The sequence below is a fragment of the Ceratotherium simum genome, chromosome 1 (assembly GCF_057802395.1).
Source record: "Ceratotherium simum simum isolate JZ-2026a chromosome 1, ASM5780239v1, whole genome shotgun sequence".
In the NCBI taxonomy this organism is placed as follows: Eukaryota; Metazoa; Chordata; class Mammalia; order Perissodactyla; family Rhinocerotidae; genus Ceratotherium; species Ceratotherium simum.
In genome coordinates, this window is record NC_141900.1 from 96,805,954 (window position 1) to 96,878,042 (window position 72,089).

General features: G+C 41.5%; 2 protein-coding genes and 2 pseudogenes across 3 annotated transcripts; 1 reads left to right on the top strand and 3 right to left on the bottom strand.

Annotated features, from left to right (window-relative positions):
- Nucleotides 1-230: 230 nt before the first annotated feature.
- LOC106801824 (putative inactive serine protease 58) lies at nt 231-5,572 on the bottom strand. Its single transcript, XM_087435782.1, has 5 exons — nt 5,467-5,572; nt 4,502-4,658; nt 3,358-3,608; nt 779-915; nt 231-380 (listed from the first exon to the last, which is right to left on the bottom strand). The coding sequence occupies exons 1-5, from the start codon at nt 5,504-5,506 to the stop codon at nt 231-233; spliced, it is 735 nt and encodes a 244-aa protein (XP_087291908.1). The 5' UTR covers nt 5,507-5,572.
- Nucleotides 5,573-12,754: 7,182 nt separating this feature from the next.
- LOC101405423 (cationic trypsin-3-like) lies at nt 12,755-16,805 on the bottom strand (annotated as a pseudogene).
- Nucleotides 16,806-28,236: 11,431 nt separating this feature from the next.
- Nucleotides 28,237-32,911, bottom strand: LOC101405166 (trypsin-like). 2 transcript variants are annotated; one of them, XM_087435810.1, is made up of 5 exons: nt 32,872-32,911; nt 30,214-30,382; nt 29,144-29,397; nt 28,472-28,629; nt 28,237-28,386 (listed from the first exon to the last, which is right to left on the bottom strand). In XM_087435810.1, the coding sequence occupies exons 1-5, from the start codon at nt 32,909-32,911 to the stop codon at nt 28,237-28,239; spliced, it is 771 nt and encodes a 256-aa protein (XP_087291936.1). The 2 variants fall into 2 exon arrangements, with proteins under 2 accessions (XP_087291936.1, XP_014643279.1); XM_014787793.2 differs by having other exon boundaries at nt 28,472-28,659.
- A 7,788-nt stretch (nt 32,912-40,699) lies between these two features.
- On the top strand, nt 40,700-41,266 carry LOC101390918 (T cell receptor beta variable 4-2 pseudogene; annotated as a pseudogene).
- Nucleotides 41,267-72,089: the final 30,823 nt, after the last annotated feature.

Consider the following 72,089-nt stretch of genomic DNA (forward strand, 5'->3'; position numbering starts at 1 on the left):
TTTTTGAATGAATGAACAAGTGTTGGGGATGTTGCTAAATTTCTCATCATGCTTACAGTTTATATAATAAAGAGATCAGGGGTCATGACATGAGTTCTTAGCGTCATTTTTGTAAATTGAATGTCTTGTATTTGGATTCTATTCAAGAACAAGAAAGATCAAGAGAGTTGTGGATCCAGTGTAGAAATCATGAAGATATTGCACTGAGGGGATGGAAGAACAGAGGAGCCTCAGTGGGTATTAATGATTTTCAGGATCCATCTTGCATAGGAATGAACTTCTGTGAAGAATCCTTCACTTCCCAGGGTGACACTTCCTTTTGCCCAGGACAAGATTCCATGCAATCTACCACCGCAGATGGCTGGAGCAGCTGAAACTTCCTACAAGGGAGAGGGAACAGGATGTCAATAGTGCTTTGTTCTCATGGAACAAGAATAAATCCCAAGAAGAGGCAAGGTATAATGGCAGAGGCATCTAAGGTACTGGACTTTTTTCTTGAGAGGACACAACCCTCTCTTCACATCCACATAGGTCTTACCTCTCATGGTTCAAGCTTGACCCAACCTGAGTGCAAGCAGGAGGAGAAAGAACAAATGATTGTACCCAGTATCTCTCCCACTCTAAAAGGGGGGAAGGTGAATTAATCACAACCCCAAGACTGAAGACGGAGAGGAGAGGGACTTCAGGCCTTTTGGATGAGTACCATGTGATTTCCTGCAATCACCTCTCCTCCTCATGGACCGCTTGCTATCTTCCTGTCTGGGGAAAGGAAAGATACCTTAGTTTTGGATATGGTGTTCAGAGGTTGTCCCACACACATGATGTTTACTCTCATTCTTTGGCCTAGCAGATTCTGGCAGTCATCAAAGGGAAGAGAATATTGGTTTATCCAAGTCAGGATGTCAGGGTCACTAACTGCGAGAAAGAGAAGACAAATGAATTCCAAGGTTACTCTCCTAATCACATACTCTTGGGATCAGCCCCTGTTTTGTAAATACATGAATCCCTGAGACTATTCATTGCAGGTAGCCAACATTCCATCCTTCTTAGGGTCCTCATTCAGTATCTCTGTGTTAGAGCAGTAGATTCAGAGCATTAAGTCCTATCAGATCTGTAGTTCTCTCTCTACTATGCATAATTTAGAAACTTTGAAAATCCACAAGGAAATTATGAATGACCGTGAGAAGAGACAGACACAAAGCCATTGTTCCCAAGAAACCCTTATTTTTGGCACCTACTTCTTCTTCTTTACATTTAATTATAAAAGGAGAAAACTATTTTTTAAGTGTCTAAAACTGCTTTTTTAATGAACTATATTATTTAGTAATGGGTTATTTATGTGTGTGTGTATGTGTGTGTATATATATAAATATACATAGATATTTTCCCCTAAGAAGTCATATTGCTCATCTCCATCACAGCAATTGTTACTACACTGTTAACCTCAAGATGCAAGGATTCTAACCAAGGTATTATATAATTTTAATCTCTGGTAGAGAGTAGCAAGGAGGAAGGAAACAAAAAATTGACTGGAGATTGCTCAAGCTAAGACTAGTGTTACTTATGGAGCAGAATTTTCAGTATACCCAATCTAGTGTCTTAAAGCAGATTATACCAGAAAGTATCAAGTTAGAAAAGAAAGAGAGGATTTATGTTTAGTTTTAAGTTTTTATGGGAATTCAACTGAAATACATAGAATAAGCTAGGTGAAAGTTACTTGAAACAATGAATTACTAAAAAATATTAGGAGCCTTGCACCAGAGAGCTTGTAGAATTAGTCTGTCACTATGATTCTGACATGCAGAGCCTATGTGATAAAACCTTTATAGTATAGTTTTATTTTGTTTTCAAGTGGTGTATTATAAATTACTTTGGTAAAATGTGATGCAATTACTTTGAATAAGACATAAAGTCAAGGATAAAAATCATAAACCTTCATTTTTTTTCAGAAAAATTCACTTAGGTTCCGGGAATCTTGCTTCTAAATTGAGAATATAAAAGTTCCCACTTTGTATTTCTGTTTTTACAAAACATTGATTTTAAAAGTTACCACTTTTTATTTGTTTTTACAGAACAGACGGATTGTTCTGTAGCCACCAGTGCAGAGTTTAAACCTGATTAATATCCATGACAATTTGCCTCAGTGAACAAGCTTTAGCAAGCCAATCAATCAACGTCACTTTTTAAAGTCAGCCCATCAGATCCCTCTCTAATAAACATGCCTCAGAGTGCCAACCAATCAAAAACAATCTCACCTAAGTTACCATACCTTCACAGATGATGTCAACCCTCTTAAGCCTCTAAGTCTTCCAATTCCTGTACAAAAAGCTTCCTACAAACCCCATATAAACCCAGTATCTGCTCGGCTCAGTGAGACTGTGCCTTAGTTTTGCTCTTCCTTCGTATAGTGAGCAATAAATTTAGCTTTATCATTTTATTTCAAATATCAAATGGTGGTTCCATCATCCTTTGACAATACTATAGTAGCCACATGAAGTAAAGGTCACCAGGGACCAACAAATACATAAGAAAGCAACTTTCTTCATCAAGTACCCTTGATAAGACATGATCCTGCAGAGACAGATCATTTCTGCTCATACCAATTAGAGTTCAGAGGTAGAGGGATGTGTGCCTGCAACATGGGCTGTGGCAATATTTCCCAGAGGTATGTCAGGCCAGAGAGACCCCAACAGTATGTCATAATAATCAACTCCCCTATGAATCCCACTAGTCTCCACCTCTAAGTGACAACTATTGGATGAAGCAATAGTGAGAATTGTTGGATGAAGCAGTAGGTCTAAGAGTAGCACCGTCTGCATGGAAACAGATCTGGTGACAGGAGAGAAGCCTCCATCGACCACCCTCTTATCTATCAGGGTCCACTTGAATGAATCACCATTAACATAGGTTGTGTAGGGTAGGGGGTGGGAAGTATCCTCTGTTGCCTCACCATATCATGTTTTGCTTTTGTTTTTCCCACTGCTGTTCTATTAATGGCTTGCTGGACTCTCAGCAGCCACCGTTCCACAAGATGCCTTGAAAACTACCTTTAGGGTGAGAACTCCTAGCTTCTTCGACTGTATTTGAATTTGGTTCCCTGGACTCTAGTCTTGAATGTTCTAGAGATATAATAATTACTGCCTGCTCCATACATTGGTGTCAGATTGGCTGCCCTATATCAGTCTCATTGAATTTTATCATTTGGCCTCCACTTTTGGTAGTATAAGGTCCTGGCACTAATTGCTCTAGGATCTAGAACGTTACCTCGTAGCAGCTATTTCCTTCAAGTATATCCCTCCACATTTTTCCCAACTCCAAAACCTCCTCAGGATGAAGAACACAGAGTCAAACACTTACGGTTTTTATATTCATTCCAGGTCCAGGTTGGGATAAAGCAGGTATCATTAACTGCTAAGCGTTCCATAGCTATGGCTATGGTTCCCACATGGTCATTGAATGCAGCAGCCTTGGACAGTTTTATCATCATCAGGTCATTTTCCAGAGATTGTGTGTTGAATTTAGGGTAGATCACAGTCAGTGAGTAATTCCGTATCTGCTCTTTCTTATTTTTGATGCTGGGTTGATAAACTCCCAGTCGGATTTTAACACTTTGGAAGTAAGAGGGCAGGGAGATGGAAAAGAGTGGGGTCACAGAATGCCAGAAATGCAAAAAATGTCAGAAGTGACCTTCCCCAATCATCTTAATTTTATCTCTTAGACCTGAGAACTGAAGTGACCTGCCTTTGTCTGTAAAATAGTAATAACAATAGTTTACAGGATTACTGTATTAGAGTCAATGTACACAGAAAATCTGACATCGTGGTATCTGCCACCTAGAACACTCTAGTTATTATATTATTATTGTTATTATTATGATTTGGATAATCTGAATGAGCAGGTAATAGAGATGGCACCACAATCCATTATTCCAGGGCTCTTTGCCTGTACTACACTGCCTCAAGCAACTCTTGAGCAGGCATATTGTAACCTTTGCTTCTGGCTAATCTTAGGCCCTTCCCAGCTGCTCTCAGGCCCATATCATTAGATTTACCATGTGCCGCCTACCTTGATCAGAGATTCACAAGACTCTTAATAGTCTATCTGGACTCCCATTTACCATTTTCTGTTATATTTCCCGGACAAATTCAAACCCACCCACTTCCATTGCTAGCAGTCCAGTCATGCAACAGACACAAGAACCATTCCCTACCAAAAACAGTTCATACATTAGATCTGGGTGAGAAAAAAAACATCAGATTTTCCAACTGAAAGAATGAATATTATTTACTCTCCATGAGAAAGAGTCTTCTAACACTTTCCTTTTAATCTCCTCTTAAACTGTCCGAATACTTACTATTTCCCCCATTGGGAAGAAGAGCCTCTCTCTTCCTGGGTCTTCTGATTCCCTTAGGATGTCATTAAAACTTGCTGGAATGCCTCATCAGACTTGTTTTTATTTAAATAGATCCCTCCCAGCTCCCAAGAGCAAACGGATACTTACGGTAAGGGGCAATGAGCAGCCGTCAGTACCCACTCAGGGTGAATGAGAGACCCCACACAAGGTTCCGGGCTGGACTGCAGATAGACCATGTAAGGAATAGTAAAATCTTCTGGTAAGTCCAACTTATCATTTTGAGAATATTTGGCTAGAACAACTCCTAAAGAATCAATGGGGTCATAGGCGGAAAGAGAGACAAAGAGTTTGAGAGGTGAGAGTTGGCTAGGGTAGTTTTTCCCAACCTAAGGTTCCCAAAGATAGTATCAAAGTCTTCACATTATTTTAAATATATTTTAAAATCATAGGGAATCGCACATATCACCCAAGCTATATACATTAAGGAAACCAACACATGTCTTTGCTTGAGATGGAAGTATATTCAAATTCTGTGAAACTAGTGCATGGGCTTATCTGAGGCTGATCAGAAACCGATCAGCAGTGCTATATATTTCAAAAATGAAAATAAGTGAAATATTACTTTAAAAACATTATTTTTAATTAACTTTTACCAACTAAGCACGGGAGTAAAAAATTACATACTGCCTGACTTTGGTGGTGAAAGGAATGAAAAGCTTGGGGTAGGGCCATAAGGCTTCCAGAGCCCTGACCCAGCCCACCTTCCTTTCCTGTGCCCACTCCTTTAAAGCCCATCTGCCCAGGGAAAGGGAAGTGTGGCTGTCAGGAAAAGTGGCAGTCTAGGAAGTTACACACTCAAGAATCTCAGGAGAGAGTAGGGCACGTATAGTGACATATCCTAACATGCTCACAGGCCTCAGAGGAACTTAGAGAGAGTGCTGATGGGTTGAACTGTGCAACAAAAGTTGTTCCTTTTGTTTCTTTCAACAGTTAATTGAAGGAAATGCCCGCCACTTCCTATCTCTTCAGTTGTGGCTAGATGCTTCTCTTTCCAGCCCTTCCCTGAACCACCCCATCTCTCCCTAGGCAGCCACAAGGCCCCAGGCTCTCACCAGCTGCACTCATGAGAGCGAAGATGAGACAGCACTTCATGGCCTGCTGTGACCTCACCAGAAGCAGATAAGCTGGATCAAACTGTAAACTGTCCCGATATTTAGTCCAAGAGTCCTCGGCAAGAACAGCTAGGGGAGAAGCATTAATTGAGGGTTGGGGGAGAAACAAGGATCTTACAGCAGTCCTCAAACTAGTCCTTGTCAAAAACCAATAATATAAGGCATAGCTGGGAGCAGTCTCTGATGTGGGTGAAAGGGAGGAAGGAGCAGACCAAGTCAAGTTCCTCGTGCCTCTTCTCTGATCCTGAAAATCTTAGAGTCATGATGTATCTGCTGACATTTTTCCTCCCCTCTCTGTGACATAGCTTTCTTTGTTGTCCCCTCCTCCCTTTGTGACTGTGTCTCCTCTCTCCCTGCCCTCGTTTGCCATCTCTCTTCTTTCAAAGAGTCCCTCTGCCATTCTCAGAGACTCATCAAACGTTGGGGTATGAAATAAATTTAACAAATCATTCCCCCGGCTCCTTCCTTCCACTTTAGCGATAAGGAAGCTGTGGTCCTCATGGAAGCTAGTGGCACAGTCAGGACTCAAAAATGAGTCCCCAGATTTCCTCTGACATGTCGAACTTTAGCTGAGCCCTGTGTTCCCAGAAAACAGTATGGGTAATTATTCCCTGGGAATTTTGTGTTCTGGGAAATGGCCAGCCACAAAGAATTGCCCTCCCCTACACAAGCTAGAAGAGACTCTCTCTTTCTCATGGCTCCCATAAGACTTGAGATGACTCCCTTGTCTACCTGTGACAAGGTCAAAAACAGACCTTTCTCTTTTTGCCTGAATTTGCTTACATGGCCAGACACAGACCCTCCGACTCCCCATTCTTTGTCTCATGAACGATTAGCTGAGCTTAGAACTGTTTTTCCCCTGAAACTAGCTAAACACAGAGATAAACACTTCTGTCCAGCTACCTGGTTGAGAATTCTCCTGATTGCAAAACAGCCTCAACTGTGAATCTCCCCACCTGTAACTTGTGTGTTTCTCCCTATAAAAGTCTAGGGCAAAACCATCCTGCTGAGACACTGTTTCTTCAGATCTGGGATGTTCTTCTTATTGCAATAGTCTGAATAAAATCAATCTCCTTACCTGTTCAGTTTTTGTCTTTGACACTTATTACTCTTTCCAATGCACCACACTCTTTCTTTTTATAAGTTAGCCATACATGATAACTTTCTGACTGAGATATGTAATAGTGGGTTCAGTCAGGCATATTATATTGGTCTATAGTTTTCTTTACTTGTAGGGTCCTTCTCTGGCTTTGGTATAAGGCCAAAGCTGATCTCATAGAATGAGTTTAGAAGTGTTCCTTCCTCTTCAATTTTTTTTGGAAAAGTTTGAGAAGGATTGGCATTAATTGTTTAAATGTTTGGTAGAATTCACCAGTGAAGCCATCTTGTCCTGGCTTTTCTGTGTTGGGAGGTTCTTGATTACTGATTCAATCTCTTTACTCATTATTGGTCTGTTCAAATTTTCTATTTTTAAAGTGCTTGGAACAGTGAGTTCTAAGGGCAAACAGTAAATGCTATACAAATGCTTGTTAAATAAAATAATTATTACCTTAAGATCCCCATATTTTCCAGGCTTCTGGGGCTGCCTTTTTATCTTAATGTCTAAATATTGTTGTGAAGTCTTTAAATCTTTGAAACACTTCCATGTTTTAATGTAGCAGTGAAGAGCATGGATTGGAGTCAAGCTTCTAGGGTTCAATTCCTGGCTTCAGGGCTTACTAGCTGCCTTATCCTGAGAAAAACAGTTACCCTCTTTAAGCTTCAATATTCTAAGCTATAAAACGGGAGGAATATTAGTACCTACCTCACAGGATAGTTGTGAGGATTAAATATTATTTAAAAGCACATAAGCATAGTGTGTGGCACAGAAAATACTTAATAAATACTAGTTATGATGATTATTACACTTTTGGACCTCTGCAAAAGTGAGAAATGAGTCCTGAGTACTAAGAAGGAGCAAACCTTCAGTGTGTTCCTGGTCCATGGAATTGTGTATTTTGGCTCCAGCACGGTCCTGGGACATGATTCCTCCTGAAGTCAGGGATTCAGAATTATTGAGCACCTGTGGGTTTAAGGTCTCCCAGGCCAATACCAATATCTCTCTACTGAGATAAATTACTACCCCTTCCAGTTTCAACCATGTCTCACTTGTGACATCCGCTGACAAATATGAGACTCTGAAAAGATGCGGGAGGATGAGGCTGGAGCAGATCAGTAGTCCTAACCTGCTCTGTGCTCTACTCAGCTTCAGCGAGCTTCCTTCTTGGAGACAAGTGTGGATAAGGAGAGTTTTGTAAGGTGGTAAGGACTAAAACTAAATTTTATAAACTAAACAGCTTGGGAATTTCATTAAAATCTAACTTTATTTTTATTTTATATCTGTCACATGTTTGTTGAGAAAAATACAAAAGAATAACAACAGAAATATTGAAACAACAACAATAAAAACTCACTAATTACAACTACATTTAGAGTTGTCCACTATGAGCATATCAAGCATTGCAAAACTATCTTTTTGCTCTGCTCATTCTCTATACTTTCCCATCCCACAAAAAAGTTAATAATTCTTGATGAGGTTTTTTTTTTAACAGCAGTTTTAGATTCATAGCAAAAATGAGAGGAAGGTACAGAGATTTCTCATATACCTCCTGCCCCCAAACAGGCATAGCCTCTCCCATTGTCAACATTCCCCACCAGAGTGGTACATTTGTTACACTCAATGAACCTACATAGACACATTTTTATCACCCAAAGTCCACAGTATACCTTAGGGTTCACTCTTGGTGTTGTATATTCTATGGGTTTGGACAAATGTATAATGACATATTTCTATCATTATAGTGCCATACAGAGTATTTTAACTGCCCTAAAAATCCTCTGGGCTCTGCCTATTCATCCCCCCTATCCCCTCCCAACCCCTGGAAACCACTGATCTTTTTACTGCCTCCGTAGTTTTGCCTTTTTCAGAATGTCATATAGTTGACGTCATACGGTATGCAGTCTTTTCAGATAGGCTTCTTTCACTTAGTAATATGTATTTAAGGTTCCTCCATGTCTTTCCATCACTTGTTAGCTTATTTCTTTTTAGTGTTGTATAGTATTGCATTGTCAGGATGGACCACGGTTTGTCCTATGGAAGGACATCTTGGTTGCTTCCAAGTTTTGGCAATTATAAATCAAGCGACTATAAACATCCAAGTGCAGGTTTTTGTGTGGACATAAGTTTTCAGCTCTTTTGGGTAAATATCAAGGAGTATGATTGCTGGATCATATGGTTTAGGTGGATTCCATAGCTTAGATGGAGTATAATAAAAAAAATGTCTACTCAGGATGAATGAATCTCTAAGACTAAATAAACACTTTTGTATTTGTATCCTTTCAACAACACAAAGACTCTTAATTGACTTTTAAAAGTCTAAAAAAGACTAAAATAATACTAAGATAGTAAATATCTTTATTTTTTAAAGACCTTTTAAATTTTGATTTCAATACTAAAGTTACTTGCTATAAAAGATAAAAGATTAGAATAGTTTGCATTTAAATAATAAATTAAATAAGATTTCTAGGGAAAAAGAGGCTTCTATTTGTTTTATTAAAGCAAATTTTCTTAGATAAATTCATTTTGAGCATATGTTGAAATTCTTTGCTTGTTAATCGGAAAACTAACAACTAGATTATAGAGTATATCAATAAAGCAAAGTTACATCTACCCAGCTTATATATCCTATAAGAAAAAATATATTTACATAAGTAGCTAGGCCTCTAAGTGCGGATAGTGCTTTATTTTACATAGCTGCTAAAAGTCAAAGCATGAAGTTGACAGTTGAGAGCCATCTTCTCGGAGGATTCAGGACCAAGTGATAAGTAAATTTATCTGTTACTATAATTAGACATGGCAAGCAAAAGAACGTTTGTCTCTATGCAGTTGTTTCCAATCTCAGATCATTACCTCTTTACATTTCTTTATTTTTGCTACAAAGCTACCAGGTCTTCCTGGATCTTACTGAGTCATAAATTAGATATTTATTTGTAGTAAATATATTTTAGGGAGAGATATCTCTTCTGGCTCTACAAAGTGGCTTTTTATTTTAAATTATAGTATGTTTTCATAGATCTGTTGATGTTTTTATTTGATTATAGTTTAGAAGCAGATCTATGCTATCCAGTCATCCATCCCTTTATCATTTGCTCTTCCTGTGGCATTTGTGTTGATCAGCATTATATTCTATAGTCTCTATTGTTTTTTAGTTATCTAATCAGACTGTATATACTGTAAAGGCCAGGTTTTGACTGTTTTCTTTCCTGCTATATCTTTGGTGCATAAAACAGACTCAGGCATATAATAGGCACTTCAATAAGTATTTGTTGAGTAAGTGGTTGGATAAGTGAATAGAATATTTACATTGTCCACCTTGAGACCTATCAGTTTGTTTAATCAATCCTCTATTAGTGGATATTTGAGTTGTTTCTGGATTTTCAGGGTTATGTGGATAATGCATCAATAAGCATCCTTGATTACTCTAGAGGACATTGTGCCTTCCTCCTTAACATCCACTCTTCCTTCTGTTGATAACCACTTTTAGAATTATTCAGTTAACCAAATATATACCAAGCAGGCCATGTTTATTACAGAATGGGAAGTCCACCCCTTGCTCTGATGGTATGCCATATAACTTAATTATAAGTTAATTAGCATAATCCAATGTGATTATTGGCTCAGAGATATGCAAATGACCAAATTCAGTTCAGGAGACATGATACAATATCTGCCAGGGGCTTCTGGGAAAGAAGCTTCCTAGATCTTCTAGCGGCAACTTAGTTATCTCTCTCTCAATACAGACAAGTATTGTCTGATCACAAGGCTTTATCCTTAGACTAAAGCTGACAGTAATGCAGAGGGCAGAGATAGAAGCCAACTGGGTCCTGGACAACATTTTTTAATTGCTGAATCAAACCATCCTTCAAGCTCTCCCTATTTGTAAGATTCCATTACTGCATTTTTAAAGACTGTAGGAATTGGATATTCTGTTCCTTGCAACTGAATGACTGCTAAATGATACACTCACATTTAAGCATTTTTTTGTTTTTATATGCCTATTTTAACAGGATAGAGTTCTAAAAGTTAAGTTGCTAGGTCAAAGACCATATAGATTTCACATTTTAATATAAATTCACAAATTGTGAAGAGTTAGATTTTAAACAAAATAAGAGATAGAAAATGACAAGATATACTGAAAAGTGACTACTAGTTGGCGTCAAGAAAAATGATGTTTGCCCTTTTCATACTTTTCTCTGGGCCTGCCCTGATCTCTCATCTTTTATATATCACACTTATCTTGTCAGGTCTCTGAATCTTCCCTCCACCTGAGGTGCTTAGGTGAGTAGGTGTATGTTGGTGGTGGTGATGGGGTGGGGTAGAAAAATATTTCAGAAGGAACAGAGGAATCTTCAAACTCATTTGTTAACTAAACCGGCTTCTCTCCAGAAACAAATGTGTTCAGATCAAAGCCTTCTTATTTTAACAAAGAAGAGTTATATATGAAATTAATTTAGGCCATATGCAAATATAAGATCAATTCAGTAAGAACTAAAGAAATAACACAGGACAAGTTAGTTATGATCAAATATTTAAGAGCCTTGAATTCAAGGCTAAGGAATTTGGGCTTCATCTTGTGTGACTGATAAGGTGATATTAAGAGCTTAGAACTGTTCCCTACAAATGTGCCATCCAGAGTTACAAAGGGATAGAAAATTGGTCACAGGGACAAGTGTCTTCCTATACTTTCCTCTCGAAGAATACCTGTTATGGACTGCATATTCTTGTCCCCACCAAAATTCATATGTTCAAACTAACCCCCAACAGGATGACATTAGGGGGTGAGGATTTTGGGAAGTTTAGATGTAGTTACAAGGGTGGAGCCCCCATGATGGGATTAGTGTCCTTACAAGAGGAAGAGACTAGAGCTAGTTCTCAAAAGGGCCATGTGTGGATAAGGTGGGAAGGCAGCTGTCTAAAGCCAGGAAGTGCCTCCCCTCCCACTTCCTGTGGCACCTTGATCTGGGAATTCCCAGCTTCCTGAACTGTGACAAATTAATGTTTGCTGTTGAAGCCCAACTTAAACTATGTCTTTTGTTATACAAGCCTGAAACACTAAGACAATATTCTCCTTCACCTTATCACTGGGCCAAAAACATTTTCCCCTTTCAAACCTCATTCACCTACTCCAATATTTCTATGCTCAGACCCCGTATATCTTTTCCCTTGACCCATACCAGGTATACACACAAATCATGTGTTGGGACGTATACTCCAAACCACTCTCCAGATGATCCATGGAACAACCTAGAGTTCGGGGAGCAATGTTGAAGAATTAAAACCTGGTATCAGTGCTATGTCTCCAGATAGGGCTGAAGAGATCAAATAACAGCTCTATAGTCAAGATATTTATGACTTCAGAGTCATAGATCTGTTTTCTGTAAACTTATATGCAATTGTACTTTTTTTTTTTGGTTAGGGTCAAAATAGTACATAATTTGGGCTGGGATTTGGGGGTACGTGTGGTGGGAGACTGGCCAGATTGTTGAGGGACATCCCACCTACCATAGCAATAAAATCTCGGTTAGAAAAAAGAAAGATCTTGGAACACTGGAACACATAGGTAGGTGAAACCTGGGAAAATGCAAGAAATCTGTGATTTTTAAACTTTCTCCATCTAGAAGTTCCCCTTATCTAGCCTTGCAGACTTTGAGATAGATTAGAGAAAAAGAGAGAGCACAGTGTCACACAGGAGCATCGCCTTAGGGATGAGGACAGCTGGGGCTTCATCCCAGCTTCACTGTGAACTAGATGAAGGACTTTGGGCAGTAGATTTTAGCTTTCTGCAGTTAGGGTCATTATCTTTTCAAAATTGGGAGGGGAACAGTGATTCCCTAACCTTATTCATCTTTATATCCTCAATGTCCCACACAGAGTCTGGCATAGAAGAGGTGATCAGTACGTTTATTTTGATCAGGTTGAATGAATAGCCAAATAACATTTCAAATTCTGTGTTCATATAATAATTAAAGTCTATGTCCAGTTTCAAGAGAAAGTTCACAAATATGAAGGAAGGAAAGTGCTTGGACATATTTGGTTCAGGACAAAATGTTTTTATTTAGATACTGTTTTCAAGCATAGAAGGAAGGTGAAATTGACCAACAGGGGATGGGTCATGAAGAGATAAAGGTTTTAGTTGGCAGCGATGATCTGCTGAATCCAGTCCACATAGTTGTAGACCTTGGTATAGACACCCGGTTTGTTTTTCTGAGCGCAGCAATAGCCCTAGGACACAATGCCCTGGAGCTGTCCACTGCAGGCCACAGAGCCACCAGAATCACCCTGAGCAAGAAGGAAAAGAGAGTTAGAACTCTCCACTATGCCCAGAGGGAGAAAGGCTCAAAGACAGTTCCTCTATTATCTTGGAGTCATCTTCCCAGGCTATTGATCCTTCAACAAGTACCTTCTCTTCCAATGGAAACCCACCCATCAGTCTCCATACTACATCCCTATTCTTTCTCTTCCCACCTTCTAGTGCCTCCTCTTTCCTTAGTTGCAGGCCTGTAGGGCCAAGAAGAGGTGAGGACTGGCGAGCATAATACTGCCCAGCTAGCTCCGGTCCTTTAAAAGAGCTTCCTTCTACCATATACCTCTTGTGAAGGGTGCGCAGATGCTGTTTGAACACCATCTTCTGTGTATCATTTTGCCCTCAACCCTGACCATTACTATGGTAAAAAGAAAATCTATTATTTATCCCAAATCTATTCCTAACCCCTTGTAATCAGTCCCAGACACAGCTTTTCCATCTTCTGTGTTTCAGGAAAGAGAAAAAATGGCAGAAATGCATGAAGGCGAGCTGGAAGAAGGAGTACAAAGAAACTAACCTGGCAGGAGTCCTTTCCACCCTCCAGGAAGCCCACGCAGAACACGTTGCTGGTGATCAGACCTGGGTAGGAACTGCGGCAAGAGCGTTCGGAGAGGATGGGAGCATTCAGACACTGCAGGAGGTCAGGGTAGCTGGCTGTTGGGTGCAAGAGTGAAAATGGAAGAAGATTACCCAGAGGATTCCTGGAAACTTCTTGCCCAATATCTTTCCCCTCCTTCTCAATACTCCCACTCTTTCTGTCAGATTGTCAGTAACTGCTATTTTGGAAGAAAACTTTTATCCTGAATGTCTTCCAATCAGTTTTAACTCACAAGTTATTCTCCCTTGACACTAGCTTCAGTGACACCTGATTTCAAACTTGGAGACTTTATTTCTCAAGTAGATCAATCCTCCAGGAAGTACCAAAACTCTTAGCCTCTGTTCTGTTGACTCCTCAGTTTCTAGTTCTCTGCAAATCAATAATCCCACTTCACTTGAATACTTGGCACCTTTATCATGGTTCATTTTTGTTGTGTTTCCCAGCAGAGGACTCTTCCTCATTTCAATCAATGTATTCTATGTCTCCATATACCCACAAACTATCCTCTGTGACCCTTGCTTTGAGTGACAGTTTGGAGTAATTGAACCTCAACATGCCTTTCACCTCTAGGGTTTTCAGACTTGGTGCTTCTGCTCCAGGTGACACTTACTGCCACTGCTTAGGGTGTTGCCCCAGCCAGAGATGAGGCACTTGGTACCAGCAGCTGCAAAAGATGTTGGCAGAGAGATCGTAGACACTTGAGAGTTGATAGTGGCCTGGGAGCTCAGTTTAATCAGCAGGATGTCGTTATCATAGGTTTTTGCGTTGTATTTGGAGTGGCGGATGACCTTGGACGAATAAATGAATTGCTCAGTGCCCTCAGTAACTTCAATGTTTTGTTCTCCCAGACGTACCTGGAATCAGCTGGATTAAAGGATTACAAGTTTCTTAAGTATCCAACTTGAGCTTCTTCCCCTTCCCAGGACACCCCAGTTATGAGCATAACATAGACGTTATCCCCTTCAGGCACGCTATATGGTAGAAGGAACACTTACAGGTAACTGTGCCCTTAATGGAGCCCTACCAGATATGAAGAGGCTAGAATATTTCTTAGGTAGGTGTCATTACAAGTACAGACTCTCAGCCCACCATATTGTTAGAATAATTAGGTTTAGGAATGGAACCATAGGATGCCAAGAAAACAGTGGGAGATAGATTGGAATTGGTGGTGATTGATCAGCACCTGCCATTTCTCCTCTGGTTGGGGTTACTAATTACTGTAGGGAGATGTGGCAGGAATCCGAGATTTGACAGACTATTAAGAGAGCAGAATGAGTTGTGCTAATTTTTCATGCTGACTGTAAATTGCATGTATGTTATCACCTCCATATGCCATTTTTTTTCCTGGTTGAGCTCTAATGACTAGGACTATTTACTCATTAATGCTCTTAAGTTAGTTCTAGGCACACTTCATCATTCATTATTTCCCCCCCATGTCTTTAGTACCATCATTTGGAAGGACATCAGGGAAATCTAAAGGTACCTTTCCATGTGATAGTCCCTGAATACATCCTACAATGCCTGGTGGGAACAACGAAGCTCTTAGGATCTCAATGCTCATTGCTCAAGTATAACCCTGTAGTTTACTCTGATTGTGCTTTAGCAGGGCTGGGAGATGAGTTGATCTTAGAGAACAGGGATGTTTGTGTTGGTTACTTACGACTGATAGCAGTGAGCAGTGGACAGAACCCACTGGTTATTGATGAGGGACCCACTGCAGATATGGTAGCCAATGTTCAGAGATGCCTGGTAGGGGATGGAATTCGCCTGACAGGTGTAGCCGCCGATAATCTTGTCATCACCGTCAGTGGGGAGAGAAACTGACAGAGAAAAGTTGGAAACTACTTGCTAAACAGATTCATCTTGGAATTGCTACTCACCAGCAGGTTTTTGCAGATTAACCAGGAAAGGGCAGATAATGTTTTCTTGTCATATATAATCAGGAAATGGTGATGTTGATGTAATTTTTTTCAAAACCTCATTGTTTCATACCTTTGACACGTACCCTACATATACCATTATAAGTATCCAATTTTTATGCTTTAAATTTTATAAATATACTCTTTGTTTTACATATCTACCATACAGACACACACACACACGCTCACACACAAACGCACATATCAGAGACTCTTTACATAAGAAATACCCTGGAAACCACTACCTGAGGATATAAACAATACTTTTTACAAAAAACCCTGCTCGGCAGCCATGAGAAATAGGTGTTCAATAAAGCTCTGCACTACCCATGGTGTTGTTTACTTCTGTGGTTGGTATGGGGTAGATATCCTCATTAGGTGACAGAAAGGAAGCTTTAGAAGCCACCTGAGAATGTTCTGGTCTGGAAGGAAATGGGAGTTTGTACTTTTGTTCTTCCAATTTCTCTTCTCAGTTCTCGCCTATAATTTTCAGAAAATAATTTCACAGAATATTATAAGGTTTCCCTCTCCAACCTTTCCCCTTATCCCAATTATCTTTCTGACATTTTTCAATTTATCCAGCATTGTGAAATCTGGCTGACTGATTTATTAAGTTTCTTATGCATCCAGAAGTCTGTGATTGTATTATATGGACCCTATTGTTCAAATAATTTAAAGTAATTTTGGAAAAGACATTTCCAGGTGTATGGAAAGGTGTATCAAGTTTATACCTGCCCAATATGGGAAAATTTAGTCGTAAGTTTTAGTAATATAACATTTAGTATTATAAAAATGAATAGTCATTTCTCTATTTCTTTTGATAATTGAATGACGTTGTTTTACACTAGAGAGGTTTCATTAGCAAAGATATTGTAAAAGCCAGTCCACAACTTTTATTCACAAGAAATAAAATATCTTTGGCTGTTAAGATACTCTTCAGTACAGAGAAGACTCAGGCTGTCACCCTCACAGCCTCTTCAAGGAGCACGAGATTAGTCATTGGTCCCAATTATTAACTCCTAATCCTTATAAAGCTCAAAACGACATTCACTTAATGTTGACTACCCTTTTCTTCTTTCTAATCCTTCTTAGTTTTCCCCCTGACGTTCAGAGCAATTCTGCCTCTATCCCGTCTTGCCTCATAACTCCTGCTCACTATGATCTTTCCCCAACAGCTGAGATTTACATATACTAGACACTGTTGTTTTGAGTTAATAAGCCTCCTGATGACAGAGATTATTTTCATCATTCCTGAGTACAAAGTGCACAGTTCAATACATGAGAGACACCTACTGATTCGTTTATTAAAAGAGACTCATCAGTGCTTCCCAGGAAAGCAAGGAAGATAAAGGTCTTCATGGTTGCTCACCGGATATGGACTGGTGAGTAGGATGAAGAGTTTTAATCCACAGCTATTTATACCTACAATTTTATCATTGACACCCATGACCACAGGTGTCAGAAAAGTTATTTCACTGGAAACTCACAAATCCAAATTTAGTTTTCAATTCTGTTCCAAGGTGAAGATAATTCAGAACAAATTTAAACATCAACATAGGTCCGCTTTTCCAAAAGTTTATAGATATTGAAGTAATTAACTCACCTCATGGAAACTGTACCCAGAATAGAAAAGTATATTGGAGTAAGGTCACAGAACAGGGCTCCAGGTGTCCTGATTCCAAGACAAAAATCTTAGATATTTGGTTGTCTCAACTGTGAACTTTTATCCTCAGGACTATCTTGAAACCTACACCCTGATGTTTAATTAACATGGGCTTTTTCACAATTGTATAATTTTTCTTGTAATACCTCTGGCCTTGTGTATCCATGTTAACATTTCATTATTAATAGGACAAACTTGTTCTCTTGAAACAAGAAAAATTGTTCTGATCTGAAACTACCATAGATCTGAACAGGAGAGTGAAAGAATGATGATAACTTACACTTATCTAGAAATTACTAAATATTAGGGTTATTCTAAATACTTTGCCTATATTAATTTAGTAATCCTCATAACAACCCCATGAGATACCTATTATTACCCCCACTTTACAGATGGGAAAACTGAGGCACACAAAATTATAAGGGGCTTGACCAAATCCAAGTAGCAAGTACAGCGTAGGGTAAAGATTCCAAAACAAGAAATCTGGCTTCAGAGTCTGTGCTATTAATCACTATGCAACACTACCCCAGAAAGTTAACCAGAGTCTGGAGATCAAGATAAAACAGAATTCCTGGCCAATGATAATACAATTGAAATTTATGGAGTGCTTACTATGTGTCTGCCACTGTGGAGGTGATTTACAAACATCAACGCATTCAATCTTCACCAACAACTTTTTAAGTGTTGTTATGATTTTTTCCGTTTTATAGATTGGGAGAGCGTGGCTTAGAGATGTAACCTGTTTTGTTCAATGTTTTATAGCCATTATGTGGTTAAGACAAGGGAAAAGCTTTAGCAGCCTCATTTCAGGGTCCATGTCCTCCGCTGTGATGGCATGAGCAAAATCAAGGAGAGCAATCTGAACTCGACCAATTCACAGACACTCTGGGGAGCAAAGAGAATTCTGAAGCATTCAAGAAATGGGTTCCTGAAGCAGGAATTGTCATAATTAATATGGCATGGCAGAAATACCCAGAGTAAGTGAATCTTAGTGAGAATTAACATCTAACTACATATTGGAATTTTGTACACCCACATAATACATCTGAATGGCCTACTGGGATCCTATTCCTGCTTTAGCAAATCACTCCTTCTGTATGGATTCCTTCTGTTTCCTTTACATTTGAAATTTTGCTGATATGAAGATGATTAGCTAGAAGGCAGAGTTTCTCAACCCTGGCACTATTGACATTTTAGGCTAAGTAATTCTTTGTTGTGGGGAACTATCCTACATACTGTACGATATTTATCAGCATCCCTGGACTCTAGTTACAGGTAGCACCAGCCCCTCCTGCCAGTGATGACAACAAAAAATTGCTCCAGATATTTCTAAATGTCCCCTGGGTTCAAAATCATTTCTAGCTAAGAACTACTGTTCTAAGGAGAAAAGACGGGTAGAGCAGCTAGTAAGGCTGTAGCCATGGGAAAGTGCCTTGAGCTGTAGGACAATATAGGCATTCATTAACTATTGAATGAATGGCACACAGGCAGGAAGGTACCATTCATTGATCCCTAGACATCAGGAGATACTAAGGATTAAGGGAAGGGGTGGGGTACAGAGTGAGGAAAGGGGAGTCTTCTCGTGCTGTTCAATTATCTTCTTTTGTCAACACCTCCACAGTGACATGTTGGAAGTTCTATGATTCTATATCACCCCTGGAACTTCCCCTGGACCTCAGCAGGGTCATTGGCTCATATGAAAATCACAACAGTGTAGAGCAGAGTTTTTCACAATAAATGGCTCATGTGCTGCTATGTCCTAGAGAGCTCTCTCTGGGGTGTCCTGGGCTTTACCACTTCAACACTTTCTTCCACGAAGGGAAGGAGTGAGGGTTGCCAGCTAAGGGGATTTATCTAGGATCAATTGCAATTTCCAAATCAACACCTTGAGGCAAAGGAACACGGACCTGAGTAGCTGCAATGTGATGATTCTTCAGTCACCTAAAGCATAGTGGGACGTGGGGAAAATGCAAGTGATGATTTCCAGCCTTCAGTTATTCCCATGTTGCATGTAAACCACTTAGCACAGTGCTTGTAATATAGCTACATTCTGATTTTTAAATAGACTTAAATTCCTGGGCCTCTTCTTAAGCAAGACATTGATATTTCATGTGTTGATGAATTTCATCTAATGCACATTAAAATGAACCCATACATTTTAGTGAAATAGTTATTTAAATAAAAATAGTCAGCCACGCACTCCCTAAAATTGTGTTGAAGACTACAAGTGATTCATACACCAACATGGTCCTAGGCAGATGGTTGGACAAAATGAGAGTGGGAAAACCAAGGATGCCTGATGACGGTGGCTGTAGGGGTTGCTGTGAGCGGAAGGGGTATGGAGCAGAGTAGATCTGGATAGTAAGTGGAAGTGACTAGTACTTTAAGTGAAAGTGACTAGGAGAATGTTCCCTATTGAAGAGGCCAGGAGAACAGAGAATCAGTATGAAGTGCCTTTGTACATATGTATGCATGATTGTCATTTATGTAAATTGGATAAAGAAATCTGAAGACATCCTTCCATCATTGTGAGCGAGCTTGCACTTAAAGGATACCTTTTGCTTTGGGAGACTGTGAATCATTCTGTGAAGTTTGGCCCTGGAGAATTGGTTTGAAAGTTCCCAGACTCGGTAAATATTCTTGTCTACACTTTATGTGTGCCAAAATTCTGTTCTCAATAATATCTATGAATTCTCCTTAACAATCAACTTCAAATATGCCACAGTACGTGTGGGGGTCTCCCTCCTCAACCTCCTCCCTTGAAAAGAATCATGATCGATGTAGGGGAAATGCTCCTACTTCTCTTGCCCAGCAGAGTGGGCTGGTACCTATATTTCCTTTCCTAACTTCAAACACGTGGTGGCAAAGAGGCATGTGTCTGTGTTTAATTAATCTGTATCTGTCAGCTTTCTTTCCCATGAAAGTGGCTTAGTGGCCTTGGAAGGCTCTTTAACCTTGTGCCTGAATTGGGGGCTGATTGAGCTCCAGCAAATTTATTGACACTTGTATTGGCAGGAGCAAGAGTCACCATTCTCTACAGGATTTTATGCTCTTTTCATCAATGGAGTCTGTTTCTCTTTTTCCTTAGCTTCTCCAGCCATTTTCCTGGTTAATACACTAGTAGTCATTGAGGCCATGCTGGCTCTTTGCCACTCTAATGTGTAAAGAAATTTTTAAACAAGAATTCTTCTTGAAAAAATATGTACTAAGAAACCTATTAAAAAACTGAAGCAAAAAACCAGGGTGGCAAAAATACATAAAGGAACAAGGTACAAAGTATATGCTTGTGCGATAACCTTGATGCTAACCTGAGAGTCTATGCTAGGCAGAATTTCTAATCTTTGCCACATATAGAAAATCAGGCTTAATGAATAGAATGTTCTTTCCCGGTAAAAGGAACCCTGGAATCACACTTATGTTTCCTTGAGAACCCTCCTCAAGGATTCCATTAGTTTTGGAGTATTTCTTCTTTAGCTCCATGTGATTCTCTCATAAATTTGTTTGCAAGGGTCAGCAAACTTTTTCTGTAAAGGGACAGATAGTAAATGTTTTAGGCTTTGCAGGCAATATAGCCTCTGTCACAACTACTCTGCTGCCATTGCATGAAAGCAGCTGTAGACAATATGGAGATGAATAAGTGCAGACATGTTCCAAATGAACTTCATTCACTAAAAGAGGTTCCTGGGAGCTGGCCCGGTGGTGTTGTGGTTAAGTTGTGTGCTCTGCTTTAGTGACCTGGGGTTCAAGGATTTGAATCCTGGGCACAGACTTACACACTGCTCATCAAGCCATGCTGTAGCAGCGTCCCACATACAAAATAGAGGATGATTGGCACAGATGTAGGCTCAGGCACAATCTTCCTCAGCAAAAAGAGGAAGATTGGCAGTGGATGTTAGCTCAGCGCCAATCTTCCTCACCAAAAAAGAGAAAAAAGAGGTTCCTGGCCAAATTTATCCAGGGCTCTGGTTAGTTGACTCTGATCTAAAAGATAGGGAAGAAACCGTTAAATGCCTTATGTACAGATTTGAAACTGAATGGTGGCTCAGTTTCAATGATCAGGTATGGCTTGAAATAAAATTAGTAATCTTTGGAGAAACATCTCGCTGTTGTCTTTACTTCCAGTGATGTTTTAGGGAGAAAGGAAGAAGAGAAAGACTGGAGATTTAAGGCTGGGATATTGGAAGGACCGAGAACAATGCAGGGAAAAAAAGAGACTCACAGAGACAGAAAACTGTTATCAAAGTATGAGAAGCAACAAAATACTGGAAAAAACATTTAGATCTGGTAACTAGAGTTCTAGCCTTAATTCTGTCACTAGGTTTTTTGTTGCTGTTTTTTTTTGTTGTTGTTGGACTTTAATATGCTCATGTATAAAATGAATAGCCACACAGAAAATAATAGAGCTATAGAAGTTAATAAAATCTTGATCCACATACCAGAGTTTTGTGAAAGTCCCAACATAACTAATTTATGTATTTGTCAGAATTCGCTTCTCATTGCTCTAACTTTTGTGGCCAGATCCTAACTCCATCCCACAAGATTAGACGAGAAAGTGTATCTAAGAAAAGAAAATACAAGCTTTATCGTAGAAAAAGATAGATTTGTATACCTGGAACCCACAGCTGTCAGAAAAATGTGTGCAAATGCTCCCACAAAATAGTATGGAAACTTCGCACTTGTGAATATGATTGGCTGGTGAGGCATTTATGGAGAGAAAACATAATTTTGGATTGGAAGAAAATAGGAGTACGAAGAAGAACAGAATGGATATGGAGGTTGAAGTGAAGCTGAAGGTTGAAATGGAGCATCATAAATGAAAAATGTCAAGAATTTACAATGCAGCCCCATATTAATTTTTCAATAAACAATTTTCTGTCAGATACATTTACATCTCCAATTCAATGTTGAGTGGGTAGTGGAACTCAGGAATTTTTGGTGAATTTCTCCAAGCTCCATCATCCCAATCCCTTCAATATACCCACTTTGATTCTATGGCATGCATTTCCTACAACAAAATTAATTTATATTATTGAGATCAAAACTATTTTTCTATTATAATTTTGGAAACTACAGTTTGGAAAATAGGAAAAGAAAAGGTGAAGCATCCTGAATTCACTCTAGGAAAAACATATAGATCCTGTGGGTCATAAGTTGGTGAGCAAACCATTCACAAGTGCTGCGACCCTCAGAGGCTACAGTCATTGTCACTTTCCTATTCTGCTCCTTTTGAGGCACAGTCATCAGCCTACAAGTATTTAGCAAAGTTAGCATAGAACACACGTTCACTTAGAACAAGTCATGTCAAGCTAGCCATTTTCTTGTGGATGACACGATTAGATCAAGGACTTCTGAGAAAAACTGGAATATAGCAAGGTTTGTTTTCAACAAACTACTTGGCAATGTTTCCTTGATATATTTGCAGTTAGGGAGCTAAGACATACATGCTCTTGATGTGGTACTCTGAGATAGATTCACAGCTGATTAACAATTATTCTCCAAAGTGCTATCTCAGAGCCCATATGAAATGTAGCAAGAAATCACTGAGTTTCAGTTCTTCATTTCCAGTTTGGATCCCTTTTATTTATTTTTCTTGGCTAATTGCTCTGGCTAGGACTTCCAATATTATGTTAAATAGGAGTGGTGAAAGTGAGCATCCTTGTTAGTTCCTGTTTTTAGAAGGATAGCTTTCAGTTTTTCACCATTGTGAGTGATAGTAGCATGGCCTTTATTATGTTGAGGTACTTTCCTTCTATACCCATTTTATTCAGAGTTTTTATCATAAATCAACGCTGTATCTTGTCGAATGCTTTCTCTGCATATATGGAGATGATCATGTGATTTTTTTTCTTCATTTTGTTAATGTGGTGTATCACGTTGATTGATTTGTCGATATTGAACCATCCCCGCATCCCTGAAATAAATCCCACTTGATCATGGTGTATGATCTTTTTGATGTCTTGTTGTATTTGGCTTTCTAGTATTTTGTTGAGGATTTTTGCATCGATATTCATCAGTGATATTGGCCTGTAATTTTCTTTTCTGTGTTGTTCTTTTCTGGTTTTGGTATCAGGGTGATGTTCACATTGTAGAATGAGTTAGCCTCCCCTCCTCTTCAATTTTCTGGAAAGTTTGAGAAGGATAGGTATTAAGTCTTCTTTGAATGTTTGGTACAATTCACCAGGGAAGCCGTCTGGTCCTGGAATTTTATTTTGGGGGATGTTTTTGATTACTGTTTTGATCTCCTTACTGGTGATTGGTCTATTCAAATTCTCTATTTCTTTTTGATTCAGTTTTGAAGGTTGTATGATTCTAAGAATTTATCTATTTCTTCTAGGTTATCCAATTTGTTGGCATATAGCTTTTCATAGTATTCTTTTATAATCTTTTGTATTTCTGAGATGTCCATTGTAATTTTTCCTCTTTCATTTCTGATTTTAATTATTTGAGCCTTCTCTCTTTTTTTCTTGGTGAGTCTAGCTAAAGGTTTGTAAATTTTGTTTATCTTTTCAAAGAAGCAGCTCTTGCTTTCTTTTATTTTTTCCATTGTTTTTAAGTCTCTATTTCATTTATTTCTGCTCTGAGTTTTATCATTTCTCTCCTTCTACTGATTTGGGGCTTTGTTTGTTCCTTTTTTTCCAGTTCCTTTAGGTGCACTGTTAGATTGTTTATTTGAGATTTTTCTTGTTTGTTGAGATAGGTCTGTATTGCTATAAACTTCCCTCTTAGAACTGCTTTAGCTGTATCCCATAAATTTTGGCATGTCACATTTTAATTTTCTTTTGTGTCCAGTTATTTTTTGATTTCTCCTTTGATTTCTTCATTGACTCAATTGTTGTTCAGGAGCATTTTGCTTAATCTCCACATATTTGTGGCTTTTCTGATTTTCTTCCTGTAGTTGATTTCTAGTTTCATACTGTTGTGGTCAGAAAAGATGCTTGGTTCAATCTTATTAAATTTATTGAGACTTATTTTGTAGCCTAATATGTGATCAGTCCTGGAGAATGTTTCATGTAAATTTGAAAAAAAATGTGTATTCTTCGGTTTTTGGATGGAACGTTATGTATATAACTACTAAGTCCATCTGGTCTAGTGTGTCGTTTAAGGCTGTTTCCTTATAGACCTTCTGTTTGGAGGATCTATCTATTGGTGTAAGTGGAGTGTTAAAGTCCCCTACTATTATTGTGTTACCATCTATCTCTCCTTTTATGTCTGTTAATAATTGCTTTATATATTTAGATGCTCCTATGTTGGTGGCATAGATATTTACAAGTGTTATATCCTCTTGGATTATTTCCTTGATCATTATGTAGTGCCCTTCTTTGTCTCTTCTTACACTTTTTGGTTTAAAGTCTATTTTGTCTGATACAAGTATTGCTACCCCAGCTTTCTTTTCATTGCCATTTGCGTGCAGTATCTTTTCCCATCCCTTCACTTTCAGTTTGTGAGTGTCTTTAGGTCTGAAGCGTGTCTCTTGTATGCAGCAAATAAATCTTTTTTTTTTTTTTTTATCAATTAGCCACCCTATGCCTTTTGACTGGAGCATTTAGTCACTATTTGCAGATGATATGATTTTATATGTAGAAAATTGTAAAGAATCCACCAAAATCTTTTAGAATTAATAAATGATTATGGCAAATTTGCAGGATAAAAATAAACATACAAAAATCAGTTATGTTTCTATACACTTACAATGAAGTAACAGAAAGAGAAATTAAGAATATAACGCCATGTACCATTGCTACAAAAATAATAAAATACCTAGAAATAAACTTAACTAAAGAGGTGAAAGATTTGTACACTGAAAACTATAAGACATTGTTGAAGGAAATTGAAGAAGACACAAAGAAATGTAAGGATATTCCATGCTCTGTAATATTTAACATAGTTAAAATGTCCATACTTCCTAAAGAAATCTATAGATTCAGTGCAATCCCTATCAAAGTCCCGTTTTTCACAGAAATAGATCAAGGTATCCTAAAATTTATATGGAACAACAAAAGATCCCGGATAGCCAAAGGAATCCTGAGAAAAAAGAACAAAGCTGGAGGTATCACAATCCCTGATTTCAAAGTACGTTATAAAGCAATAGTAACCAAAACAGCGTGGTACTGGCACAAAAACAGACACACAGATCAAAGGAATAGAATCCAGAGCCAAGAAATAAACCCACACTTCTATGGACAGCTAATTTTTGACAAGGCAGCCACGAACATGCAATGGAGAAAGGAAAGTCTCTTCAATAAATGGTGTTGGGAAAACTGGACAGCCACATGCAAAAGAATGAAAGTAGACCCTTATCTTACACCATACACAAAAACTAACTCAAAATGGATTAGAGACTTGAATGTAAGACATGAAACTTCTAGAAGAAAACATAGACACTACGCTCTTCAACAACAGTCTTAGAGATATATTGTCAAGTACCATGTCTGACCGCACAAGGGAAATAATAGAAAAAATAAACAAATGGGACTATATAAAACTAAAAACCTTCTGCACAGCAAAAGAAACTGTCAACAAAATGAAAAGACAACCTAACAATTGGGAGAAGATATTTGCAAACCATATATCTGATAAGGGGTTAATCTCCAAAATATATAAAGAGCTCATACAGCTCAACAACGAAAAAAGCAACAACTCAATTAAAAAATGGGCAAAAGACCTGAACAAACATTTCTCCAAAGAAATATACAGATGGCCAACAGGCACATGAAAAGATGTTCAAGATCATTAACTATCAGGGAAATGCAAATCAAAACTACAATGAGCTATCACTTGACTCCCATCAGAATCGCTATAATTAACAACACAGGAAATAACAAGTGTTGGAGAGGATGTGGAGAGAAGGGAACTCTCACACACCGCTGGTGGGAGCACAAACTGGTGCAGCCAATATGGAAAACAGTATGGAGATTCCTCAAAAAATTAAGAATAGCACTACCATACAATCCGACTATTCCACTGCTGGATATTTATCCAAAGAATGTGAAAACACAAATGCATAAGGATACATGCACCCCTATGTTCATTGCAGCATTATTCACAATATCCAAGGCTTGGAAGCAACCTAGGTGCCCATCAAGGGAAGGATGGATAAAGAATATGTGGTCTATATACATAATGGAACACTACTCAGCCATAAGAAACGATGAAATCCAGCCATTTGTGACAACATGGATGGACCTTGAAGGTATTATGTTAAGCGAAATAAGTCAGAAGGAGAAAGTCAAATACTGTATGATCTCACTCATAAGTAGAAGATAAAAACAACACCAAACAGTCACATAGAGACAGAGATTGGATTGGTGGTTTCCAGAGGGGAACGGTGGAGGGGTGGAGGTGAAAGGGAAGATTAGGCACATGTGTGGTGATGGATTGTAATTAGTCTTTGGGTGGTAAACATGATGTAATCTATATAGAAATCAAAATATAATGATGTACACCTAAAATATATATAATGTTGTAAACCAATGTTACTGCAACAAAAAGGAAAAAAGAAATCCCTGAGGTTTCTGATTTGAGAACGCAGAAAACCAAATAGCCAATTTACTAGTGACCCAGAGCTGAGAAGAATCAACATCACAGATGACTGAATCAAGGCACCAAAGAAATCTCAATCAATGCAAATATTTGTGTGGCTTGTCCTAGTAGCTCTTCAATCATCTTAGTCACCTCAGTGCTAATATCAGACTCAGCTTTGACTCACAATTCAGATATAATGCCATTCCTAGAGACACGGAATTCAAGGAGACCAAAGCCAATGACACAGCAGCAAGTCACCTTAGCCAATCATCCTCCTGGGATCTTGTCTCCTCTGTGCTCAAATATCTCTGCTATTGCCATGTTCCTTGTGACCAAGCCCTCATTTGACATACCATCTCCAGTAAAAGGGTACTCATTTATCCCCATTTTTTTTGTATTAATACTCACTTGGTGTCCCAATTCCTTAGAGACAGAGTTCAGTCTTCCTCTTACCAGTCCCTGAGATCAAATGGTCAACCTCTAAGCCCAAAGCATTGCCTTCTTCCTGTTCCTCTGAGGCCGCCAGCCCTCTTCCTGGGCCTTCCCCAGCTCTCTGACCCAGAATCCCTGCTCACCCTAGCTGTCTACCCTAAGTGCTTCCTATCAGTCATTTCTGGGGGCTGTGGAGATGATCTGCTCTAGTTATCATGATTTAAACAGACATAGCCAAAATAAACTCTGTCCAAGGAGGATAATTTTCCTGGTGAAAGGAATGGATTTACTGATGCTCTGGGAAGGTTAAAGAGACCATGGCCTGGAGAAGAGAACCCCCAAGGGACATGGCCATTATTGTCCAATACTTGACACACTGACATGTTAGGAAATACAGAATTGTGCCACAAGGATCCAGATGATAGGATTGGGACTTAGAAGTAGATATTATAAAGTAGCATATGATGGCTCAACTTAACAAAGAACTTTCTAACAACAGATGGCAACCCATCTGGGTAGCAGCAAGAGGCTTCTCTCTGCTGGTACCAGAAGATACATGTATAAACTCCATTCACAATTTTGACGGAAGTTTTTGATGTTTTGGTAAACTTTGTTTTATCTTGTTCTTTACCACTCAAAAAGTATAATTGTTCATGTGAATAAGTACATTTTGGTGTTTGAGAGTCTACGAAGCAAACTGTCTCTGCAGACACTAGTTGTACAGGTTGCAAGAAGGTCAGGTATCATGCATGTGCCACCTGCTGAGGCCTTGCTAATCACCCCATGGGAGCAAGCTGAGCTGAGGCTGAGTTCTCAGAGGAAGGAAAGATTGTCTCTAGGCCAAGGGTCACCAACCTTGGGGCCCATAAGCATCATGAGGTCGTGGTGGTTAGAAATGCAGAGGAATTTTGATTATTGAGGGGGACCAGGAATTTGAAGTTTTAAAAAGGTCCTTGGAATGACTCTGATTTAGGTGGTTTGGGGACCTCCTTTGGCGAAACACTACTGTAAATCTTTCCTTTGAAACCTTGACTAGTTTGGAAGGATGGCAACAGTTTTAAGGAAGGCATTTTATTGACAGGTCTATGTGAGATATATGAGCCCTCCAGAGGTGAGACAAAGTTAAAGAGGGTTTTATGCCCTGGAGCTGAGGCCAAGGAGAGTGGAAACCCCTTAGTTGGCTGCCATGGTGTCCTGAATCCACTTTATGTAGTTGCAGACTTTGGTGTAGACTCCAGGTTTGCCTTTGAGGGCACAGCCTGCACCCCAGGAAACAATGCCTTGAAGGGTCCCATTACAGGCCACAGGACCACCTGAGTCCCCCTAAAATGAGAAGAAGAGAATGTCAGTAGTGCCTCCACCTCTTTAGTAGATGCAGAATCCAGAGCAGGGGTGAAGGCAAACCCACCTTGCAGGCATCCTTCCCGCCCTCAAGAAAGCCCACGCACATCATGCTGTTGTTGATCAGGCCTGGATATGCTTTGCGGCAGGTGCTGTTAGAGAGCACGGGAGCCCTCAGGCATTGCAGGGAGTTAGGGAATTTGGACCTAACCCTTTCTTCATTGTCTGCTATATTTTCTGTGGGATACCTCATTCCTGTACAAAAGGCATGATGATAATGGTTATTGACAGACACTGAGTTATACCCACTCATCCGCAGATATGGATTTCTCCAAGCTCCTTTCTCCAAAATCCCCAAAGGGTCAGGTCCTCCAAAGGGTAGCAAGGAGCCCTTATAATAATAATAATATTATTATTATTATTAATAATAATATTATTAATAATAATAATAATAACTGCTACTGTCATTTCTTGAGCACTTACTGTGTGCCTTTTACTATTCCAAACTCATTGCATATATTATCTCATTTAATCCTTAAACTCAACCAGTAAGGTAGATATTGTCATTATCTTCATTTTGAAGAGGAGGACACTAAAATAAGTAACTTCAAAGGAATTACCCAAGGAAACTGAGCCGTCTTAACCCAGGCAATGTGTCTACACAGCCCTTGACCTCATCTCCACTGTAGCCTAATTGTAGTGACTCTTCTGTCACTGAGTAACACTCAGGCTCACTCACTGGCAGATGGCTGTGTGCTGCCCCAGCCAGAGATCAGGCACTGAGTGCCACTCTCGGGGCAGGAGCTGGGCAGGGAGATGGTGTTCACACTCTCGTCCAGGATGACAGGCTTTGCCAGCTTGATCAGCATGATGTCATGCCCTGTGGTTATGCTCTTGTACTTGGGGTGTTTGATAATTTTGACTGCACTGACGAACTGTTCAGTCCCTTCAGTGACTGCGAGGTTATGTTCACCCAGCCTCAGATGGAAGCGCCTGGAAAGGGAGAGGAGAAGCCACAGTCTTTCTGCTAATCAGCTGGATCTTGCTTTCATACTCACAGTCCCACCTTGTGGCATCCCAGCAGAAGCTTGCAAGCAAATAAAATGACCCAAGACAAAACTAGCCTCATTAGTGGACTTGAAGAAAACTTTATCTGATAGGGGATTGTGTGTGATGCAGAAATGGAGGCAGTGAGCAGAGCATGCTCATTTTCGAGGATCTCCAGCAGCAGCCAGAAGTTGACTACAGGCTGTTCGTAATGTGTGAAGAGAGAAGAGAATAATGTGAGCACTAAAGCAGAAGGTCAGGACTCCATGGAGAGGGACCATCTAAAGTTAATTAGAGTGGAAAGTGGCAAATCAATGGGCCTAAAGTTTCAGATAAGTAAGATGAATGAGTTTGAGGGATCTGCTGAACAACATTATACCTAGAGTGAACAATACTGTACTGTACACTTAAAAATTTGATAAGAGGATAGATCTCAAGTTAAGTGTTCTTATTACAATAAAGTAAAATTTAAAAAGAGAAGAAAAGAAAAGAAAGTTAGTTAGAAAGGCTGGGTTTTGTGAAGACAAAGGTATTGGAATTCAGGTCATGAAGAAGGGTTTAGCCATACAGAAGAAGAGGAAGACATTCGTTTTCAGAGATGATAGCATGTTCAAGAAGATGGCCACAAAGAGAGTTTTCCTTAATAGCCCCTGCATCTCCCTGCCAGGGCCTGCCCTCCTAATATGATGAGTCAGAGCCGGGGAATCAACCTGCATGTGGTATCTTCTGTCACCCACAGGGGCTCCAGGTGCCCACACTTACGGTCTGTAGCAGTGAGCAGCTGACAACACCCACTGGCTGCTGATGAGGGCGCCTCCACACAGGTGGGATCCAGCATACAGGGACACCTGGTAGGGAAGGGCATTGATGTCACAGGTATAGCCCCCAACAATCTTGTCATCATCATTGTCACCATTCTTGGGTAAAGCCCCTAAGAGACGAGAAGGAGGGGGAGAAGATAGTTGAAGATCACGCTTTGTCCTAAAACTTCCGAGAAGAAGGTAGATTTGAAAATATGCAACATAGCACTTCAGGTGGGAACACTGGGGATGTTCTGCTAGTCTAAATCTCTTTTTTCTTCTTTTCCCAAATTAAAACAGTTTTAAGCATGCTCTTTTGAAATGTAATATACATGCATGTAGGAAAATTACGAAAGTACAGTACAGTAACAACTCAATAATGCAGAAGAAAAAAATTATCTCAAATTCTACTCATTGAAAATAACCACTCTATGGGGCTGGCCCCGTGGCTTAGCGGTGCATGCGCTCTGCTACTGGCAGCCTGGGTTCGGATCCAGGGCACACACGGATGCACCGCTTCTCCGGAAATGCTGAGGCCAGGTCCCACGTACAGCAACTAGAAGGATGTGCAACTATGACATACAACTATCTACTGGGGCTTTGGGGAGAAAAAGGGGGGAAAAAAAGGAGGTGAATTGGCAATAGATGTTAGCTCAGGGCTGGTCTTCCTCAGCAAAAAAAAGAGGAGGATTGGCATGGATGTTAGCTCAAGGCTGATCTTCCTCACACACACAAAAAAGAAAATAACCACTCTAAACTTACCTTAATGTCATGTAAGACACTCATTCTCTTTATACATACTTTGTATTTCTCTTTGTACATACTTGCCCACATATACACACTCATACACATAAATATAATACATTTTCATAAGTTAGGCTCTACTTCACATGCTATTCTCCAGAAATTTGATAGAATGAATTAATGTACTCTAAAATTCTTTAAAAGGTTGAGCAAAGGGCCAGCCCGGTGGCGTAGCGGTTAAGTGTGCACACTTCGCTTGGGCGGCCGGGGGTTCGCGGGTTTGGATCCCGGGTGCAGACCAGTGCACCGCTTGTCAAGCCAAGCTGTCCCATATAAAGTAGAGGAAGATGAGCATGGATGTTAGCTCAGGGCTGATCTTCCTCACACACACACAAAAACAGGCTGAACAAATTTCACAGACATACCTTGAGGGATCTCCCAGTGGGAAAACACAAACATGACCACTTGTGAAAGGTAGAGAAATCAGTACAAGAGCTACTGATTGGTTTAGTAAAACTATAACAACTCCCACAATAAACAAATCAAATCAAAATAGACGATTATATTGGATAGTCAATATATAGAATGAGAGGTGTAATCAAGCCCTACATTTTAAGAAGTTACCTATTGGAAAATTGAAGGTTGCATAGTATCATAGAGGTAATAATTGTGGAGCCAGCGTTGAAACCTACATTTCCTGACTCTGGATACAGTGCTCTCCTTTGATACCCCACTGCCTCCTCTCCAAACAGTTGAGGTTATTTTGCATGTGAACACAGCCGTTTTTATGGGAGGCATTATCTAAAAGGATATAGTAGAACTTTTACATTTTGTAATATTAACCATGCATACAGTCTCTATTGAGAGTGAAAAGGGACCATAAATCTGTCATGTGACAAGAGAAAGACTAAGACAATTTTCTCCACCTTCCTATTAGATCAAAAAGGAATCATGGAGCGGAGTAATTTTAGGAGCTGCTTGTGTGAAGGATGCAAGGAAGAAAGAAGAGACAGAGAGTGAGAGAGGGAGCAGGGAGAGAGAAAGAGAGAGTACCCTAGATCTGATATCTATGCTAAAACTTGAAAGTAGTTTGGGGGCAAAATTAAGATTTTTGATATGAAGGAATATTCCTAAGCTATTTGTCCCAGATGAATAGGGAGGAAGCACTTTTGGTTCTCTCAAGAGCCTAACAACACAATGAAGGATGTGACTCAGGTAGAATACCTGACTAGACCACATGGGAGACTGTCTGTTTCTAGCCAATGGACAGATATTTTCCAACTCTAGAAGGCCTCAGCTGAATGTGGTCTCTCTTCAACTTTAGCTTTCATATTATAACAAGAAGGTCCAAAGCTGACACATCTCTGGGCCCTTATCTAAGTCCAAAGCCAAGAATTCAGAGAAGAGGAAGCTGAGAGGGGCAAGGACCATCAACACTGACCTGGATCACATACATATAGGAGCATATACATATATATATAGTGTTACACATAGGTTGACTCCAGGTCTTGATTTGCTAGAGATAGTTCTAGTTTATGCTTGCTGCCCCAGAACAATTATAAATTGTGCCACTTTTCATTCTCAAAAATGTCCCAATTTGACCAATCAGTTCTATGGCTACCCTAATTACATAGCAAGGTCTCAGGCGATCGTCACATCTGGAGGGGAGAGTGGGGAATGGAATTTGCTATTGCCTGTTGCATGTCCCTTCAATTCCTCTCAGACATTCATTTTCCATTCTCCATGTTGTTTCAGGTGGAGTAGAGAGACTCACTTATTTGCTGCTGGATTTCTCACCAAACAGGAGGTCATAGAGGTGGGAAATTTAATTTCTATCACTGTCTCTTATTTTAATATTGAAGAAAAAAAAACTTACCAGCAATTTCTAGGAACATGAGAAAGATGATGATCTTCATGGTGGTTCTCCAAATTGACTTGGAGTGATGCAAAAGAACGAGGGGATAGTCCCCTTTATAGCCCCCAAAGCAACCAATCTTATCTCTAGTCCAAGGCCTCTGGGCCACAGGTGGAGCGTGATAGGAGACACCCAGATGTTCATCTGGAGGGGCCTCCATTTCTCAAGCATGGCAAACATTGTTGCCTGGTTAATCATAAACACAAGTACAAAGGGGAGTATGGGATTTGCAGAAGTAGACCCTACATGGTTAAGACCTTTTCATGGGCTTGGTTTAATATGGGTTTCCTGCAAAAATGACACAAAGAGCACTGCTCAACAGAACTCTGCATCAGTGGAAGAGTGAAGCACTGCCAATACAAGCGATGCATAAATATTTTTTTCACTGCCTATATTCTCCCTCTTTGATTTTTTATCAACTGATTTCTTATGATTCATAATCGATCCCTCTAATACCAACTTCTTTCCTGAGCTTCCCTTAGTTCCAACCTCTGCCTGAACATATCTGCTCAAGTGTCCTACAGCACCTCAGGTCAATTTATCTAGAGGTGAATTCATCATAGCTTCTTTTTCCTATATTTCCTAAGTCAGTGCAATGTAACGCCATCCACATGATTTGTCAAAACTGAAACATGGAAGTCACCCTTAACTTCTCCATGTACCTTACTCACCACCTATATTCAAATGCAATTCTCGAAGATTTTATGTATCTTGAAGATCTCTGACTTACCTTTGAAGAACCTTGACTTGTTTTTCAATCCAACCACCTGTGATTTAGTTTGGGACCACTGTCTCTCTCCTGAATTACTGAAATGGCACCATACGCACTTCCTCCTTTCTGGATTTACTCTCCTTCAACTCATCGTCCACACTGCTACCAGAGTGATCTTTCTAAAATGCGCATGGATCATGTCATTTTCTTGCCTGAAACCCTTTATAGCTCCACATTGATGTCAGGATAAGTTTAAATTCCTGGGCGTGGCATTGAAGCCTATACACTTGGATACTCTATGCTGTTTTAGACAACTGTGCCTTCCTCCACACACCTTATCTGGTTAATTGGCACTCATTCTTCAGGTCTCTAACCACAAATAATTCTGAACCTCACCTGCACTCTCCAGCTTCAATCAGGCCTTCCTGAGTTTTCTTGTGAGCCTTACTTTTCTTTTTTTTATATTTACTTCCAATTACATATTACTTGTGTGAATATCTGCTTAGTGTCTATTGTTCCAGATAGTTTAAAATTCCTGAGGGCACAAATAATGTCTGATTTGCTCACTATTCTGCCTCAAAGCCAGCATGTACCTGACACACAGTAATTGCTCAGTAAATAATTGCTGAATGACTTCAATGGGTTACTTTTCTCACTTCTTTGCTGGTAATCTCTGACATTTACCTTTTCCCACTCCTAACTCCACCCCCATGCTGGCCTTGATTTGTTAGATAACCAACCCTCTCTCTTGCTTCTTTGCACCATTTTAAAGCCTTGTGTATATCACTACTAAAATGTTTTTAGTAAATGTTTTTAGTAAACTTTGCAAGTTTTGATTTCTCTTTTTTTTCAGCTAGATTATGAGCTCCTGAAGCAAACATTTTATGTTTAAATCCCAAGTTTGTAACTCTGTCTCTGGCACAGAGTAGATGCTGAAGCTCCTTTTTCCCCATCAGACACTTGAGCTGCATCTACTACATCTGCACCAAAGGCCATCCAGCCTCTACTGCAGAGAGGAGACCATAGCATCTTCTCAATCACCCAGTTGGAAATTCTTCCTTGTGTTGAAGCAGAAAACTGTTTAGACCTTCTAACCATTTGTTCTTAGTCTTGTCTCTTGGGAAGATAAGATCAAGAGAATCATAGTAAAAAGGTAAGTGGTAAAAAGGTAAGTGGTCACCAGAGGCTGAAGCCAGCAGAAGATTGTGGGTTCTAGAGTAATAAACAGGAGAGTCAAGAAAAGCGAAGGCTCCAGCCCAACAGAGACTCCTTTGCCTCTCTACATAGCAGGAACAAATCTCAAAAGGCAATCTCAAGAGTTGCTTCACGTTACTGGAAAGTAGCATGCCAGAGGGTAGTAGTTGAAGCTAGAAGCTAGCCTCTTTTTAGATGACCTAGCAGAAGTAGTTCTTAGAAAAAAGAAGTTGATACAGTTCTATTTAGATTACTTAAAGATCTGGCTTAAGCTCCTCTCCTTCAAAACGCTTTTTCCAACTATGTTAATCCCCTAATGACAACTATTTTTCTACATATCCTTCCAATGTTAGTGAGTACAGTTTATACTCCATTATTTTATGATTAGTTAAATATCATATAGTAATTTTTTTTAGTTTCTCCATCTCAATATTGGCTCTGTATCAACATCTAGAATATTCACACACACCAAAAACAAAGCTGTATATCCTATGGTTTTTGTTTTTTATTATTTTATTTCTTCTTTTCACAGAACCCACTGCAATCAGGGCTCTTCTGTAAGTTCATAGTCAATGGATGTTTGGTGACCAGAACATAGCATGGGACCAGTCCTTGAGGAAGCTGAGACTTCAGGGTAGGTTCTCTGAGAAGAAAGCATCTGGTCGTGGTTCTGAGACCTGGCATCCTAGCAAGATGAATAGGTGGTGATTAGAATATTTGCTCACCTGGAGATGTTGGAAGGCGCCCCCCAGGTCCCACTTTCAAGGGAGTAAATAGCAGGAAGCATGTGGTGGGCTATCAGGAACAGCTGTTGTTCCCGGCAAGGGGAGTGCGCCTTTAAGGTGCTAGGCAAAGACAGGCAGGTGAGACGAGGGTTTGTGCTAGGAAGGAGAAAAAAGAAAGTAATTACGCTATGTCTGTTATCTTGATTGTGGGTGATGGTATTATGGGTGTTTTCGTATGTCCAAACTCATCAAATTGTACACGTTAAATAGGTACAGCTCTTTATATATCAGTTATACCTCAATAAAGCTGTTAAAAATAAATAAAATAAAATTGTGGAAAATAATATGTGGGAAACTTAAAAAAAAAAATTTGAAAAGATATAACCCATGAACTTAAAAAGAGAAAATTCAGTAAGGGAGACAAGTACGCACATGACAATAGTATTAGTATAGGACGGAAGAAACGGAAAATCTAGGGTTTTAAACATAAAATGTTTGCTTCAGAAAAAAGCAAGAAATTGACATTGCTTCCTGGACAACAGGGTGAAAAAGAAGAGAGAAATACAAATGGCTCAGAGGAGTCCAGGCAAGTTGCAAACATATTCATTAGTTGCAACGATCACCCTGTCTAGACATGTCTAGACATATGGGAGATATACAAGGTCCAGAGGCCTGCTATCCCACCCATCACCAATCAGTTGCCTCAAATTATTTAATAAGCACCCTGTGAAGTGAAGTATCTTTATTGTCGGAGGTCTAAACTGGCGCATTTCTTTGTATCTGTGTAGGAGGGAGGCCAGATGTGGTGACAGACTATGAAGGTAAGGAAGGCATTCCTAAGGAAGTGGGGTGGTGGAGCCCAGATGGGAAAAGGACAGCAGCTGGGTGCTGTTGAAGCCACAGCAGATTGAGAAGGGCATCCATACTGGGCAGGGCATGCCCCATGTGGGGTGTCAGAAACTAGACTGAGGTGAAGAGGGTTTCAACATGAGTGTGCTCCCTGGCACGGGGTGTCAGATCCCAAGCAGGGTGAGGAGGGCATCTGCGAGGGAGAAAGGGTGGCAATTGCACGGGTTTCTTTATATGTTTACATGTATCTTTAATTCTGTATCTATCTACACGTATTGTAAAACCACGAGTTTACATCAATACTTCCAGTTCCAATTCCAATATTATAAGGTTCATTCTAGCGTTCTCCCTTTCCATATTTGCAACTCCCTTATCCAATACTGAGAAACCTGGCTCCTGTTATCCTTAACAGATTTAGGGATTTGATCAATCTCCTGGCATGTACCCAATAATTGGAGCCAGATTGTGAAAGGCAAATTCGGGCTCACGCTGTGTCCTTTAGAGTACAACAATTTACCAGGCTGTGTTGCTGGACCTTTCATTCAAACTCTATGACAGTTTTCTCTTTAAAATTTGCCAAAACTGGGTTTCTCAGGCCAACGTATTAAGTTAGGAATAGACTGTCTTTGCATGTCGTAATTCTACTGCAGACCATTGTTTTCTGCTCTGTCTCTTGCAGGAACAGTATGCCCTTTCCTTGACCTTGGATTCTGTGGTCAGAAACTAATGATTGACTAAGGTTCCCAAGCTCAGTGCTGATGGCTCGGTTACAGGCGCTGATATACACCCTGCACCTCAGCAGCATGTCAGAGTCACGCACAGTCAGTTAGAATAGTTTTCTGAAAGGTAAGGCAGCTAAAACAACTTTTTTTTTAAATCGAAGTAAAACATACCCATGTTTAATAAAATCAAATAGTACTACAAGGCCTGTACTGAAAAACTATAGGCCACTGCCCTTTTCCCTCGCTTGTATCAGTCCTATTTCACAGAGAAAAGCACTTGAACTTCTCCAGTAATTATTTCCACACCTCTTAATGATAAGCTTCTGCTGCTACTGACTGATTTATCAATAGCAGATATTTTATATTCACTTTTTGTTATGATAGATGTGAATTTAACTCTTTAAGATCTCACTTCTCCCTCTTATCTTCCCCAAATTATTACAATTTTAATTAAATTAGTGACCAGTGACTATATCATTATGAAAATTTCATTTACTGTGGAGTTGTGTCTGATTTTATTCCTTTTCTGGTTTAGATTTTGTATTTTTACAAAACAAAAGCAATGTTTTTCCATTTGCATGAACTTCCATATACTTATTTTTAATTTGTTTCGTGTATCTTTACATGTCATGTATTATATCATATAGTCCATAGAAACTCTTCTTTTCTGGAGAACTCTGTCTTGGAGTCCTACATCTTCCTGCTTCATTCTAAACTGTCTACTCTATCCAAATAGTGAATGTTAAGTTAATGGGGTGATTAACTGTAAGAACAATTTTCAAGATTAATGAATAGAAAACAAAGTAGCAGGTAAGATTAATACGATTAAGCTGGAATGACTTCATTAGTCACTGGCTCAGGAAGCTGATCATCTCTTCTCCTGCAATGTGCTAAGAGCAAGTCTCTACAGTTCTTGATGTGTATGCAGAATAAAATCACCTGATGAGCCTCACCCCAGACCAATTAATTATATCAGAATTTCTGAGGATGGTGCCTGGGCATCAGTATTCTTAAATACATCTTAGAAGTGGTTGTAATACGCTGCCAGGGTTGCAAAACACTGAAATTATGGAAGCCCTTAGTCTGGAATCATGAATGTATTTTTAATTTCAGTATCTGTGTGCTCATTGCTAGCATATAAAAATATAATTCATTTTTGTGTGTTTATCTTGTATCCTGCAACCTGGCTAAACTCACTTATTAGTTCTAAGTGGGCTTTGGGCTAGATTTCTTAGGATTTATATATAGACAACCATGTCATCTGCAAAGAAGGGCATTTTTTTTTTATTCTTTTCTGATATAAATGCCTTTTACTGCCTTTTTGTATTAACTAGAACTTCTAGTACTGTGTGTTTATTTATGTACATAAATATGCATACATATTTTCCCTAGCTCTGTCCACTGTGATGATGTGAGGGTAATATCACTCCAAAAGCCCAGATCTAGAGGCCATATCTTGTTTTCTGAATGTTATTATCCACTAAAAAGAGCCAGGATTCTTTGGAGAAATAGCTGCTACCAAGATGAGGGCAGTGAACATACAAGATGAGCCTAGAATATCTTCTTATACCATGAAGTAAGAAGTTACTCAGAGAACGATGGGGGCCCTGGCATCAAGCCTGGTTTAACAAGGGAAACAATTTTTCTATTCATTTGGACAATGCTTGATACACATTGAAAAAATATCATTCTATACATATCCTTTAGAACAAAAATTAGTACCAAAAGCTCACCTCATGCCAGGCAAATTTATTTTTATCATTTACATTTCAGCTTTGTATCTTGATATCATGCCCCTAATTTCTGTAAAGCCACGAATATAAATACACCATGCCAACCATACCACATTAAAAACAATTTTTTAATGGTTAGACTTACCTGTTACATGCGGTCTCTTACTATTTTCCATTGCATCCGTTCATTCATTCATTCTCTAAACAAGCACATATCAAGTGCCTGCAAAGTGTTAAGTATTTTGGTAGGGCTCAGGGACACTGGAAGGTCCTGACACACCAGCTTAGTCAACATCTGGGTGGAAATTTATCCTGATAAGGTCATACTGTTTCACAGTTGGACAGAGGGTTGGGGATAATTATTTCAGACTCTCTCCTCATCCAGGTCTGCTGGATAAAGAATGAGAGGGTGAGCAAATGAAATGATTTAGCCAGCTAAAAACTAATTCTATTTTAACCTTTCTAAAACATACACTTTAAAACTTTCCAAACTAGGCATTATCTGCAAACATCTTTTATTGCTCCTGTAAGTCTAGAAGCATTTTGAGGATGAGAATATTGCCTTATTCACGAATGCTTATTGAACAAATTAAAATAATCTATACGTTCCATGAGAATCTGTTTGATTCACTTCCCTATTCCTAGTCCTTGAACAGCACCTGGCATACCGTATGTGTTCCACAAATACTTATTGAATTTTATATACATATGTGTATCCTAAGCAAGTGTGGACATGGTGGTGGTGGTTTGGGATGTTTCACCACTAGGTGAAAGTTTTCATTGCTAAACCTTTTCTTTGGTGCTTCAACTGCCTCCTTGGCCTATGTATTTCCTTGCGTTAAATGTCCCTGTTTAATCCCCGAACAGATCTCTGTGCTCCCAATGCTCTATCAGGAGGACTGGAGTCAGAGGACTGAGATGACCGCTGAGAGGAGCTGTGGCTTTACTGAAACTCCTGGGTTGGTTGGTAGAAAAGAAAGGGGAAAGGGAGGGAGGGGCTAAGGAAGGAAGACAATGCTCTGGCATCAGGGTTTGCTCCTTGTTCTAGGTGGGAGATGGTGTGTGGACAACTTAGAGACAGTGAAGTCTTTTCCACGTTGAACTTCTGCCACCTCTATAGCATTGTGTCTGCAGTCCCTTTGGCTCGTGTCCCTCAGGGACTTTTGTTAAGCTCTTGCAGCTTCCTCGGTCAGTGTCCGCTCCATATTCAGGCTCAGCACCCCGAGTAGGTGAGATGCTTCCTTAGGACACAGGTTGCAGGGTATTCCTCTCATATCCCCCTCAGCACCCACTGAGGGATACTTCCTAACTAGCTAGCATTAAATTCTTGTGTCTTAAAAAGTTGCACAGCTGGCTCCAGGGAAAAGCTCTGATGAGCTGGGCAAGGTGGCCACTCTGAGTTAAATCAAGATGAGGCTTGAATGGGATTGTCTTGGATCCATGAGAGGCAGTGGGGGAGGATACTTGCTCAAAGGGAAAGAATGTGTGTTAAAAGGGAGGAGGAGATGCTATAAAGAAGAAAGAGGAAGGAAAGACCTAGGTATTCATTTGGGGATGAGGGGAGGAAGCTACTAGTGAAAAAAAAGCAACTGTCTGAGAAACCTCCTTGGGGCAGCTGGGGGCTGGGTCTACTCCTCTGAACCTGTCTGTGTACACTCAGTACTGCCAAGCCAGTCCAAACCCACCACTTAAGGTGCCAGTGCAGGGAAGGAAAGGGAAAGAGGACATGTGAGCTGTAGAAACTAACAGGGGGATTGATTTCCTAAGCAAACTCGCTCTCAGAGCCGGAGAAAAAGACCCAGAGGACAGAAACCTGAGCAGGGAGACACCAGGTCCCATCTGTCTGACGCTGACATGGGCTCCAGGCTCCTCTGCTGTATGGTCCCTTGTCTTCTGGGAGCAGGTGAGTCCTGGGAACAGGTAGGACATCTCTGTCCTTGGACTTCTAGCTTTTTCATGGAACTGCCTCATAAGACTCGCTATATTTGGTTTCTTGCTCCCACAGGCTCTGTGCACACTGGAATTACCCAGATACCAAAACACCTGGTGACAGCGATGGGAAGTAAAGGGACCCTGAAGGGTGAACATCTGGAACATAATTCTATGTATTGGGATAAAAAGAATGCTAAGAAATCACCGGAGCTCATGTTTTTCTACAACAATAAGGAACTCATTGAAAATAAGACTGTTCTGAGTCGCTTCTTACCTGAATGTCCAGACAGCTCCCTCTTATGCCTTCACATGGACGCCCTAGAGCCAGAGGACTCTGCCGTGTATTTCTGTGCCAGCAGCAAAGACACAGCCCTGCAGAGTCACCTTCTTCCTGTGCACAAACCTCCTGGGTCCAGCCAGGAAGCTGTGGGGGCAACCAAGGCTCAGTTCATTTCCTATAGGGCCCTAGACAGAAATCTCAGACCATAACGCTGCTGTCAATTCACTGGATATGGCAATGCTCATTTCCAGGAACAGAAGGCAACAGCCTGTGGCACCCTGCTTTGTCTTGAACAAGACTGTGCCTGCAGCTGAAAGTAGGACAGACACGCTCAAGTTTAAGTTGTTCCAAGTATCTTCTAATCAGCTGGTGCCCCTGGGAAATCTTTCATAAGACACTTTACACTCTGTCCACAGCAGTCCTATCAATTCTCCTTCCAGTAGGTACTATTCTCTGAGTTCTCTTTCTATGCAAGTTAGACCCTGGACCTCAGCCCTGTTCCCAGCTCCAAATATGCTCAGAACTTTTTCAAAACACCTCATTCCCTCACCAAGTGCTTTGTCCATTCCTCCCACTGAGGGCAATAGTCCCCTCATCAGGTTTGGATCACTGTTCTCTGGTTCACACTCTGCTGCTCCTTCAGGGTCCCACCTCTTCATTGGCTTCTCTTACACTCCAGCTATAACACTTTCAGGCTTGATTCTTTTTCTTTCTGCCTCTTTAATCCTAGTACCTCAGGTCTTCACATCCTGCATTATCAGCCATAGAGTCTGATGCCCTTGGGTTGTTGCTCACAATAGGCAGTAAGAATTGATGGCCTCCTGACATTTCAGAACAGGACTTTGTGTTGGGGGCCATCTTTGCTGAACCCCATATCTTCCCCCATTGCACCTCAGTCCTGCACATACCAGCAGTCTCCATGGGCTGAGCAGAGCCTTGAGTCCTGGGGTGGATGTGCACTGACACAAAGGTTCCCTCGTCTCTTCTGTAGAGGACGCTCCAGGGACAGTGGGTGTTGCCAGAAAGGCTAATGCTGCCAACAGATCTCCACTGTGGGACCATGGGAGCTCAGAAGGCCTCTCCTCTGTTTCTGATGACCAGAGGCCTGACCTAGGAGAGGCCTCATTCCTGCCCTGACCTGCCATGTATACCTGGTTCCTATGTTGGGTGATTTATAGTCTCCTGGAAGCAGATGAATCATTGGGGCTTATAAGAAATTCTCATCTCTGACTTACCTAAAGGCGGTTAGTTCTATTCTATTCCCTTATTCAATCTCTGGCTTCTTTCTGCTCCCACAGGAAACACAGAACTTGAAGTTGGCCAGACCCCAACCATCAGGTCACAGAGACGAGATAGGAAGTGATGCTGAGATGTGACCCCATTTATGGCCACTTATACCTATAGTGGTATAGACAAATTCTGGGGCAGACAGTGGAATTTCTGATTTCCTTCTACAACAATAATCTATCAGAGAAGTCTGAAATAGTTAAGGATTGATTCTGGGCTGAAAGGCCTCATGGATCATTCTCCACTCTGAAGATCCAGCTTACAGAGCTGGGAGACTCAGCCGTTTACCTCTGTGCCAGCAGTGTAGCCACAGCCTCACAAAGACACTTCCAGCCTGTGCACAAACCCTCATGTTTCTGCCTCTTTTCCAGCTGCTAGCACCACTTTCATGCCCAAGAGAAGGAAGTCTGATTGGGCTTGTTTTTTCAGCTGTCTCCAAATAGACAAATGTCTGAAATTAAATTACCAAGGCAGGATATCTTGGGCAGCAATGAGCAGGAGCCATGAATCTTTACAGATACCACAAAGTGTGGCTCTGGGCTCCAAAGATGAGAGAGTTGTTGCCCAGAAAGTGACCATTGAGTGACCTATGTCATTATCCTCTTTTGTTTATTGGATTTATTTTTGTTTTAGTAGCTTAGAAGAAATAATTTTAGCTCACAGGATGAAGAGATGATTACTGAGGAGGGGCTTTGGTATTTACATGAAAGTATAGAGGATCTCCAACAGCAAATCTTCAGAAGAACATGGAGCTCAGCAGAACGGCCTAAATATCAATGAGTCCTACCCGGCCTGTGGTCAAAGCCAGAAGTACCTGACGACCCTCTTAGACTAAGGTGATGCATTTGAGGGAATGATGTTAACCCACATGAGAATAAGCTAGATAATAATAACCATGGAGTCCAATATTGGGACAGCACTTCAAGGCCAACAGAGGTTTAGACCAGCAAGAATCACCAGATTAAAGCTGGAAAGTGCAGGGTCAGAATTCAGCAGTAAAAATCAAGTAGCATCTAGAAGCAGAGCAGGCTGGAATTTGGTATCCTCAGTTTGACATGGGACAGTCAGATTAACTTCCTAGGTTTTGAGTAAAACCCCAGTATTCTTAAAGAGTTGGAACAGGGAACACAGAGCAAAGATTTCAAAAGGAAAAGAATGGATTTCCTCATAATAAGTTAGGATGAGCTCAAGCAATGAATGGGAGGAAAAAAAGATGTGAGCAGACCATATCAGTTATAAACAGATGAAATATTCATTTATTTAATTACTTTCATGCCAGTACCACCATCTGTAGGGTTATAGAATGACTGATTTACTGCAATGAGTTCCCACACAACTTGTTACAGACCAAGCAATCTCATTTTATAGATAAGGAAATGAAATAATGGGTTTGTGACCATGGGATCCATTTCTTTATGTACTGTATCTCTCAGAAGCATCTAACCTTATAGAATGAAAAAATGACCTATTAAAAGCTTGGCTAAGGTGCCAGCTCCAAGATAGCATCCATGGGCTGGGGTGATATTCTCTAGGATGTGGTACGCATTGAAGCAACAGCTGAAACATGAATCCAGAAGTCAAGGTGTGGAAGTAGGATTGGCATCCCTCTCATCATCACTCCCAGTGATCCAGTTGCAAATTTGTACTTCCTTCCCCTGTATTTTTAGGGTCTACTAGATAAGAAGTTCTGATTTCGGAGGAGAGAGGGAGGAGGGCATGGATACTTTCACTTCAGGACATAATCAGGATTCCAATGAACATGGACTATGGCTGTACCAGGTAATTTTGGGCTCCTTTTCCTGTGAGACCAGCAGGTATGAATGGAAGTATTGATCTTGATCATCATGAGGTGATAGAGTTGCTGCTACACCATGGCAGCAGGGAAAGGTTTATCTGGAATTCAGGGAGCTAACTCAAGCACCCCTCGGTGCTTCAATTCCTGGTGATAGTGACAATTTTGCAATTGTCACTATCAATCATGGTCTGACAAAGTAAAGGCACCTAGGGGTTCAAAGCACTCAGGGATAGAGGTCTGGGTCACCCTATCAAACAAACAACTTAGACCACTGAAGTGCTGAGCAACGTTGGAGGAAATATAGAGTTGATGATGGAGAAAGCAGATGATAAATACCAGTTGTGTCCTTAGGTACAGTAATAGCAGCAGATCTGTAGCCCTAATCCTCCTGTATCTGTACGGATTGCATTGACTACATTGAAGATCTGATTATTTAGATTTAAGGAAACAATACAAGGAGTGGACTGTATCAAATGCTCTTTTGTAGCACCTTATATTCTCTTGGTCCCACCCCTGATCCCAGCCACAGCTATTTCATGCAGTTATTCCATGCAGCCATTGACCCACTCCATACTGGTTACACCTGATCTTAAATAGGGACCACGTGTCTAGCTTCCTTCCGAGAGTATTCTGTTGCTGTGGCATGAGACACATGAGTGATGTGTTTGAAACTTACATGTTCAAAACCCAGAAGTGTCAGGGAGCTATTGCTCCATGGAGCAATCCTCAATCAACGGGGGATGAAAAATAATAGATAAAGCTTTTGTTTGTCTCAAGCTCCTCAGAATGTTTTACATTGACGGCCAGCTACTTTCTTTAATGATGGTCCAATTAATACATTTTCTTCTGCATTTTCCATCCTTCTTGTTTCTTTACATGATTTGGTCCAGATATTTCCATCTGCTTATCTTCCAGTTTATTTATCCTATTCAGCTGTATCGATTCTGCTTTTAAACCCATATTGAAATCTTAATTGTAGGTATTTTGTGTATTTTGATTCTAGAATTTCATTTAAATATTTACTACAGTTTCCGGTTGCCTGGTAAAATCCTCCATTTTGTCGTCTACTTTGTTGAATATATTAATAACAGTTATTTTAATGTCAGTGTCTGATAACACTAGTATCTGAATCCCTTTTGGGTCTATTTCTTTTGTCTGTTTTCTCTTCTTGGTTTTCAGCCATGTGGTCTTGTTTCCTCACACACTGGATAATTTATGTTTGAATACCGAATATTGTCTATGAAAAACCATAGACATAATTTGAGGCTCTGAATGATTTATCTTCTTGTAGAGAGGATTCCTTTTTGCTTAGGCTGGGAAATTGTGGCCAGGGCGGGTCATCTGATCTAGTCGATAATTGAGCTGGATTGAAGCTGAGCTTCAGTCTTTTTGGTAGCTGTTCATTTCTGCTCCTAGTGTGTAGTTATTTATGTTCCAAACTAAATGTCTGGAATATTTTTAACAGCTTTATTGAAGTGTCACTTACATAACATAATATTTACCCATTTCAAAAATACAACTCAATGAGTTGTATTTATAAATTTCTTGTAAAATAAATTTATGCAATTGTGCATCTACTACAATGATCCAGTTCTAAAATATTTCCATCTCCCCTAAAAGATTCTTTGTGCTCATTTTCAGTCAATTCATGCTCTTACCTCCAGCCCCAAGGCCTGGGGTCTTCAACAGAATCCTTTCCTATTCAGTGGTAACTGAACACAAATGCTGTTCCCCAGTCCAGTAAGGTGATGGGAGTTCCTCTAATATTCTCACTCTCTCAGTGTTTTCTTTCTTCTCAGCTTCTTAACTGCTGATATTAAATTAGCAATAACTCAAAGGGGAGAAAGGCTTGACAGATTTATCCTTTATCTTTGAAATATTCATTTCTTACGTCCTTACTGTCTCGGTAGGTCCCAGTGCCTTTAAATATATATCTTTTATATTTTAATAAGGTTTTCTTGTTGTTTCTAGTGTGAGAGTTGTTCTGCAGCAATTCAGTCTAACTTTGAAAGCCAGGTTTTATATTTTATAAAGATGAGCCTGAGCTTGGGGGTCCCCATTTCTCCCCTGCCCATGTTATGGGCCCAGGTCCTCAGCTGTGTGTCTATTGAGGAATCAGTCTCAGATGAGAGGGCCAGGGGCTCATTGGAACCTTCTGACTGTCTGTCCCTATCTCTGAGACCTCTACCATCCTGCTGTCCTTGGTCCATGGCAGGAGAACTGAGTCCTGGCACCACTGACCCTTTGGCCACAAAGAGGAACTGTGACTCTATGGGATTCAGGGAGCTCTGAGGGAGCGTTGAGAGAACTCCCTGGATGGGAGAGGGTTAAGAGAAAGTCTGGGTTTATTTTCAGTACAGGAGAACGTGGTGTTCAGAGGCCGTGAGTCAGTGCTGAAATGTGAGGGATAAAATATAGACCATTTGCTCTGCGTTGATCTGCAGGTGACGCTGTCCCAGCAAAGAGCCTGGACTGCCAGACTTGTTGCATGTGAGCCTGTGTGGGTTAGAAAGGAGAGGGCTTTGAGATGTGGAAGGTCGGAGCCCACAGGCAGGTGTGGGTGGAGGACCCCTTCCTGGAAGGAACAGGGGAGAGCCTCTGGGGCTGGGCCTCTGCCTCAGCTCACCCAGTGCAGTGGAACCGCGCGCTGCTGTGATGTGAGCTCCTGGGGCTCAGGAAGTGTGCCTGGAGGGCCAGGGGTTCCTTGGGGATCTTGCAGAGATAGTAATAACCCAGGGACATCTACCTACCAGGCCAAAGGAGACCTAGAGCCCCATTCCCTCTCTCCAGAGTATCAGGGAGTTAAGCTAGAAAGAGTTTTATTCTTGACCCTCTGCTGGGTGTCCTCTGAGTTCTTGGAGCAGGAGAGTTCTGAGCAATGATAGGGAAACCCTCTTCTGGGTTTGATGAAACGGTTCTAGGAAAATATCATCAACAGACCTCCTCCTGGACTCTATCTCCAACTTCTATCTCTGTCTCCAATGACCCATGGAAGCTAGAATTGTCCAGACAGGAAAACACTTGATATCAAAACTCCTAGAGAGAGAAAATACAGACATCAGAATGCAGATCTGAAACATGACTTTTCATTTTGTTTTCACCAAAGGCTCGTTTCACTTTTTTTTTTTTAAAAAAAAAAGCATTTTGAATTTTCCTCGCTTCTTAGAAATCCAAGAATGTCACAAAATTACATTTTATGTAAGCTCTGGTTGTCTGCAACAGGAGGAAGCTTCAGAATAGTGATATATTCTACCAAATGACCTGAAGTGAAAGTCTAGCTTGACAAGCAGTTTACCAGGAAAATTGTTAGCCAGTCAGTGAAGGTTAATTTTGCAGTTCATCGTAGACTGGAACAAAAGAATCTACAAGATAGTCAACTTATTTGTCTATGCTTTAATCTAAATTTCTTAATTTTATATATTATGAGCCGCTTTCAAAATCTGTTGAAAGGTACAAACAGAAAATGCAGGAATACACACTTCTAAGCTTAATATTGAATATTCTACATGATTAACTTTAACTAAAGGCTTGGGAATTCAAGGTCCCCTAGAACTTCCCACTCTCATGCCCACAAAACATCCACAGTTTCTTCTTAAGAACATAAATGAGGTGACATAGAATCATTTTTGACCTTTAATGCATGTGCATCATGGTATTGCATTAAATTTTTGTTAGTGTTTTTTATGTTACTTTCAGATGACTTAAAGATTAAACATTTAGGATCCATATAACGAAAGGAGTAATAAATGTAGATATTTTAAGTGGACAGATGAGACTTCAATAGCTAAATGGGCAAAGAGCATGAACTGATCATTTGTAAAGCTGGAGGACAAATGACCTGTAGCAGAACGTCCCATCTGGTTTTGATCTAGATTTTCATTTGGAAAATCGATGGCTGTTGGTTCACCTGCAGGGGTATGATTGCAAGAGTTGATGTGAATGTTCACTTTTCTATTTTTTTCAGAATGAAAGGGGATTTTTTTTCAAAGTCAGAGCTGCCAGTAACTAGCAGCCAGCTGAGCAGAATGGAAGGGAGATCATGGCCCTTGTCCTTTCGTAGACCTGAGAAACCAATTTCGAGCATCAGTGAAGAGAGACAGAATCTGATGAAACTGAGATCTTCATGGGAGTCTGTGCTCAGGTAACTAAATTTGACAGAATTGGGCACAAGAGATTTTCCTTCTATCCCATTCTGCCACAGCACACAACCTGGTTCCCCCACCCTGAGTTCTTAGGGAGCTGGTGGAAGGAGACAGCTCTGCCAGGTGGAGTTGTGCTCTTGCTGAAGTCACACAAAGCGGAGGCAGTGATGGAGATTTTGTTTCTAGAATAAGAGGAACGTTTCACTTTTTAAACAAACCAACATGCATGCTTGCTCTCACGAATACCCAAACTTTGGGTTAACTGTCTCGATAAAAGTAGGAGTTTAATCTTGGACAGCCACAAATATGACCAATGACCAAAACCCACATCCTCCTATCATGCAGCCTGTTTCCCCTTTGTTCTAGTTCTTCTCCAGGCTTCTGCCTCATCCCACTGGTCCTGTGACTCTCCACCTTTCTCTGGGAAAAATCATCTTTCTGCTAAAATTATTGCATTTTTCTTCCCTCCTTTACTTTCCTGCTGCAATTGACCCCTGGCACTTCCCAGGCATTCCAGCCTCAGCCCTCTGTTCTTCTGTAGAGGCAGCCCCTTCTCCAGCTCAGGGGGATCTGTCATAAAAGAAAATGTGAAGAATCCATTTCTTTGTTCCATTCTATCCTTTGGGAAACGTTGATAGACATGAAAAATTTAGTTTTCCAACTCTCCTGTGAAAAATATAAAAAAATCAGAACTAACGTTACTTCATGCAAGGCAAGTGTCTTCATGCCAGTTTCATCCAAGTCTCTCTGGGTGGTGTGCCCCTGATTTTTCAAGAGGATTTGCATAAAACAATAAAGTAAACTATTCACATGAAATCTACTCTTTAAGAATGCTTACTTCCTTACAGGTTCCAATATAATCACTATTATATGTAGTTTTGTGTCCGTTTTGTTTTTTACTATTTCCTTGCTTCCTTCTATCTTTTCCTCCTTCCTCCTCCTCCCTCCTTTCCTTCTTCCTTCCTTCCTTTCTTCCTTCTTCCTTGCTCCCTCCCAACCTTCTCCCTCCCTCCCTCTTTTCTTTCCTTTGAAAAGCTTCCCTTGTAAGCTGTGTGGCACAATGAGGCAGGGAATTGGGACTCTAGATGCATAAGACCCACTAGCTCAGTAAACACCTAGGAGTGCCCATGGTTAGGATCATACAATTTTAAACTGGACAGAGACTTGGAAATTATTTATTTCAGCACATTGTTTTATAGATGAGGACATGGGAAGCCCTGTAAAGGGCAGTGTTTAACTGTGTTAATACTGACTATATTCCTAAGCTTTATATATCATGTATTTTATATTTCTCATCTAGGGTAATCTGTGAATTTCTTTTTGCTCCTATCAGAATATAAGCATCATGAGAGTGAGAACATTGTCTTACTCATGCTTTGCACTAAGTAGCCATTCAATGACTGCAAACAACAAAGCACACTGGAAGTTCCAGGAAGGATGGTGGTTGGCTCTGTTTGTCACTACGGCATCCCTAGTGCTTGTTCTCTGTTGAATAAAAAACAAATGAACCATCGACAGTCATCTTTGAAGGGGTTTCACCAATAGTTGACAGTTACTTTTGCCATACATTGTGTGCGTGCGCGTGTGTGTTTGTGTGTGTGTGTGTGTGTATGTGTGTGAGAGTCAGATGCCTCCCTGGCAGTTGTAGCTCCTTGGACTTACTCCTGGTCCTTGCTGACTTGGGTTTCCTAAGGGTTGAGGCGAGACCAAGGAGGGGACTGAGATCTGAGAACTGCCCCGTGCTGACCACTAGGAGGCGCTGCGGCCCCAAAAATCCCTGAGGCTGGTGGAGGAGGGGAAGGACTTTAGGAAGAAATAAAGGAGAATTTGCTTTTCAGTAGAGGCTGTTCAGCAACTTCTGGAGAAATTTTTGGTTGTCACAACTGGAGGTGGGGAGTGCTACTGGCTTGTAGTGGGTAGAGACCAGGGATGCTGCTCAACATCCTACAGCACCCACAACAAAGAACAATCCAGCACGATATGTCAGCAGTGCCCAGGTTGAGAAACTCTGGCCTAGGCATTGAGTTGTAAAGTTTGTACCAAAAGAGAAGGTGACCTGTAGAAAATTCAAGGGCAGTAAAATCTTCCACTTACTTAGACTTTTCCCAATGGCCTTGTTATGATTCACCCCCACAACTTCTTTGCTATCACGTGTGACTTCTTATTGCCTAGGAGCCTCCTATCCCGACAGGGATCTGCGTCTGGGACACAGGAGAACATCACAGGGAGCAGGGCTACAGTTTATCCCCTCAGGGATCATCATGCTCCTAGCTAACTTCAGTTCATGCAATGTAAGTGGTCTGCAGCTGGTTCTCTGAGGAGACCTCACAGCAATCTCTTGCCCACAACTGATCTAGTCAGGGGGCCACTGAGCGTAGACCACATTCAAAGGACCCAGGATGTGAGTGGGATCGCCCTGCATTATCCTGAAGGAGAAGCAGCAGATGTAGAGAAGAAAACCAGCCTGACTCTGAGGGAGGAGCCCAAGGAAGGAAGGACGGAGGTGACCAGAACCTGTGGGAGGGAAAAGGGAGGGAGGCAGCTACTGGAACAAGAATAACCCTCAGAGAAACATCTTTGAGGCACCACGCCCACCCCACTCAAACTCTCCCTAGAAATTCCAAACAGGGCTTTGAAAGAAGCAAGTTCAAGCCATGAAAAAGGAAGAGAAAGAATTAGATTAGTGGAGACCCTGCGAATGGGGAAATCCTTCTAGGCTGTGACATCACAGGCCAAGTGCTTGTCAGGGCCCTGGAGCACTGCAGCCTGGTCTTCTTACCACCCAAGACCAGAATCCTGGGCTAAGACTTGGCCGGGCCGGCGCTGACTCCACATGGGCTCCAGGCTCCTCTGCTGTGTAGCCCTCTGCCTCCTGGGAGCAGGTGAGTCCTGGGCCCTGGTGCACAATCCCCCCTTGAGTCTCTAAGCTTGTTCATCATGCCGTCAGAAACAGGCTACCTCCTGGGACTTGTCTGAATTCTGCTTCTTTCCTTTTCAGGCCCCTTGGACACAGCAGTTTCCCAGACTCCAAAATACCTCGTCACGCAGGTGGGAAACAAGAAGTCCCTAAAATGTGAACAGATGCTGAGTCATAATACCATGTACTGGTATAAGCAGGACTCCAAGCAATTGCTGAAGATCATGTTTACCTACAACAATAAGGAACTCATTGTAAATGAAACAGTTCCAAGTCGTTTCTCACCTGAATCTCCTGACAATGCTCATTTAAACCTTCATGTCGACTCGCTGGAGCCCAGCGACTCTGCTGTGTATTTCTGTGCCAGCAGCCAAGACACAGCCCTGCAAAGTCACTGCCTCCCTGTGCACAAACCCCTGGCCCAGCCAGAAAGCTGTGGGGACAACGTGTTCACCTGGCCCTGAGGATCCGTTCACCCCTGTGAGACCCCTGACTGGAGTTTCAGTTTGTAGCACAGCCTGTCATGTTTACCATTCCACTTCTTCACTATTCCTTCTTGTAATTCAGACTGCCCTTAGATTATTTTCCTTCTTCAGGCACATTTCTAATTCAGGTGACTTAAATTCAACGTTCATCTACCCTTTGCTTCTGGAAATGCTTATGTTTGGCTCCATCTTTATATCAGTTGGGAGCATCAGTTGTAGACATCTCAAAGATACAAAACTAAAATCACTTTCAAATTGATTTCCCTTGGTCTTGCCTCAGATGACATCTGTTTGTTAAAAAAAAAAAAATACAACAGACCCAAAATGGAGTCACTTATGCTAAGCACCAGGTCATTAGACCAAGACTGAATTATAATTTTGGCTCTTTCAGAAATGGAATCTACAACCAGTCAATCAGGAATCACCTGGCCGGCACTAGTGAGGTAACCAGCTTGATAAACTCCTGCTGTCTCCTGAAGGAAAGTGACCTTGCCACAACCAACCCACTTTTTGCTAGTGTAACTTCCTTCTTCCTGCTCCCTTCTGCGTATGTCTTTCATTTTGTACAGCTCCTCAGAGCTCCTTTCTATCTGCTAGATTTGATGCTTCCCCATTTATGAATCATTGAATAAAGCCAACAAAATATTTAAAGTTTACTCAGTTGAATTTTGTTTTTATAACATGTTGTCCTCTTTTGGCAACCTGTTTGCTGTCAACTCGGCAAAGCCCCATACCCTCAACTACAGGGGCAGAGGGTGGTTTATCTCTAGTGTGGTCCTCTCAGCACCCCTCCCAGTGTCTGGCTCCTGGTTGGCCTCACAGTCATGCTTTTTTTTTTTTTTCTTGGTGAGGAAGACCAGCCCTCCTCTACTTTATATGGGATGCCACCACAGCATGGCTTGGCAAGCAGTGCCTCGGTGCACACCCAGGATCCGAACCTGCGAACCCCAGGCCACCACAGAGGAGCGCGTGCACTTAACCACTGCACTATCTAGCCAGCCCCCCAAGTCATGCATTTTTAATGATGGGCACTGGTCCAGAATGGGACAACCATCCAGTCTTCCTCCCTCCACAAAGCTGGACAGAGAGGCTCCATCGAGCTTAGACTCTGAGGGAAACAAGTGTATTGAGTGATGTTGTGTTGTATGACTGAGCAAAGGAGGAAGGAGATCCCTTGAAGGGGAAATGCTCTGTCACTGAGACGGGGTCTTGGAACGGCGGGAGATAGAGGGAGAATCTATATAATGCAAAGGGCAGCAAATAGCAAAAGAGCAGCTGTCAGAGGAATAGCCTAGCCCAGTCCATTCAAATCTACCTTCTATCAGAATCTATATAGGTTGTGAAAAGAGGAGGAATAAATAGTCCCTGGGACAGGTAGAGGGACACCTGCCTCAAAAGAAAAGCAAAGGAGCTGTGGGGATGGGCATGCTGCCTAAACCCAGCCTAGCCTAGACCAGCCCAGTCCAGCCCCACGTGTCGTGGAAGAAGTTTTGCAAGACAAAGCAGGGTTCCTGGATCAGCTGAGCCAGAGACCTGGCAAAGGAGGCCAGGCAAATGGGAACCAGCAGAGACAATGACATCTGAGCGGTGACATTACTGTCTAACCTCCAATCAGAGAAGGGATGCCTAGAAATTCATCTCTTAGGGGACCAGAACTCTGAGCAGGGAGACACCTGCCCAGTTCTGCTCCACCTGCCATGGGCTCCAGGCTCCTGTGCTGTGTGGCCCTTTGTCTCCTGGGGGCGAGTATGTCCATGGTACAGATGGGACAACTCCATTCTAAGCCTGACAGCACCTGAATCCAAGGCACCATCAGCTCCTTCCCGTGTTCCTTCTCCAGCCGCTGTCTTCTTCCCTTACAGGCCCAGTGGATTCCAGAGTCACCCAAACACCAAGACACCTGATTAAAGCAAGAGGACAGCAAGTGACAATGAGATGTTCTCCTAGCTCTAGGGCACACTCGTGTATCTTGGTACCAACAGGCCCTGGGCCAGGGCCCCCAGTTCCTCATTCAGTATTTCAATGGGAAAGAGAGCGAAAAAGGAAACATCGTGGATCAATTCTCAAGGCAACAGTTCAGCGACTATAGCTCTGAGCTGAAGGTGAGTGTCTCGGAGCTGACAGACTCGGCCCTGTATCTCTGTGCCAGCAGCGTGGCACAGCCCTGCAGAGTCACCAATGTTCTGTGCACAAACCTCCCTGCCCCAGCGTGGAGCAAGCTCAGAGCTGACAGATCCGTGAGAACCTCGGGTCTGCAGTGGGAAAGAGAAACGACTTAGGGCTCTGGAAAGTGCAGCCTCGGGCTCTTCTGCCACTCAGGAACACAGGACAACAGAGGACAAGAAGATCTGTTCAGAGGATGATGCTGCAGCAATAGGCTCACTCCAAAGTCACCTTCATTGCCTGGCCCTCTATGCTGCAGGGTAGAGGGAGAGTTTATAATTTATATAGCTGGCTCCCTTTTTTTTCAGGAGGAAGAGTTTTTTGGGGGGATCAAAATTGTTCAATAAATATGTAGTTTAGAAGATAGAATCACAGGGATTTCCTTTATATAATTTAGGGAGAAGTAATTGAGATTTTGGGAAAGTCTAGAACAGAAAACATAATTAAAAATGATTGAAAATTAAGATAGAGCTACAAGATTATTTTAAAAAAACCTGTGCTATTTGTAACATGAGCTCTTTTCTCCTCTTCCCGAAGTCTTCAACATCCAGACAACATAAAGCAAGGCGTGAGAGCACCAGCGTCAGCCGGCGGCCGCTCCCAGCTGAGGACATCACCACTGAGATGCTGTGATGATGGTGAGAACCCTGGAGTTGATGCTCACTCCTTCCTTCTTGACCCCTTATCCCAGTCTTGCCTCCTCGGGCACAGTCAAGTGCCTCCCAAACACAGACGAGGGCACGCCGTTCCTGACTGTAACAGGCAGAGGCTCTCCAGTTTCCCCCAGATCAATTCTGCTTCCCTGGAACAGCTCTGACACTTCACCACCCAGGTTCAGTCACCTTCAGAGCATCGCGTCTTGGCTGTCTCGGGATGCATCTGCTCTGTGACCACACAGCTCTTCGCCACATTCCTACAACACTGATGCCCTTTAAATCCTCTACACCTGCTCTTCTGTTCCCATGGCCTGGAAGGCCCTTCCCTTCACCCCAAACACGGCCAGATACTATTCATCTTTCAAGGACTTGCTCAGACATGCCTTTCTCTTTGCGTCTCACTCTGATATTCCACAGTACTACCCCATTGATTAGTCTGCTCAGGTGCCATAACAAAATACTGCAGACTGCGTAGCGTAAACAATAGACATTTCTTTTCTGACAGTTTTGGAGGCTAGAAGTCCAAGATCTTGGTGCTAGGGTTGGTTTCTGGTGAAAACTCTATTCCTGGTTTGCAGACAGACCCCTTCTGGCTGTGTCCTCACATGGTCTCTCTGTGTTCAGGTGGAAAGAGAGAAAGAGCTCTGTGTGTCGCTTCCTCTTCTTATAGGGACACCAGTCATATAGGGTCAGAGTCCTACCCCTAGTACATCACTTAACCTTAACTACCTCCCCAAAGGCCCTATCTTCGTATGTAGTCACATTGGGGGTTAGGACTTCAACATAGAAATTTTGGGGACACAATTCCATCCATAACTGTATTGTTCCCTTTCCCTTACTTTCATAGGAAAATCAAATATATACTCGATAATCTTTGACACTTCTGAAATGAATAAATGAATGCTCACTTATACAGAGCCATGAAGTATTGTTATTCAGTATTTCCCCTCCACAATAATCTCCTCTTACCTGAAATATAAAGGGTAGTCATTGTGGGTAGTCGTGGCTTTCCATATACCTTCTGCAATATTCTGAGCAATTGTGTTTTCATAGCCAGGACTGATGACCAGTCCTGTAAAGGACCCTAATTGTATCTAAAGCTGAAATATGCTGATGTTCCTATGGAGGAGAGAAAATTATGTTACCGTAATATTTATTCAGTCTCATGATCCTGTAAGAATTTTCTGTCACCAGCCACCACCACATGTTTAGAGACATCTCTTGCCATCATCAAGGGTGCTTCTCAGAAATGAACCTGAAAAAGTGATCAAGAAAAATTGCTGTGTTCAGTAATAACACCTTGACATCTTTGCCAATTAAAAGATAATCGTGTGTGTGTGTGAGTGTGTATGTTTGTGTATGCACATATGTGTGTTTTCTTGTGAAGATACACAAAATGGAAATAGTTTCTCTTTGGGTGGAATTTATTAAGAGTCATTGGGTCATTGGGTCACTCAGTAGAACTCATAGGTCCTTCTGGGGAATGATTGTAAATGTCAGTCCCAACTGGATCTGCCTTAACTATGGCTGCCAGGGTTGCACCAAGGGGACTATCTCCTGAGCCTGCACAGGAAGTGGAGGGTGAAGGGGTGGGGGCGGCAAGGGCTGGGTAATCGGTGTCAAGCAGGGACAGGCAGAGGGAGATCAGGTATGTTGTGGGCTATGGGGGTGGCACTCAATTCACACCCACCCATTGTTGAGGGGCTGTGCAGGACAGGAATGGAGGCTAGAAGAGCCAACCCTGAGTCCTGCCAAGGGGGACAGTGGGCTGGCTGTGGTTCTCTGAGAGAGTAAGCACAGAGCAGTGACGTCAGAACAGTGACATCATAGGCAAATGCTCCTATCAGGGAAACGGGAGGTTCAGAACTTTAGACCACTCACCCCAGGAGACCCCACCCCTGAGCTAGGAGATGTTTTGGGTTCCTGATGCTGCCACGGGCTCCAGGCTCCTCGGCTGTGTGGCTCTTTGTCTCCTGGGAGCAGGTGAGTACTGGGCACAGTGTGAAAGCCTCTCTTTTGTTTTTGCCATGCCTGAAATAGGAACCTGCTGGTGATGGCTGCAGCAGGAGGCTTCCCCTGTGCTCTGCCCCCAGCTGCTTTCTTTCTCCTCCCCAACAGGCCCAGTGGATTCTGGAGTCACTCAAACACCAAAACACCTGATCAAAGCAACAGGACAACAAGTGATACAGAGAAGTCCCAGGCACAGACATGGAACCCAGTCATGGGCTAGCCAGACCCCAGCTTCAAGGCTTGTTGTTGTGGTTACAACATCAGGCTCCTCCTTTAGGTTCTGACTTTAGTTTCTGAGTCCTTCTCTTCAAGACCCCAGAGACTCTGAGTCACACAGATCCCAGACATGTAGTTCTGCTGAAGGAAACCATCACATCAGGATGTGACCACAGGTCCAAAACCATGTACTCAGGACCAGCTACATCATTTGCAGGGCCCATGGTTCAAATAGTATTAAGAATATAAACATCATGACAACAGAGCATTGAACCAAGTACACGGTCCTTCTAAGTGTGGGATTGTGTGCAATAAGATACAGTTTTTGAGCTCCGTGATATTTATTACTTAATTAACAGCAGCCATTCTTCACAAGGAGCTATTCCCCAGGGAATGGATGTCTTCAATAAAGAACAGAGCATTGTTCACTTACCCTGGAGTCTACCACGTCTCCCCAAGTCTCTCACACATCTGTATTCCTTTGTGCCAGTAGGTCATCCACAGTGCTGAGCAGCCATCATCTTGTCACAGAGAAAGGTCAGTCACAGGTGTGAGGTTGTTCTGCTTGCTGCTGTCTCACCCCAAACCCAGGAACAAGTGCGCTGGGGAATATGAAGGGGCTCTAACTGCATTTGGCAGGTCTCCCACCTGTCAGTGAATTAATAAGAATCAGAGCAGAACGGTTCCTCAAATGTTGATGAGCCCGACCCTGAGGTCTGGCAACCAGATACCAGGAGAATCACTGCAGGTAGAAGGACCTTAACAGGATGGTGGTCAATGAGTAAAGTAGAAACGGATACTTGAAGGAGCATTTGGGTCACACAAGTCAGAAAAGGCATCAGAAAGCCATAAGGATTTTCACTAAAATTCAAAACTACAGATATATGTAGATGCATAAAATGAATGTATTAGTGAAAAATTGTATCACAGGAATAAATACACGTAAAGTTAAAAACTGTTTTCCAAAAAGGTTAAGAACGACCTGTAAGACTCGTGTCAATCCAGACAAATACATTCTTCCCATTCTAAGCTGTTCCTTGTACATTTATTTTTGATTTGACCCTCTGGGGGAAGGGGCGTGGCCCCTTGTGACAGGTTGGCCCTGGGGCCCAGGCAGGGAGAGTGACATCTCAGAATGACTCCCGGGAGAGCCCCTTTCCCCTTACATCAACACACAGACCCAAAAGACCCCTCGGTCTGCCCTGCTCCTGCCATGAGTGTTGGCCTCCTGTGCTCAGTGGCCTTTTGTCTCCTGCAGGCAGGTGAGTCCTGGGCAGGGATTTTTTCGTGAGTGAAAATTTCCAGGTCTCAGTGCTGAGCCTTTCCCTGTGTCTGCAGCATCAGCTTCATATCCTTCTCCACAGGTCCAGTGAATGCTGGCGTCACTCAAACCCCTAAATTCCAGGTCCTGAGGACAGGAGAGAACACGACACTGAGATGTGCCCAAGATAGGAGCCACAGGTCTGTGTACTGGTATCGACAAGACCTGGGACATGGGCTGAGGTTGATCCACTACTCAGATGCTGCTGATTCCACTGAAAAAGGAGATGTTCCCGAAGGGTACAATGTCTCAAGACCAAATACAAAGAACTTCCTCCTCGAGCTGGAGTCTGCTACCCCCTCCCAGACATCTGTGTACTTCTGTGCCAGCAGTTACTCCACAGTGCTGCACAGCTGACTCCTCTCTGCACAAAAAGGCAGGGGAGGCCTTGAGCTCCAGGACTCTGCTGAGCCCTTTGCGAACTCCTAGCACAGTGAGAAACTGGAACGCGAGTGGCCCGTGTGTGCAGTGTGAATGCCAGTGTGTGTTGAGGTCCTTCTCCAGGGCAGTCTCAGCCAGGCCTGGCCCTGAACACAGGCCTTCAGGGGGACATGTCTCCACCATTGCTCTCTCTCTTTCCTCTGTAGCCACCCCACGAGCTGAGAAGGTGCTTTCCCAGCTTTGACTTTTCTAGTCATGGGCCTGGGTCTGACGCCTCCAGCCTGGAAAGTCATCGGTAAGTAGATACAGCTAGACCCCCTCATCTCTCCCTGGGCCTTTCATTGCTGTCTCTCTCTAAGATCCCCAACCCTCATGTGGTCTCTGCTCCTGGCCACCATTCCCATTGGCAGCAGTCACCCCACAGGCCCTGCTGGGTCTTTGGTCTCCCCACTTCCCAGGCCCCAACTTAAACAGCTTATCCTGCCCTCCCTACTCCAGCCACCCTGCGAGTCCCTCATCTGTAAGCTATCGTGTCTGAACAGGATGCATCCTTCCTCTCTATAGGGGCTAACTCCCACCTACACTCCCATTCAAGGTCCCATTGGGTGGCCAGAGACTTCTGAGTACACCTGTTTCCCACGTGAATTATGGGCGCTGTTGGGATGTCTCTGTTCTGGATTTTCCAGGTCTCAGCTACAAAATTCTCCCTCATGACTGTGGATATGTCTCCCTCCTAATCAGAAGCCGGGATCTGTCTCCTGCTTCTCTCTCCTTCATGAGCGTCTGTGATGCTGGATTTGATCTGATACCAGGACACCCAGTCAGTGTGAGGAGACCATGGAGACAGTGGATGTAATCTCATCTCTAGAAACATCCCTGGATCCGGCTCTGTTACACCCAAAGGCAAGCACTGTGGTCTCCCTTTGGGTTCCACAGTCTGAGAAATGTTATTCATTGATTTAGAGCTGATCAGCTCAGAGATCTGATGATAAACCAAAGTTAAAGCCTCAGAGCTGAGGGAATAGCCATGCGTTTCTGCAATGGCAGCAAGAATACAGTGCTGTAGATATGCCTGCTCCCCGTGTAGAGACCTGGCCCCAAAACAAGAAAGAGCAGAGAGGGCTAGAGCCCCAAACACGTCTGAGATGACTGAAAGACAATTTCTCAAGACAATCCTTCCCTCTAATGACCACAATCAGTTCCTTGTAAGACATATCTGACCACTCTTCACCCCCACCAGCTGACTACCCAGGATATCACATGTCCCAGCATCTTGTAACAGCAGGGAAATAATTCAGACTCCAGCCTCCATCCTTCACCACAGTGACCGACCTCTGGAAACTTGGTCTCTTCAGCAAAGAGCTCTGTCTTCTCCTGGCCAGGTCTAGCCTGGCAGGCTTAATTCACCACTAATCTAACTTCTTAATCTACTAAAATGAGAACATATGTCTTCAAAGTAAAGTATATTAATTTTACTTTGAAGAAGCCAGCACTATGTAGAAACTGAGTGCTTTCATTCCTTAATAGCCTTAAATTGACCGAGGGTAGAACAAATCTTTGGTGCTAGGACTTGGGGTTAAGTTCCCAGAATTTCAGTTTCCAGTTGCCCAGGATATACAAGCGTCAACGAGTCCCCGTGTCTGAGATTATCTGCTCTAAGTTTATAAAGAACGTTCACTTGTTGAAAAGCACAGGAGCATTTGTCTGTGCCATTCTGTCAGTTGGTATGGGAATTTCCAATTTAAAATATGGCACGTTCTTTAACCTGACTGAGTATAAAGTCCATAAATATTATTCAGATATTAGGATATTGTTTGAAATTATGGGTTGGGCAAAAAGGAAAGAAGAGGGGATGTCTGCAGATTTAGGAATTTATATCCTGTAAATAAATAAATAAAATATATAATCCCCTTGGAAGAACAGGAAGCAAATGTCATGACTACATGACCTTACAGGCTCTAATTTATGGAGAGAACATAATTAAAGGAAACAGAAAATCAAAGTTGTATTCTGGAACCACCACTGCGGCTGCTCTGAGAGCATTTTCTGATACTAGGAACCTAAGGGCATGGGTTTATTCAACAGCCAAGAGCACAGCAGACAGTTCTTGGGCTCATGCATTTGGAGTTGGATTTGAGACGCTTGCAAAAAGGGGACTCCTGAACTTCTTCACTCTCCATCCAGGCCTCTCAGGAATTCCACAGATTAACATTAGACAAATATTCTCCCACTATTGAGAACATTAAAACAAAAGCGAGCAGAAGCAATAAACTTTTGAAATGGACAGCCATTCGGTATTATAACATACGAATGTTTGAAAAGTTATATTCAAAAGAATACAAGAAGAAATGAAATATGAGCAAGGAAGAAAAGATTACCACAAAACATCAGGCAACAAAAAAAACGTCAAATAGGATATCTCAAGATGATTAATAATCACTGAAAAAAGAATGGATAAATTAAACAGCAGAGTAGACGCTCCTAAAGAGATTGTTAACAACATAAAAGACAAATCTGAAGAAATTACCTGGAATGTAGCATGAAAAATTAAAAGTGAAATATGAAAGAGAAGTTAAAGAACAGGGAACAAAAATCATACACAATATTTTATTTGATCATACATAATATTTTATTAGAACTTCCTCTTGTTTTCTTGCATGTAATTGAAGTTTTAGAAAGGGAAAATAGGGAGACTGATAAAAGGTGATATTGTATGAGATGTTAGCTGAGAATTTTCCAGAGGTGATTAGAGACATAAATCCTCAGATTAAAGACAAAAATCCAAATGAATGTGTAGTAAGGTAAATAGTTATGTCATAGTGAAATTATAGAACCTTAATTAAAAGAGAGAAGATTTTGAAAACAGTCAAAAGAAAAGATAAATATCTCCCAAAGGAATAATTAGACTGAGAGCAACAGTGAAAGTCAAGAAAGGAAGTTAAAAATATCAATTATTGGGAGCTGTCCCCATGGCGTAGTAGTTCAGTTCTGCATGTTCCACTTTGGCGGTCCGGGTTCATGGGTTCGTGTCCCGGGCGGGGTAGACCCACACCTCTCCTCAGCGATGCTGTGGCTGTGACCCACATATAAAGTAGAGGAAGATTGGCAGAGACGTTAGCTGAGGGCTAATCTTCCTCAAGAAAAAAATAGAAAATAAATAAGAATTATTATTCTGGTCATCATTCATGAGGTTGATGAAAAATTATTTTCAGGAGAGGAAAATTTAAAAATTCTCAAAATTATACTTAAGAAAGATGGAAAACGATCCAAGAAGAAAGGTATGGAACATATACATGATGGAATCAATTTAATCTGATAGTCATGTACTGAAATCTACGCAGAGTGACTGCTATGATGAGTGTCTAATATGGGCACTAATATTAAAATATCATTGGCACACATGGTGGGACAAGTTAATTGAACTGAAAATGGTAATATTTTTTATTTGGTTCGAGGAGAGTGGAGATATTTAATAGACTTTCCACTGCAAATGCTCTGAAAAAGTAAGAGTAACCATTAAAAAGGCAGAAATAGAGTATATAACTTCAATACAGAGATAGAAAAGGGAATATTAAAGAAATTAGAATTAATTCAAAGAAGATAGAGGAGGAGAAAAGAGAGAACAAAGAGAAAAAAGAGAGAAAGCAGGATAGATATAAAGCACAAAAAGTGCTGTTAGGAATAAATATAAAAATATCATTAATTAAACTCAATATTAATGGGCCTTTCCTGTTAAAACTTTGACAGTTTGAAATTGTAAGATTGAGGTTAAAACACCAAGTTATAACTGGGTATGTCTCCAAAGAACATGAAATCAGCAATTCAAAGAGATTTATGCACTGCTATGTCCATTGCAGCATTATTCACAACAGCAAAGACAGGGAAGCAGTGCAAGTGCCCATCAGGGGATGAATGGATAAAGAAGATGTGGTATATATATATATACAGTGGACTATTACTCAGCCACAAAAAAGATAAAGTCATGCCATTTCCGACAACATGGGTGGACCTTGAATGTATCATGCTATGTCAAATAAGTCAGACAGAGAAAGACATACTCCATATAATTTCACTCATATGTGGAAGATAAATGAACACATAGATAAGGAGAATAGATTAATGGTTTGCAGAGGCGAAGGGGTTAAGGGAAGGGCAAAAGGGATAAAGAGACACATATGTACGGTGATGGATAAAAACTAGACTATTGGTAGTAAACTTGATGCAGTCTACACAGAAACTGAAATATATAATGTACAACTGAAATTTACATGATGTTATAATCCAGTTAACAAAATAGTAATAGTAATTTAAAAAATAAAGTTATATACTATTAAAAAGAGAAACACCTAAATTTTAAGGACACAGAGGTCAAAAAACCCCAACCAGAAGAAATCTGGTGTAGCCATTTAAATATAAAAGATGGCCATGGTAAAAAGCATTGTTATTGCTTTTCTAAGATTGGTAGATGTTAACACAGTTCAGTTATTTATTTTTATCTATTTATTTTTCTTTGGTGAGGATGATTAGCCCTGAGCTAACATCCATTGCCAATCCTCCTCTTTCTGCTGAGGAAGACTGGCCCTGGGCTAACATCCATGCTCATCTTCTTCTACTTTATATGTGGGATGCCTGCCACAGCATGGCTTGATAAGCGGTGCATAGGTCCATGCCTGGGATCTGAACCTGTGAACCCTGGGCCACTGAAACAGAGCATGTGAACTTAACCACTATGCGACCCGGCCGGCCCCCAGAGTTTAGTAATTTTAATGGTTCCAAAATGGCCATTAAAATTCTAATAAACACATAAGTATAAGAAATATTGCTTCAGATGCAAAAATGACAATGTAAAAATGAGAGATTGACAAATGTGCCATCGTGGTGGAAGATTTTAACAAGATTTCCTTCATAAGTAATAGATCAATAGACAACAAGTTAGTAATGATACATAACATTTGAACAGTACATTTAATGAGACCAATGTAAGGAAAAAACATAAAGTCCTGCACACCCAAATTAGAAAAAAAAGTACACAACTTCACATTGATCATTTATTTAAAGTGACTATTGGTTAGTCCAGAAAGGAGGTCCCAATCAGTTTTAAAGTGCTGGTATCATAAAGATAACCTTGTCTGGCAATAGTACATTAAAGATTAAAGGAAAAAACAAAAGACAACTTTTTAAAAACCTCATATTTATAAATGTAAAAACATAATTCCAAATAAATCTTGTGTTTTACTAGAAATCTTAGTAGGATTTTAAAAATGTTTAGAAATAAGAGATGCTGACAATACTACATATCAATAAATAAGAGCTGCCACTAAAACAGTACTTTGAAGGAAATTTATACAAGTAAAGGACTAATAAGTGCAGAAAAATAATAATCTAAACATTAAGCTTAAGAGTTAGGAAGAAGTATAGAGTAATCTCCCCCCAAAAGTAAATGAAGTAACATCATGAATATAAAGAACAAAAATAGATGAAACAAAAAGCAAAATGTTTTAACTTGATTCAATTATAACAAACATAGTTTTGGAAACTGAAAATACGTGCACACTTTAAGCAGGACTGATGAAGAAAAAAAGGTGGTAAATAAACAATATTAGGAATTAAAAAGAAGAGATAACTAAAAATAGAACAGAGCTTAAACTGTAAAAGGATACTATGAAAATTGTCATTAAATTAGAAAGAAATGAGAATGTATGAAATCCTAACATAACTGAATCAATGGTTGATATCTACCCATCTCCCAAAACACTAGGCACAGGCAGTTTTACAGTTAAATTTTACCAAACAGCTGAATAGTAGATAATTTCAATTTTATAAGAAATATTATAGAGAATAGAAAAAGAAATAAAGCTTTCCAACACATTTTATGAGGCTGTTGTAAACTACCCTTGAGCGGTACTACCATCTCCTAGGAAAACAGCCCTAAGCAGGGAGATGGAGAGGCCCCAGTGCTGACCTGACCCTACTGTGGGTTCCATAGATTTATACACAGTTGTCCTTTGTATCTGGGAAGCAAGCAATTCCAGGAACATGGGAAGATGTTTTATCCCTGTATCCACTTTGCTTTTAGACTGTAATGATTTCCCAAGTAGACTTGTAGGACTGTCTCCAGCTTCCATCTCCTTCGCCCACAGGCTCTGGTGATGGAGTCACCCAGGCTCTGGGACACCCAGTCACACAGGTGGGATGGGCAATAACACTTGGAAGAGAAAAGTGAAATCATAAAGTGGACACTTCTGACAATGTTCACACAAGTCAGCCAAACATCTTACTCTGTAGACTTGAATGGTCTCCCCAGTTATGGGGGACTCAGCAGTGTTTCTTGGGCAAGCAGCAAAGACACAGAGCTACAGAATGTCCTCCTCCCTGACCCCACAGCCTTGCTGCCAACCACTCAGTCTTCTCTGATCCTGCTCCCTCTCTCTCTCTAAAGGAAAGGATGTTTGTAACTGCAGCTGACCGATTAATAAAAGTGGCAGACATTAATGGCTGTAGAACAATTAGATGCTCTGATAGCAGTGAAAGGGAAGTTAAATTACCTATAACACAGCTTCGTAGGTTTCCAGAAGGACAGTTAAATTTATTATTGTATATTACACATCAGTGTTTTAAAGGTCAACAAAGTCGAGTCTTCTTCCATAAATAAGCTGCAAGGAACCTGTTTTCTAACGCGTGGTGACCTAGAATGACATGAGGCTTTGCTCTGTGCTGTGGAGACATAGCACTGCATGGAGATCAATGAACACAGAGAGGGCAGTTGGTCTTTGACCTGCAGAAGGAATAGGAGCTTCCCACTCAGATGTTTTCCCAGGGCGTCATTTCACCTCCTGTATCTCTGAATAGGTCAGTGCATTCTGGGGCAAAGTCACATCAAGCTCTCAATGCCCAGGCTTGCCTAAGAAATGGATAATGTTGAGCCTGTATGCCTAGGAGAATGGAGGGGAGGGTGACAGAAATAGGGATTCTCATAGGAGATCCTGACTCGCAGAGAAGTCAATGAATGCACCTTTGGTATCTTGTGTTGGACGTGCTGTTGACACATCCTAGTGAAAATGCCCAGCAGACAGAGGAGTGATGGGTGGATGAGAAGATAAACTTAGAGATGCAACGTGAGACCACTGCATCCAGACAGCACGGGAGCCCAAAGTGATGATGTGTGTGTTGATTTTGTTAAAAAAGGAGCTTATAAATATTTAAATTTGTCATCCAAGTATGTTATAATGTAAATCATGTGTCCCTGAGGTCTGGGGATTGATTGAGGCAGTGATGTCACTATGGGAACTGCCTTGTGGGGACAAGGGATGTCCCTCCTCCTCTGCTCATGCTCAGAAGGGCCCTGACCTGGTGAACCTCCCATTCCTGCCCTGACCCTGCCGTAAGCTCCAGGCTCCTCTGCTGTGTGACCCTCTGTCTCCTGGGGGCAGGTGAGTCCTCAGAAAACCAAGCAGTTTCTGTGCGTGCACGCGTGTGTCTGTGTGTGTGTCTGTGTGATGATTACAATTGTTTTCCTCCTTACTGTTCCCAACGCTGTCTCCACAGGCCACACAGGTGCTGGAGTCTCCCAGTCCCCCAGGCACAGGGTCACAGAGAGAGACTAGGCTGTAGCTGTTAGGTTTGATCCTATTTCTGGTCACGCAACTCTTTATTGGTACTTACAGACCCTGGGTCAAGGCCCAGAGTTTTTCATTTACTTCTTGAACAAGAGGCACTAGACACATCAGGGATGCCTAATGATCAGTTCTCTGCTGAGAGACCCAAAGGGTCCTCTTCCACTGTGAAGATCCAGCCTGCAGAGCTGGGAGACTCAGGCGTGTATCTCTGTGCCAGGAGCTCAGCCACAGCGTGGCACAGTCACCTCCTTCCTGTTCACAAACTTCATACTCTCTCTCCTTGCAGCTCCTAGAGGCCCTAAACAGGCCGTCCTTTGCTCTTCATTCCTCAATGAGAAGAGGTAAACTTGGACAACATCTGTCCTTTGGGTAGAAAGAGACCATAGATTCACTCCTGAAATACTGTGGCTGTGAATGTTGGTGGATGGAAATAATTATGGCTCATTGGGTTCTAGGAGTCCCAGAGCCAGCTCAACCCTACAAGCAAAGGGCTGAATGTCCTGGACACAAACAGTCTTCTGTAGGACTTTAAGGTCACTGCCCACGTTCACGGCTCTGGCTCTGTGCAGTGAATGGCGTCACTTCTGCCTTCGTTGTCCCCATCTGGAAAGTTTACCTCCTCAGGCATATTCTTTATTCTGAAGCCTCTTTTATCCCTGTCACACTGTAAGTTTTCTGCAAACAGTACCAAGCCTGTCTCCGCATTGGAAGTAAATGCCTTTACTACTTCTGTGGTGGTTCATTGATAGACACAATGTTGATAATGATAAGACTTCATTTCCTCTGCCTCATTTGAGCAAACCATTTCCTCTATTTTGTTTTCATTTTCCCACTGCTCCAGTCCTGGGAGTTAGACTAAAGCACACTTTCATAACTTCTCCAGTTTATCTGATTCCCTGAGTAAATGTGATTTCTAGCGACTGAGTGTTTTATTTGGTGTCCTAGCCTTTGATATGAAATCATTTCCCTGAGCTCTTTAACTCAGCAAGAAGGGGTATTTTCTTTATAATAATGTACCTTTTCCTTTCTAGTTGTTTTATCTGCTATATTATGTATTATTTGTTATGAATAATTATATTGTGATGACACCTTGCAGCCATCTGCGGGTAAAGCTGCAGTTTGTCTGTGAAATCTGTAGCCATGGTCAGAGCTGATATGATTATGGATCATAGGTTCCTGGAGGCCTCAGAGATAACCCCGTGCTCCAGGACTGGGTTGAACATCACAGACTCTGGCATCATAGAGGTGCCCCGAGCCTTGCACGGTTGGTAAGGGGAATGACAGTCTCCCCAAATCCACTGATCAGAGATATGGTGGCTCAGGACTCCAGATTTCTTTCCCCAGGGAATGAGTGTCCTTTGAAGGGAGTTTTCCTGGTCTTACTTTAATTGTGACATCAGCAAAGCACTCCTTGCTCTATTCTCCTGTGTCTCTCGGGACTGAGGAAGGCCAGGGCTCAGGCGGAATTCCTGGTCCTTGCAATGCCATTCCAGGGACTTTCTTCCTAGGTCTTGTCTCCAATTTTGGCCACCTTTCTCCACATGACCCTGGCAGTTTCCCCTCCTTATTATACTATTTTGCACCAGTGTTTTCTTATCTCCCACAATTCCTCTGCTTCCAGAATCATCTCTTCCCTCCCTGCTGCTCAAATCAGCAGATGTACGTTGTACAAGTTATTAATTTCATATAGAATGCCCTTTGCTGATCTTAATTCCATCCATCCTTATTTTCCCCGTTAGGTACTGTTTCCTCCGAGATTGTTTATTGCCTTATAAGATGTCCTATATTTTTCCTATATTGCAGTTTTACATTTTATTCATACACATTGGACCCCATCTTGAAGATGATCTCATTATCTTCCCAGTTCTTTGCTGATCTATATTTTGGAGGTAACATTATCATTTGAGGGGAGGGACATTTTGTTTATCTTTAGTAATGAGATAAAAGAACCTCCTTACACTTCAACTTCTGTGTTATTCTTCTTATTCTTATCTTATTTTTAGACTAAATATTATTTCCTCCCATTCCTCCCATTCTTTCCCTCTCCATTCCCGAAGACAGTTTTAAAAGAGAAATCTTAGCTGGACTATAACTCCTAGATAATGTGATAGTAGTTAAGTAGAAGGAGGGTGGAATTTTAAGCTTGGTAACTCAAAGGAATTGAGGCAGAGTTAGAAGTAGTGTTGGGATTAGGGCTTAAGGAAGTTGAGCATTAACTTGCAGGATACTACTTCTGGAATATTCTCCCTACTGACCATGCAGACAATTCTCAGCATCCCTTGGGCCACTGCAGAAGAAAATAATGATGAAACTTCAGGTATTGGCCACAAGATGGCACTGTGACGCCACTGAGATCTAAGGGGCTCTGGGGAGAGGCAGGGAGAACTGCCTGGGAGGAAAGGGTTAAGAGAAACTTAGGCGTGGATCCGATATTAGGCAGATGTTGAAGAAGTTTTCAGTTATTGCTGGGCTCCCTTCAGCTATGGGAGAAGTGGGAGGTCCCTCTCAACTTTAGTGAGATGCACAGTTGAAGGAATTGGGCGAGGCAGCCTTGATGTCAGGGGCAGGTGCACAGAAGAGCAGCTGTCTCAGAGGAATGTGGGAAACCAAGGGTGTGGGGTGCACCCTAAACTCAGTGCATGGCAGCCACACCCCGTCTCCCCTGTAGGCCATGCTAAGCAAGGCCTCTGAGAGGAGTAGCTGACCCTGCCTGAGCCAAATCAGAAGGGACCCTGTACCAGGGAGAATCTGCAGGGGTGGCAGGTAGTGACATCCCAGGCAGATCCCTCTGTCCATTGGAGAATAGCCTCTGAGCTCCCTCTCTCAGTCCTGTGGATCAGAGCATTTAGCTGGGACAGCCCCCTCTCGCCCTGACCCTGCCATGAGCCTCAACTTCTTTTGTGTGACTCTTTGTCTCCTGGGAGTAGATGAGTTCTAGACCCAGCTGGAAACCTCTGCCATGGGTTTGCAAAGTCCTGGCTCCAAGCCTTTCCCTTCCCTTTGTGGATCCTGGTTACTCCTTAAGCCTTGTCTTTACCTTATGTCTGCCTCTCCTACAGGCCCCATGGATGCTGCAATCACCCAGAAGCCAAGATACCATATTATACAATCAGGACAGGAGATGATTCTGGAATGTTCTCAGAATATGAAACATTTTTCAACGTTCTGATATCGACAAGACCTGGGACACAGGCCAAGGCTGATCCATTTTTCAAGGAGTGTCAGCAGCACTGTCAAAGGGGGTGTCACAGAAGGGTACAGTGTCTCCCGAAACAAGAGTGAGGATTTCCCCCTGACCCTGGAATCAGCCGGCACCAACCAGACCTCCCTGTTCCTCTGTGCCAGCAGTGAATCCACAGCGCTGCACAGCCAGCTGCTCTCTGCACAAAAAGGGCAGCCACAAGCATGAGGGACACTCCTTCCTGAGGCCCCTGTCTCACCAGGGGAACAACTGCCCCTGTGAAACTCTCACCAGACTTCCCAGCAAGGGGATCTCAGTCTGAGGGGCCCTGTGCACCCTGAACCTTAGTGTGAAATGAGGTCCGTCACTGTGGCGTGTGTGTGTGTGTGAGAAAGTGCAAATAGCATTTAATGTTATTTCACTCAATTCAGAATATTCTGGTAATTGAGTAAAGCAGAGGAACAGCAGTGTCCAACATGAAGTTTACATTTCATCTTCTTTTCGGTGGAGAAGAGTAAAGCGGAAAGCAGCTATGCTTAAACTCCGAGTGATCTGGATTCTCCAGGTCTAACACTATTATGTAAAGTTGCCTTGGGCTTCAAAACCATTGAATACCAAGCAGTGATTCTCTGGAGGAAAACAATACTCAATAACAAGTTATAAAACACACAAGTAAACAAACCACTGAAGGAAAATGTTAGTAGATGCATCAAACAGCAGCATTAGACCCAAAGATGATCAAATCTAGAGTTATCAAAAAGAGACCACAGGGGCCTGCCCCGTGGCGTAGTGGTTAAGTGTGCACACTCCGCTGCTGGCGGCCCAGGTTTGGATCCCGGCCTCGCACAGACGCACTGCTTGTCAGGCCATGCTGTGGCAGCGTCCCATATAAAGTGGAGGAAGATGGGCACAGATGTTAGCCCAGGGCCAGTCTTCCTCAGCAAAAAGAGGAGGATTGGCATGGATGTTAGCTCAGGGCTGATCTTCCTCACAAAAAAAAGAAAGAAAGAGCCACAAACTGGATCTCTACCTGTGCACACAGAGCAGAGTTTGAGTCTTCTGAGGTTGTGAAGGGCAGATTAGGGAAGGAACCTGATTCTTACTGTTCCTTTGGCTTGGATTACAGTTTGTGAGCTCCTCAAATTTTTCTTGTAAAATATTACAAAATGATATGGGCAATAATTTTATTCACCCCAGCCCATATCTCTTCTTGGCTCCTTACAGGTAGAAATCTGTAAGCAAAAGCAAGGTTTCTTAAGTTGGGATCCATTAACTCTGAGACTGAGAGGTCCTTAGTTGGGCTTCGCTGGACGTGGAAACCCCCTGTGTGGCTGCCCCCTGAGCCCCTGCTGTGCCCATGTGCCCCCTGGAGCCTGCCCAGGAACTGCTGGCTCAACTGGACCTGCTGCAGAGAGGGGCGCAGGCTGCTTGCTTGGCAAAACCTCACTTCACTAATCTACTGAGAGCCTAACAAAAGACTAAATGGTGATACTGACGAATGACCGATTTGCCAAATTATGGAGTTCACAGCAGTTAGGGCTTCATCGAAGGATTTCAACAGCCTTTGAAGATTTTTGGTTTTTTTGAACTTTTTGTTTGGCTACAGCTTTCCCTCAGCCATGGATCCTCAGATGTTTCTCGGGAAACTTGTCGGCCAGCTTATTTTATTCCAAATTTGGATGTTGTAAGTTTCAGTCACAGAGAACTTCTCACATTCCCAGTATTTTATGGAAGTGAGTGCTCCTGTCTTCTCTTATTTGTGATTCACTTCTAAATTGGACTTCATGCAATAGAAGTGTAAAATTGTATAGGACTCCCATATTTTATGCAATTTATTTATGTTTTATTTATACTTAAGATGTATTCATAGAGAGTAAAATGCTCAAATTAATACATGGCTAGCTTGGTAAATTTTGATGAATGCATACACCAGTGAAACCCTGACTGATATCAAGATGAGAACTTTTCCATCACCCAAGAAAATGTCCTCATGCTCCTTTGCAATCAACTTATTTCCCAGAGCTAACCACTTTTATGACTTTTATCACCATAATATTGCCTATTCTTGATATTCATATACATAGAACCAGATAGTAAATACTCTTTTTTGATTGACTTCTTTTTCTCAAAAGTTAATATTTTGAAATGTACTCGTATTGTGTATATCAGTAGTTTACTCTTCATATTCCAGTATTCCAGTGTTATCACAATGTGTTTCTCCTCTCCTATAGGTGGATAAGCGGGCTGCTCTAGTCTTCAGCTATTATGAGTAAAGCCGTTCTGAATGTTCTTGTACAGGTCTTTGTGGATAAATGAACCCATTTCCCTTGGGTATAGAGATAAGAGTAGAATCACTGATTCATAGGGTAAGATGCATGTTTGCCTTTATTAGAAACAATTGATCAGTTTTCCAAAGTGGCTGCATCAATTTACAACACCAAGGGATGGGAGTTCCCCTGGCTCCACATGCTTCCCATCAGCCGTGTCTCTGTCTTTATACTGTTAGCCATTCTGTTGGGTGTATGGTGGTATCTCATTTGCATTTCACTGATGAGTAATGATATTTACTTTTTTCATATGCTTTTTGGCCATTCCTATCTTCCCATCTTCTACTGTAAAATGTCTGCTTTGAAATTTGTCCATTTTTAAAGAAGTGGTTGTCTTTATATTCTTGATTTGTGGGAGATATTTTTCTATTCTAGATTCCATTAAATATACCAAGTCTGTCTTCTCCCAGAGCGGCTTGCCTTTTCACTTTCTTAATGTTGCCTTTTGGTGAACTGAGGTTTTAAGTGTTTATAAAGTCTGATTTACCATTTTTTCTTTCACATGTAGTGCCCTTGCCTCCTGTCTAAGGCATGT

What these genes read in the sequence shown, in the direction of transcription:
- LOC106801824 (XM_087435782.1), bottom strand. Translation starts at nt 5,506, where the DNA reads ATGAAGTGCTGTCTCATCTTCGCTCTCATGAGTGCAGCTG. An exon ending in CGCTCTCATGAGTGCAGCTG is followed by an intron (nt 4,659 to 5,466) that starts GTGAGAGCCTGG and finishes TTGATTCTTTAG; the next exon opens with GAGTTGTTCTAGCCAAATAT. An exon ending in ACACCATATCCAAAACTAAG is followed by an intron (nt 381 to 778) that starts GTATCTTTCCTT and finishes TCTCCCTTGTAG; the next exon opens with GAAGTTTCAGCTGCTCCAGC.
- LOC101405166 (XM_014787793.2), bottom strand. Translation starts at nt 32,911, where the DNA reads ATGAAGATCATCATCTTTCTCATGTTCCTAGAAATTGCTG. An exon ending in CATGTTCCTAGAAATTGCTG is followed by an intron (nt 30,383 to 32,871) that starts GTAAGTTTTTTT and finishes CTCGTCTCTTAG; the next exon opens with GGGCTTTACCCAAGAATGGT. An exon ending in GCTGCTCACTGCTACAGACC is followed by an intron (nt 29,398 to 30,213) that starts GTAAGTGTGGGC and finishes CTCCCTTTCCAG; the next exon opens with GCGCTTCCATCTGAGGCTGG.